The 61,357-nt window shown below is 39.0% G+C and overlaps 6 protein-coding genes and 1 pseudogene across 6 annotated transcripts; 5 read left to right on the top strand and 2 right to left on the bottom strand.

Moving 5' to 3' along the window:
- Positions 1–3,677: 3,677 nt before the first annotated feature.
- LOC139153382 (olfactory receptor 5F1-like) lies at positions 3,678–4,604 on the top strand. The gene has a single exon (XM_070727223.1). The coding sequence runs from the start codon at positions 3,678–3,680 to the stop codon at positions 4,602–4,604; it is 927 nt and encodes a 308-aa protein (XP_070583324.1).
- An 11,772-nt stretch (positions 4,605–16,376) lies between these two features.
- On the top strand, positions 16,377–17,324 carry LOC139175959 (olfactory receptor 5F1-like). The gene has a single exon (XM_070767378.1). The coding sequence runs from the start codon at positions 16,377–16,379 to the stop codon at positions 17,322–17,324; it is 948 nt and encodes a 315-aa protein (XP_070623479.1).
- Positions 17,325–21,892: 4,568 nt separating this feature from the next.
- Positions 21,893–22,823, bottom strand: LOC139175886 (olfactory receptor 14I1-like; annotated as a pseudogene).
- A 5,820-nt stretch (positions 22,824–28,643) lies between these two features.
- LOC139154059 (olfactory receptor 14A16-like) lies at positions 28,644–29,603 on the top strand. Its single transcript, XM_070728490.1, has one exon. The coding sequence runs from the start codon at positions 28,644–28,646 to the stop codon at positions 29,601–29,603; it is 960 nt and encodes a 319-aa protein (XP_070584591.1).
- A 6,127-nt stretch (positions 29,604–35,730) lies between these two features.
- On the bottom strand, positions 35,731–36,642 carry LOC139154060 (olfactory receptor 14J1-like). The gene has a single exon (XM_070728491.1). The coding sequence runs from the start codon at positions 36,640–36,642 to the stop codon at positions 35,731–35,733; it is 912 nt and encodes a 303-aa protein (XP_070584592.1).
- An 8,614-nt stretch (positions 36,643–45,256) lies between these two features.
- On the top strand, positions 45,257–46,204 carry LOC139154061 (olfactory receptor 5G29-like). The gene has a single exon (XM_070728492.1). The coding sequence runs from the start codon at positions 45,257–45,259 to the stop codon at positions 46,202–46,204; it is 948 nt and encodes a 315-aa protein (XP_070584593.1).
- A 13,171-nt stretch (positions 46,205–59,375) lies between these two features.
- Positions 59,376–60,290, top strand: LOC139153637 (olfactory receptor 14A16-like). Its single transcript, XM_070727833.1, has one exon. It carries the CDS (start codon positions 59,376–59,378, stop codon positions 60,288–60,290), a length of 915 nt encoding a protein of 304 aa, XP_070583934.1.
- Positions 60,291–61,357: the final 1,067 nt, after the last annotated feature.

Consider the following 61,357-nt stretch of genomic DNA (forward strand, 5'->3'; position numbering starts at 1 on the left):
TTTTGTATTGATAACTCAAAATAGAAAAGTATAAAGTTAGATGACAGTATCTGCTCATAACATAAACAAAATTTGTCTTTTGTTTGTAACTAATTCTCCCTTGGTGCTGTTTCCACTTGAGACCATGTTAATAAGTAGTGAAGATTCAATGGTCCCCAGAAAATTTAACCAGTGCTAGAAATATCCCAAGATTTTGCTCATATTACTCATTAGGCAGAAAAATTAAGAGGATTGCAAATCAAAAGCCACCAAAAATGAAAGATTGATAAGTTCATGACTTCAAAGTTGTCACCGGGAACTATTGACAATGGAATGATGGTTTGTTTTTAACTTATTATTCCTGAAATTGAACTTCTGCCCTTTCAGATATTAATTATATCAAATTTATTGAGAAAGAATCAAATCTGCTGTAATTATATTAAGTTTGATTCTGAGATTTCTGATGTACAGAAAGCAAGGGTACAATTGGGGCTATTCCAGTTTTTTCCTCTTTATTTTATCTTTCATCTTTATTAGGCTCCCTAACACATGTTTTCTGTTCTAGAATTTATTTAACAAAGAATATCAAATCAAAGATTTTTAAACATAGATAGAAAATTATTTAGAAATATTATGAGTAGGTTAAATGAGAAATGTTTATATGAACAAAAGAAGGAAATCTCAGTAACTGTTGCAACAATTTGAAATAATTGATAAAGTGATTGGTTTCGTTCAAGACAAAAATGAAACCACACGCAGATGGGAGTTTAAACAACTAGCCTCGTGGTGAGACCAGAACTTCTTGCCTCACTCATCTGGTCATCCAAGCTCAAGTAAGCTATTACTCTTTTCCTTCCCTCTTCATGCACACATTAATATAAAGGTTTCTGTACCATAATCTGGAATCTCAATAAGAGTTATTGTTTGTGTTTTGTGTGTTTGAATAAAGTTTACTTTTATTATTAAATAATAATAATAATAAATAAGAGTTATTGCCACAACATCATGATTGAAAAAGGGATCATTGTGGTATACTTGAAAAAAATAGAAGGAATTTCCAGCTTTGTTGGGAAGTGTTTCTCCCCCATAGATACAAAACTTCCCATATTATTTGCTTAAATGTACATAACATAAAATTATTAGAGTGGGACTGTTGGTCCTTGGCTTTCATAGGGGTGGGGGTGGGGATTTACTCTTCATTTTCCCCAGTGAGCTTGTAGTGAGCGGCATCTTTGCCTGTGTCTCTTTCATGGACCAAATGTTCGCCATCCACCTGACCTGTCTTGGAGACAACCTGGGTTGGATGTTGCCCTTCTTTGCTTTGGAGAAGCTCCACGTGTGGTTCACCCCACATTTAGTAGTAGTCACAAGATGCCTCCCCCCCCCCTGAACCTTTTTCTCCATCGCCTTGTCCTGTGTGGCATCTGGAAAGATGGAAGTAGTGGTGGGGCTCTTGTGTTAATTGCTGTTGCTGTTTGTTTCATAGAGGTTTTGACTCTTTTCTGTTTTAAGCACTTTAAAGACAAAATAAAAATGGTTGGTTCAAATGTAGCTGAATAATTCTTCTTCTCCTTCTCCCTCTCTGTCTTCTTCTTCATCTCCTTCTTCCTCCTCCTTCATCATCATCATCAACAGAGTTTTATTACCTTATAAAATTGAAGCTTTTTAGCAAGTAAGACATTCTTTCAATCTTTTTTTTAAAATCCCTATTATTTAACTGGCACTGTCACTCATTGATTCATGGTATTTTTATTAGCTTTTATTGTTTAAAGCTTAAAGGATTATTATAGATCAGTGCTGGAATGTTCAATGAAGGATTGGGGGAGTAGAAAAGAGGGAATGTTAAATGTGTGAAAAAACTCCAGGGTATGTGCAACTATTATCGAAGTGTTATGCATGCTGGTGTTATTCATGTAATCGCTTCATCCCCCCCTCCTTTTACACTTTTTCTGTATAAAATTGTATACTTTTCATGTAAAGAATTCAAGTCTTCTGCCCAACTTCCTTCCTTCCTTCCTTCCTTCCTTTTTTCCTTTCTTTTTTTACTCTTCATTTTCTCTCTCTCTTGACATTTTATTAGAATAGAATGAAATGATCTCTTAAATAGTTTGTCTTCAGATTAATCAAATTTAGAAGTCCTTGAGAACATTTCATTTTCTTCAAATGAACGTATTTCATTTCCCCCTTTCACATAGGTAGAGTTTGATATTCTTATTCTTTTCTAAGAGTAATTAATTTCTAAAGCCCCACCTAAAGTTGTTGGAATGTACTCTGTGTGTGTTCATTCACCCCATGAACTTGTTTGGTTGATGATAAATTTAATGAGAGTCCCCACCCCCCATCTAGCCTAAATCACTTAACCACACTGGATCTCCTAGTATCTTTGAACTGCAGAAAAAACAGTTACTGACAACTAGCCTTCCATTGAGATCCTGTATACTGCACGAGTCAAAAAGAGGGCTGTGAAAATATTTACAGATTCCTACATCCTGGACATAAGTTGTTTCAATTCTTACCCTCAAAATGTTGTTATAGAGTAATGCACACCAAGAAAACTAGACACAACAATTTTTTTTCCTGAATGCCATCACTCTGCTAAACAAATAATTTTCTCACTACTGTCGAACTATTCACTAGGGCTGCATTACTATTAGTTTTCTCATTGTTCCTATCACCCATAACTTTCCATTTATGACTGTATGACTTATGACTGTAACTTGTTGCTTGTATCCTTATTATTTATATTAATACTGATTGTTTCCTGATTGCTTATTTGTACCTATGTCATTCTTTAAGTTTTGTACCTCATGATTCTTGACAAATGTATATTTTCTTTTATGTATACTGAGAGCATATGCACCAAAGACAAATTCTTTGTGTGTCCAATCACACTTGGCCAATAAAGAATTATATTCTATTCTAATTACTCAGAATATTACAATAAATAAAGTAGCAAATAAATTATTATCTTTTTAAATAAACCATTACAACATTGTGAGTATATTTATGACTGCAGCAATAATTAGGAAAGTGATTGATGAAAATGCAAATATTTTATCTGTAATCACCAGCAGGGTTAATCTTAATATCTATGACAAAACAGTAACAAGGCACAATATAGGTTGAAGTCCTTTATGGTTCTTATGTTTTTCAAATGCTGGCATCCTCTTAATACTATCCAGATATAATATTAGTAGCTCAGATGTATGTACTGAAAAGTGGAACATTGGGAACAGAGGACTAAATTGCTATTTCTACATGAAATGATTAATTATAATCATTACATAATTATGTAATCATTTCATAAATCACACCAGGTAATAAAATTTCAGAATAAGCTAAAAGCATAGTAATTTACCCCCTGATTTTCAATTGCTCAATAAATTCAAAGTAATGTACAATACCATGTTGCTAGACAAATCGTAAGAAGTCATAGATAAATTCCTTAGAGGAAAAATTAATCCTACCTGATCAGATGCTCAACATTAAATTTATTGATAAGGTCTCCTACCCTAATGGCAATCCTAGTAAAATGCAAATCTATGTCATTCAATAGTTTCTCAATATATTGTCAGAAATTGAAATCCAACTTGATGGCCATAAATATTTAATTATTTTACTATGTTTTTATTTCTTCCTGATTATAAAATCTTCCCAAGGAATCCTGTCGTGTTCTTCAGAGGGAAATCAGTAGCAAAATGGAAACAAAGAATCATACTAACCTAAAAGAATTCATTCTTTGGGGAATAACAGATGATCCTAAACTTCAGGTCGTGTTTTTTGCTGTTGGACTATTGATCTACATTGTCACTTTAACAGGAAATTTGATCATAATTATTTTGATAAAGATTGACCAGCGCCTCCATATTCCCATGTACTTCTTACTGAGTAATCTGTCTTGTACAGAAATCTGTTACATCACAACTACCATGCCAAAGATGTTGTGGGACCTCCTTTCAGAGACCAAGTCGATTTCCTTTATTGGTTGCTTTCTCCAAATGTACTTTTTTCTGACTACTGCTGCCACAGAAGGTATTCTCCTTTCTGTTATGGCATATGATCGTTATGTAGCCATCTGTCAGCCATTGCGCTACACTTTACTCATGAGTCAGTCTCTCTGCCAGTGTCTGGTGGCAAGCTCATGGGCCATTGGAAATCTTAATGCAATTACCAATACTGTTTTTGTTTTCTCTCTGAACTTTTGTAGTTCCAATAAAATAGTGCATTTCTTTTGTGACATTCCACCTCTTCTGCATTTATCCTGTTCTGATATTTCTCTTGCTGAACTGGTAACATTCATTGTCTCAGGAAGCATTATGGTAACTACTGTCTCCTTCATTGTCCTCTCCTACATTTTTATAGTATCTGCTGTGCTCAAAATCCAGACAACTCAGGGCAAAGTCAAAACATTCTCTACCTGTGCCTCCCACCTTACTGTAGTTAGCATTTTCTACAGCACTGCTATCTTTACTTACATGCGTTCATCCTCTAATCACTCAACGGAACAAGACTGTTTAATCTCACTGATGTATACAGTACTCACTCCTTTGCTGAATCCTCTGATCTACAGCTTCAAAAATAAGGAAATGCAAGCAGCATTTTTGAATATGCTTAGAAAGAAATAACATTTTCAACTCTAAAAGTTCTTGCAGCAATTTAAAAAAAATGGTGTAATCCATTGTAAAATGTCCATGAATAAATTGATAACAGAGCGTTTGATTTCTTGTTCTCCTTTCCCACCTATATCTTCCTAAATCAGTTCTTGAGAGTGAAAAAAATAGAATTTTGGTGTACATTAACAGATACAATAGAAAGGGAGAAGGCGTGTCATCTACCAAGGCAACACTGTCTGGGGGTGCTGATTCTTTTGAATCAGCCCAGAACCGCCCTGAAGGGGAGGGGAAGAAGGGGACCTGGTCTGGTGCCTGTTTTGGAGTTTTTGCACACCCCACAGGCATCGTACAAGAGCCTCCACCAGCAATGGAGTGGAAGCAGTTCGCTGCCTTTAGACTTGGAAGACTGCAAATGGAAAATGGGACTGATTAATTGATGTCATCCGAAAAGAAAAGGAAAGTAAATTTTGTGCTAGAGGAAGCAAAACACAGAATTATTGATTCTGTGCACTTTTATTGCACTTTGGCCGGAGGAGAGATTTTTTAAAAAGAGCTGTGTTATGATAAAGGAACCTTCTGACTAATTGGGGTAAGTGGCTAAACTGAAACCAGAACTTTTTAAATTGCAAATTAAAGAGAATAAGGAAGCAATGTAAGGAAGTTCTGAGGAAGGTATCGGCTGCAGTGTGGTTCAGATGGGGATGGCTAGCTTTCCACCTGGTTCTTTTCTTTTAAAGAGAGAGAGAGAGAGAGAGAGAGAAGGGGGTGGGCGAATAACAAGCTTCTCTAAAGAAAGAAATGTGTATCTCCCATAAATTGAAATGTAAAGACAGAAAGAAAGACAGAATTACACTGCAATTGATGGGAGATACATATTTCTTTCTCTAGAGAAGCTGGTTATTTGCCTGTCCCCTTTTCTCTCTCTCTCTCTTTAAAAGAAAAGAACCTGGTGGAAAGCTGGCCGCCCCCAGCCGAACTCACACTACAGCCGATTCCAGGTGAATAATCTTCATCAGATTTTCCTTAGCTGGTCTTGGCTTCCCACTCGCAGCTGCTATGTCTTCACAGCCTGGAGTTGCAGAGTGATACCAGCTCTAAGTCCAGCTAGAGCAGAAGTGGGTGTGAATCTGAACCTGGGGTTGGGGGGGGGGAGAGAACCAGGAGGAGAACCCAATCTTGCATGACTGATGGAGGAATTCTGGGAGGTGAAGTCCACAAGTCTTAAAGCTGCAAGTTGGAAGACCCCCAAGTTAGAGATTAGATTTTCAAACATGGCAGGCTTAAGGCTTGTGGACTTCAACTCCCATTTCTGAGCTAGCATGACATAGACATTTCTGCCGGCAATTCATTCCAGTTTTTGCTGAAATTGCCTTGCCCCGAACCAAACTATTAAAGACTGTGTCAGTCCCTACTAATCCCAAATCATCTCAGCCAATCAGGTGGATGATGGAATGCCAAAAGGCTTTCGAAAGGCTTAAAAGACTTTTTTCAAAGGAGCCAATCTTGCAACATCCTGACCCCGAGCGGAAGTTTGTGATCCAGTCCGACACCAGCGATGTGGCAATAGCAGCAGTGTTGTCACAAGACAATGGAAAGAGACAGTTGTTGCCTTGTGCATACCTTTCCAAGAAGCTATCCCCCACCAAGAGGAGATGGGCTATTTGGGAGAAAGAAGCATTTGCTGTACGTGTAGCGCTGGGGACATGGAGGCATTTTCTAGAAGGCAGAGCAATTCCTTTCAAAGTGTGGACTGACCATAAAAACCTCGAAGTATTAAGGATTCCTCAGAGGCTTTCTCCTAAGTAAGTGCAATGGGCCCAATACTTCAGACGTTTCAATTTTACACTGAAACATATTCCAGCAAGGAAGAATCTCCTTGCTGATGCTTTGTCACAAAAACCACAGTACAATAGCAAGAGAGAGGAAGAAGTCCATCTGATCATCCCATGTATTTCCCTGTATCCTGAAAGTAAGGAGAAAGCTGCACCTGTCCACACCCAAGACCAGACTAGGAGACAGGTTCTACCAGGAAAGGGAGAATGGGAGAACAAATTGAAGTCAGCTTTGCCAACTTTGCCCGTGGTTCAACAACCATAAAGAAATCACTGAGGGATGGACTGGCTTGGAAGGGAACCAAACTGTATGTGCCTGCCAGCCTGCGATTAGAGATTCTCCAATGGAGTCGTGACTTCAGACTAGGGGGCCATTTTGGATTCCTGAAAACATTGCATCTGATGCGAAGGCAATTCTGGTGGTCCAGGATGAGAGTGGAAGTTGAAGGTTATGTGAGAAGTTGTGCTACCTGTGCAACCAGGAAGCATAGACCTGGGAAACCCCCCCAGATTGCTGCAGCAAGTAGCCAACCCTGCTAGACCCTGGGAAGAAATAGAGATAGTGGAACTCACTTAGAGCAAGAGCAACACTGGTATTTGGACTGTCATTGACTTATTCTCCAAACAAACCCATTTAATTGCTTGTTTGGAACTACTCACAGCCAGATATCTGGCTAAGTTATTCCTAAAACACATTTACAGGTTGCATGGGATCTCCTGAAGAATCATATCAGATCAGGGGCTCCAATTCACTGCCAGATTCTGGAGGGAATTTGTACGCACCATTGGTTCCACCCAAGGACTTAGTTCTGCATTCCACCCTTCCACAAATGGAGCAGCAAAAAAAGCTAATGCCCTAGTAGAACAATATCTCAGATGTTATGTAAGTTACCAGCAGAACAATTAGGCTGAACTGCTGCCTTTAGCAGAAGTAGCATACAACAATTCTGTCCACAGCAGCACGGGACTAACTCCTTTTCAGGTTACCAGTGGTCGAGATTTCATTCCCATGCCAGAACTACCTACAGAACCTCCTTCGCCCATCACGTTGGTGGAGTGGATGGAGAAGCTGAAGAGAGGATGGGAGGACACAAAGAAAGTGCTGACAGAGGCAGTGCAAGCCTACAAGAAACAAGCAGATAAGCACCTATCTCCCCAACTGCCTTTTCAAGTGGGAGATAAAGTTTTTCTGTCTACCAAATACATTCGGTTAAGGCTGCCGAGCAAAAAGCTAGGTACAAAATTCCTGGGCCCTTTCCCAATAGTGAGAGTAATCAACCCAGTCATGGTGAAGCTTGCATTACCTAGAATCCTAGGGAGGATTTACCCTGTATTTCACTGCAGCCTGCTTAAGCCAGTGATCAAATCCAACGTTAGGCCACATGCACAGCTGCCCCCTTCCCCTGTAGTAATTCAAGGGGAACCCTATTATGAAGTGAAAAGAATTTTGGATTCCCGCATTTTCCAGGGAACCTTGCAGTACCTAATTCATTGGAAGGGGTACCCTCTGTCAGAGGCTACCTGGGTAAAGAGTTGGGACATTAGTGCTGATAGGTTAGTCAAGCAGTTCCATGAAAATTATCAGAACAAGCCAAAGGGTCTTGAAGGAGGGAGGTAAGATGGTTTGGAATGGTGCAACCCCTATTCTTAGGGGAGGCTGCCTGTCAGGCCCAAGGTTAAATTGTGAATTCAAAGGCTGGCCTGACCCAGTTTTGGTAGTAAGAAAAAAAAACACAGGAGAGTGACAGATTATGCCACATAGCACACATTCCTTTACACAGAATCCAAAGTAACAGAAAACAGAAAGGAATTAGAAATCCCTGCTTCGGATTTGTCCTCATGATTGCACTTGTGGGTGTGGGGATGGGAGATGACCTTTGACCTGGAAGAATCTTAAGGGACCTTAAGTTGGAATGAAGCATGCTGAATCCAAATTGGCTTTGATAATAAATGTGACTCTACGCTAAAGAAATAAGATGTGGAAGTTGATTTATTCTCTCAGATGCTTTTTTTGGTTCGCTTGACAATAAGAGTCAAAAATATAAAATGGCGGGAGGCCCTGTTCTGCTAGTGCTGGTAGGCCTCTGAAACTGCACTCTCTAACTGCCAAAGAAAATCGGCACCTTACACAATTTATTCACTTACTCAGTCCCATTGACACAAATCCTTCAGAAATCGCAATTTTGGCTTAGCCACTAGTATTCCACTCCAAAAACCTTATTTGCGCACTGAATATACTGATTTTAACCCGGTAACAGAGATGTATTAAGGGAGCCTTTTTGCACACAGGAGTGGGATACCACTCTGCTGCAGTAGATGATCAGCTGTGAGGCGCTGAAAACAATTAAGGGAGACCGGGCAGATTCGCAAGCTGATACTTCAAAGAAGCCAAAATTGCATCTTTAAAATGACTCCCGCCTCAGCGAGGTTGCCAGCTATATGGCCTCCCAGGAAGGGCTTTTTGGCTGAGCAATTCACTTTCTCTCCCCTGCCCAGTTGTTCTCCAGTTAAGCGGCAGAAAAAGAAAAAGGGATCGCTTTGAGTTAGCAATCTGGCTGGTCTGCTGGCACAGCTGGGAAGGACGAGCCTTCTGATCTCACAATGTGCCTTCCTGGGGCAGCAGCTGAAGAGGAGGAGGAAAAATGGGAGAGGGGATTTTTTTAAAAAATTTATCTGATAGAAGAAAGAAGGGGTAGGAAGGTAGCAAGATAAGTGAGAAAACACAGTCAGAAAGTTGACCACACGTCCTGTCCTGCTGAGGACTGAGTAAAAAGTGGGATGATTGACAGAACTTGAGATTTTATAACATGGGCTCAGTCCTGATTGGTTGACGGATGGAGATCAACCCATTCTCCTATAGGATGGAGAATGTAGCTTTTTATATATTCAACATCATTATTGTGCCATTTTTGCATATTAAAATCTGAGTAGTGCAATAGAAACCTTCTCAAATATATAATCAATAGCCTTTCTAATATAAAAGTATCATCTTTAAACTGTATATCAATCATAATCCTCCTTATCATCCATATTAAAAATAAAAGGTTTCAATCAGTTGAAAGTCTTAATTCCCTTATTAAATAATTTAAGTCAGAAAACAGTTCTATGTTCATTCCATTATTACATTCCATTTTCAATACTTATTTCATGCTATTTATAGCTATTAAAAAATCTGTTACTTGTGCTTTAAATTCTGTGAAATTATTTTATTATATTTCTTATATATTCTTATATTTTCTAATATTCTCACAAACTCTTACTTCATTCCTCTCCTCCTTTCAGATCCATATAATTCCATAGTCATATATTTCTAAAGCTCATTATAAAGAAATTTCCCAAACAAGAAAATAGTTATTACAAATCATAATCCATCCCTCTATTCAATTTATAAATAAATCCATATTTCCAAAAATAAATTCATATTTCTAAATTTCCACCTTAATACCTTAAAATTCTTAAGAAACTCATTATATTAACTCATTATATTCACATCATATGCAACATATTTATCTTTGTTCATATTAATCAATTCCCCTTACAAACCATGCAGTATAATACATTAACATTCTACTTTTGGGGGGTTTAAACCCCTCATATTTCATATAATCCCCATCTTAACATAGTTAACATAGTTAAAAAAACATTTTTATTATATAAACCTCTCATATTTATCTTATAAACCTCTCAAAAAGCCCTATTCCTTCGTGGTGTTACTATTATCAAACAAATTTCAAAACCATAATTCTTTCTCCATAAACAAGCTCATATGATTATAATCTCTTGCCAAATTGTCTGTCCATGACTCTAACGAATTCTTTTCTTCTAATACCGCTGTTTTTCTTCTTAGTTAATTAAAATAATACCATTAATGTTAAAGTTAATGTTTTCTTTCAGCTTCTCACTCCAGTTCTTTTCCATATTTCTCTCCAAGAATGTGATACAATTAATCAGTTCTTATCCAATAACTTTATAAAACTCGTTTATTCCATAATGATGTTAATGTCCAAATCTCCTCACTGTGGTGACTCTCGAACCCAAGATGGCAAATTGTCTTCCAAGCCGACACGTCATTTTCTCACATGAAAAGGGGAACAATTTTGGACGAAAAACAATAACATAACTAAAAAAAAAAACAAATCAGCTCCGATCTAAAAAAACATCTCTTTTACAGCCTTTAAAGCTCTTCAAACAGAAGAGAAGATATGAGGCATTTCATTGAATCATGCTGCTGCTGTTTGCCTCAATTCACGAGCAGCCGTTGTGATCTATTTCCGGCTTTTCGGATTCCAATCATAAGAAATCTTCCAACAGCTTCATTTAAATTCTTTTAGCACTCCTGACACACCAGCACACTGCTTAAAATTCTTTACCTTGCCAATGCTTAGCTTTTATTCCCTTTCCAGATGTTACCAGTCTTTTTCAATCTCCTGCATTGTGTTGTCATCCACAGCTAGCATTGACACAGGCATTGCAGCCTGACCGACCTCACGCCACCGCTGGTGCGAGACCAGGCCGGTTTGCCTGGTGGGGGTTTGCCAACCTCCAACTAGGCCCCCAGTAGTGTCCCCTATGTCACCTCCCCTCCAGGAAGGATCCGGCCTGGTTTGTCTGAACCGAAACTCCCAGATGGTGGGGATTCAGGGCTACCCTCAGTGGAGCGAGGGCAGCCCCATGTTGCTGCAGCCATTGACCCCACCCCTCTCTTATTTTAACATCTTTCAGTGCAAATTGGGTGCTCTTTTTTTGCTACTCCACTGCATTCCCCCGCATCCAGGCAGCAACCCACCTCTGCATATAACCATAAATTAGTCTAAATCTTCATTTGAGTTGGATTAATGGACTGATAGTTCACCTTGGCTTGTAATGATGCTATCTGCATGGAGACAACAAACTTCCTTTATGATGTCATGCTGATGTTATCTAACTTAGTATGAGTTATACAGCTAATACTGATAAGTCTAAAAGCTTTGTAAGTGCAAATGCTCTCAAAGTTTTGAGTATACACTAGTGAGTTATTTCTTTCCACTCCTTGTTTTCACTAAGAAGCAAGGATAATGTGGCTTTAAAAAATTATAATTACTTAATGTAGCCCCAGGGAAATTGACACTGAAAAACAACTACAGCATAATTGTAGATATAATAGAAATTCAGTAGAAAGGCAAAACCACAATTCTAAGTGAAGATGAAGGATAGTGTGGGGAAAAAAGGAAAATCAAGTATTTAATACATTTTATAATAGACTTGACATCTCTACTTAGACACAGGTCATGCTGAATTCAATGGGATTTAATGCAAGGTAATGTACTATATAATTTTAACTTTGTTCATACTTAATTCTTATTAATGATATGTTTTAGAAAGTATAAATGCAGTAATAAATAACTATCTCAGAATATAAACCAAAAAGGTTGACTGCTTTCAGTTTGTATCAATCAACTTTCTTTCAGAGGAGACAAAATAGAAGTATGCAGTGTAAAATACAGAAAATAAAGTATTCCCAAATCTATTTTTGCTTTAGAAAAACCTGGTACAGGTACAGTCATTAAGTAAAAATGACACAGCACAGTAGATTTCAATTTTTTTTTAATCTTGAACTAATCTTTAACTCAGGTATGCATCTGAGAACCCACTTTTTAATATTTGATCCATTGATATGAGGGTGAAATGACTTTATTATAATACGTGTTAGATAAGGTTCAGAATGCAATTTAGTAATGTGCTGTCAAACTGTGAGTTGTAAACTAATATATCAATGATAGACAATAACAAGTAGAAAGAATATTGTAATACAATACTGAGTAGAATTCCATTTATGGAAAATGAATCAGAAAGAAAGATCTAAATGAAGTTGGACAGCATTCGAAAAAAGATGATTATCAATTAGCAGTATTATTCTGCTATTCCTTTTTTTAGGGCTACCAGCAGGCAAAACCACAGTAAGTGAAAGAGCATCAAGCAAATCTGAAGACCAAGGCAAAAAGAAATTTAGAAAGAGTTATCTCAAGTATTACTTAATCACAACAAATCAATAATTCTACCCTGAGCTACATACATTCTCTACTATTACATTTAGCAATGTATTAATTAAGATGCTGGATCTGCAAAATTCAGATTTGAGTCTGTAATAAACAGTTTGGTTACTGAGGCCTTTTATTACAGATCACATACTTTGTGCATTTGTGTCCCTTTCTAATGCAAAATATCTGCAATGGAGATACTGCTTTTATTAAGGGAAACATTGGTGTTCTTGTTCTGGATGGTAACTTCTTCCTTTTCTATATCCACCTTTCAATGTGGATTGTGTTGAACAATTGCCACTGTAGCCCTCTAAGGCTCTGAAGCCAATTTACAGGTGCATAATGATTTATTATCTATTATAGTAATATACTATATAGTAATAGAACATATCAATGAAAGAATAGAAGAAGAGATATAGGAATAGAAGAAAGGAATAGGAGATATAGGAGAGCAATAGGACAGGGGACGGAAGGCACTCTAATGCACTTGTACTCGCCCCTTACTGACCTTTTAGGAATCTGGATAGGTCAACCATAGATGATCTAAGGGTAAAGTGTTGGGGGTTTGGGGATGACACTATGGAGTCCGGTAAAGAGTTCCACACTTCGACGACTCAGTTACTGAAGTCATATTTTTTACAGTCAAGTTTGGAGCGGTTAATATTAAGTTTAAATCTGTTGTGTGCTCTTGTGTTGTTGTGGTTGAAGCTGAAGTAGTCGCCGACAGGCAGGACATTGCAGCATATGATCTTGTGGGCAATACTTAGATCATGTTTAAGGCGTCTTAATTCTAGGCTTTCTAGGCCCAGGATTGAAAGTCTAGTCTCACAGGGTATTCTGTTTCGAGTAGAGAAGTGAAGGGTTCTTCTGGTGAAGTATCTTGGGACATTTTCAATGGTGGTAATGTCTGAGATGCGATATGGGTTCCAAACAGATGAGCTGTACTTGAGGATGGGTCTGGCAAAAGTTTTGTAAGCTCTGGTAAGCAGTGTGAGATTGCCAGAGCAGAAGCTATGTAGGATTAGGTTTACAACTCTTGAAGCCTTCTTAGCTATGTTGTTGCAGTGGGCTTTGGCACTTAAATCTTTTGTTATTAGTATACCGAGGTCTTTAACCAAGTGGGAATTATCTGTGATAATTTGATTATTCAGTTCATATTTGAAGTTCAGATTCTTCTTCCTAATGTATAGGATAGAGCATTTGCTACTTGAGATTTAGAGTTGCCATGTGTTAGACCACTCAGAAACAGAGTTCAGGTCTTTTTGGAGAATAGTTATGTTATCGGTGGTGTTGAAGAGTTTTACATTGTCAGCGAACAGGACACAGTTGCTTGACATGTAATCGCAAAGGTCATTGATGTAGAGAATGAAGAGCGTTGGTCCCAGTACACTACCTTGGGGAACACCGCTTTTAACTGGGATGGGGTTGGATAGGGTGCTTCCTAATTTGACCACTGGTTGTCTGTTTGACAGGAATGCTGTAATCCAGCTGTGGAGGAATCCTGAGATGCCATAGGATTTGAGTTTTAGGAGTAGTTGGTTGTCGACCACTGAATCAAAGGCTTTGCAGAAGTTGATATAAATTGCATCTATAGATTTCCCTTGATCTAGATGAGTTGTCCATATATTTTTGCAGTGGAGGAGCTGCAGGTTGCAAGATAGTTTCTTTCTGAAACCAAATTGTTTGTTAGAGAGCAAATTACTAGTTTCTAGATGGAGAGTAATTGATTTGTTTATAATTGATTCCATGACTTTGCATGGGACGCAGCATAGTGAAATTAGTCTGTAGTTATCGACAAGAGAGAGGTCTCCTTTTTTGAAGATGGGGATGACCATTGCTTTCGACCATAGCTTAGGAAGTATGCTGGTTCTGAAAGATTTTTGGTTCAGCTATGGCAGAGGAGAGCTTTTTTAGGAAGTAAACACATAGACCATCTGGTCTGATTGATAGAGAAGGTTTAAGGTCATGTAATGCTTTTTCAACTCGGTCTTCAGTGAAGTCTACTTGGGTTAGGTCGTTGAGGGAGTTTGAGGTGTGATTGATGAAATTGGGGGATGAGCCATTGCCGTTAACAAAGACAGAGCCAAAGAAAGAGTTGAGGAGGTTGGCTTTGGATGAATCATCATGATATTCTTTGTTGTTGGGTCCTTTGAGAGGTGGGATGGGTCTAGAGTCTTTGAGTTTATTGTTGACAAAGTTGTAGAAAGCTCTATTAGATTTGGTCGTAGGAGGTTTTCCTCTTGTTTGCTGTAGTAGTTAAGGCATTCTGCTCTAATTTGATTTCAAATGCTTTTATATCGGCTTTTGAATTTGGAAACTTGTCGTTTTTTGTTTTTCCTAGACATTGGTTTTTTCTACATATTGCCCATACTGGAAATGATTTCTGTCTCTCATATTATGTCTTATTGCATTTGTTTTAAACTGGTTTTGTTGTTTTTCAAAACAATCCTAACATTTTCATACATCTTTTATCTTTGTGATTACACTATAAGGTAGACTACACTTTGATCTTGGTGTCCCTTACTGAAAGCATTGCAACCAGCTTTTCCTAAAGTCTTTTTTTTTCTGCCCCAGAGCTGCTTCTAAAAATTAGCAGTGAATTATATTTAATGAAACAGAAGTAGATCATGATGAAATGCCAGTGGGATTGTTGTATTTTATCTCTCTCTCTGATACAGTGCTTTTCAGAGTAGACTTGGTTTTTCATGTCCTGAGGTCTGGACCATAAGAAAAGATGGACCCCATTTACCTGATCCAAATATTTATCATGGTAACTTTTCATAATCAAATTATAAGATTGTCCAAAGCACCTGAAGACAGGAGAAAAAGCAATGGATGGAAATTAATCAAAAAGGAAAAACAACTTAGAACTGAAAGAGAAATTTCCTGACAGTTAGAACAATTAACCAGTGAAACAATTTGCTTCCAGAAGATGTGGGTGCTCCAATATTGGAGGATTTTAAGAAGAAATTGGACAACCATTTGCTTGAAATGAATATTAGATTTTTTGCTTGATCAGAGATTGGGCTGGAAGATTTTGGAGGTCTCCTGTAACTCTGTTATTCTGCTCTACCAATAAAGCAAAAGAGGGGGAAAGGCTCTAGCTCTTTTTTCTAGAATTACTGAGTTGTTCTAGAATTACTGAATGACACTAAGATGCTGTGTTTATATAATTAAAGATTAAATATTCCATATCCCCCTGCCTGATATTTAGATTCCTGAAGAATCTACCAGAAGTCTCTCACTTTTAAAAGGTAAGTTTATGGGCACTGCTTTTCTGTTTCTGTAGTGTTTTTGGGAATATCCTTCTCCAGACATTCAATTACCTCCCCCTCTATTAGCTTTTTATACATTACTGAAAACAGAGTTATCTAGGAAAGCTTTTTGACTAGTGCATGAATTGCAAATTTACAAATAAACAAAGCAAAAATAAGTACTAAAAGTTTTCAGTTTCAATTTCTACAATCTATTTGTAGAATAAAACTTTCAGATTCATCTAATCAGTTGTGAAATACTCACAAAAATGACAATTGGAAAGAATTTGAAATTAACAGGTTCTCTAGCCTTACTTCATATTATTTAAGGTTTACTGGTTTCTAATAGCAACTGTGACTTGTTCATCAAGAACATGAACAATATTTTGGATCAGTTTAACATCTTTTTGCAAGAGATTCCCAAAGCGGGAGGTTTTAATATTCGACTGTAAATTGGCCAGTGGCTTGCCAGCTCAGTACAGCTGAGTTTTTATCCTGATCTAAATCTGCTGCCTATATGTGAAGCTGCTCTGAGGATAAGAATGCACAAAATTGATTTATAAATTAACTATTAATCAACACAGGTTTTTTTCCACTGTCACTTTTGGGGAGTACCAGCATTGGTTGTTAAAACAGCTGAGAACTCTTCAAGCCCAAGAAGCTGAAATAACCTGACAAAAGATGGACTTCAGACTGACAGAAAATCAGAACCAGACAAGTGTCACAGAATTTCTCTTAATGGGTTTCTCTATTAATCCAAGCAACCAGACTACTCTCTTTGTCATAGGTCTGTTTCTCTATTTGTTTACTTTAACTGGGAATCTAATCATCATTACACTGATTGGGATAGATCAGCAACTCCAAACTCCAATGTACTTCCTTCTTGGCAATCTCTCTTTTGTTGAGATCTGCTACATTTCCACTACTCTTCCCAAAATGCTATGGGATCTCTTGTTAGGGGACAAAACCATTTCCAATGTAGGTTGTGCACTACAACTGTATTTCTTTGGTGCTTTAGGAGCTACAGAATGTGTCCTTCTCTCAGCCATGGCATATGATCGTTATGTAGCTATCTGCCAACCCTTGCACTACACTATTCTAATCAACCGAACAATACGTCTACGTTTGCTGGCAGCCTCCTGGAGTATTGGCCTCTTGAATTCCACTATTACTACAGCCATGGTCTTTTCTCTGAATTTCTGTCACTCCAATAAAATTAAACACTTTTTCTGTGACATTCCTCCCTTGCTACGCTTATCTTGCTCTGACATCTTTGTTAGCCAGATGGTGACTTTCACTTTGTCTGGTGGCATTATGATTCTGTCATTCAGCCTGATCCTTCTTTCCTACATATTCATTGTCTCCTCTGTCCTCAAAATTCACACTGCTCATGGTAGGATCAAATCCTTTTCCACCTGTGGATCACATCTCACCGTGGTAAGCATATTTTATGGCACCATTATCTACACCTATATACGTCCTTCATCTGCTCATTCTATAGAAGAAGATCCCCTAATTTCAGTACTATATGCCATCATTACACCACTGCTTAACCCACTGATTTATAGTTTACGAAACAAGGAAGTGCAGGGGGCACTTTGGAGAGCTCTGGGGAAGAGCAAGTTATAGTTATTATAACTGAATCAAGACTCATATAAAATCATTAAAATAATTGGTGTAAAAAAAATCATGTTTTATCTTTAATTATTTTTAATAATGCAGTTTAAATAATAAACTAATTTACAATAGATACCATATGGTTTTTATTGTTACAGCTAATAGGAGTAACATTTGCCTTTTCCAACTATTTCCATCTCTTTCACAAATTGGCCCATTTTTCTTTGTGTGTCTGTGTATGTGTATACATATGTATGTGTGTGTGTGTGTGTGTGTGTGAGAGTGAGTGTGTGTGTGTGTGTGTATGTATGTATGTATGTATGTATGTATGTATGTGTATATTTTCATGGATATAGGTAGGTGGGTCTTGGCATATTCAGGTCTTTTCCCATATAAGATTGATAGAATCTTGGTGGTATTTCAACGAGGTCCCATACGCCATCTTCAGGATGGTGCTCGTGCTTTGGTGAACAAAGTCTGAACAAGCCTGCTGTTTCTCTCTGAAAAAAGCTTATCCAGTGCGGTCTGTGGCCCATCTAATCTTGGAAAGGAACACCTGCTTCCAGGGTGAAAGCTATTTCCTGTATACAAAGAGAGGGAGGCTTCTGTTCCTGTCTGAAGAAAAGGTCTCCCATGCAGTCTGTGGTCCTTCTGGTCTTGGAAAGCAACACCTGCTTCCAGGGCGAAAGTTATTTCCTGTATCCAGAGGGAGGGGGGTCCTGTACCTGTCTGAAGAAAAGTTCTCCCATGAGGTCTGTGGTCCTTCTAGTCTTGGAAAGCAACACCTCTTCCAAGGTGAAAGCTATGTCCTGTATCCAGAGAGAGGGGGGATCCTCCTGTTCTTGTCTGAAGAAAAGGTCTCATGTGCGGTGTAGGAAACTTCTTGTCCTGGAAAGCAACACCTGGTCCCAGGGCCAAAGCTATGTTTTGTATTCTGAGGGAGGGGGACTCCTGTTCCTGTCTGAAGAAAAGGTCTCCTGTGCAGTCTGTGGTCCTTCTAGTCTTGGAAAGCAACACTTGCTTCCAGGGCGAAAGCTATTTCCTGTATCCAGAGGGAGGGGGGCTCCTGTTCCTGTCTCAAGAAAAGGTCTCCGGTGCGGTCTGGGAAACTTCTTGTCCCAGAAAGCAACACCTGCTTCCAGGGCGAAAAATATTTCCTGTATCCAGAGGGAGGGGGACTCCTGTTCCAGTCTGAGAAAAAGTTCTTCGGTGCAGTCTGGGAAATGTCTGTTTCCGGAGCCAAAGCTATGTTGTGTATCCAGAGGGAGGGGGACTCCTGTTCCTGTCTGAAAAAAAGTTCTCCCGTGCAGTCTGTGGTTCTTCTAGACTTGGAAAACAACACCTGCTTTCCAGAGTGAAAGCTATTTCCTGTATCCAGAGGGAGGGGGGCTCCTGTTCCTGTCTGAACAAAAGTTCTCCCATGCTGTCTGTAGTCCTTCTAGTCTTGGAAAGCAATACCTGCTTCCAGGGCGAAAGCTATTTCCTGTATCCAGAGGGAGGGAGACTTGTCCAACGAGCAGATTGGTTGGGTGGAAAAAGTTCATGTAAAAGTGATAAACCAAGCCATTACAGTAATTAAAAAGTGCAATGTTTGTTTATTTGTTTAATTGGATTTGTATGCCGCCCCTTTCCGAGGACTCATGGCGGCTCACAGCATATACAACCCCCCCCCCATAATATCAATCCAATTAATTAATTTATAATTAATACTACATTAAAACAACCGTTTAAGTTAAATAAAAAAGGGAAACCTATCAAACCAATCATTCAACACTCATACTTAAACATTCATAGGTTAGGCGGAAGATTTAAAAGTCCCAAGCCTGGCAGGAAAGATGAGTTTTTAAGCTCTTTCGGAAGGCAAGGAGGGTGGGGGCAGTGCGAAACTCTGGGGGGAGCTGATTCCAGATGGTCGGGGGTCCCACAGAGAAGGCTCTTCCCCTAGGTCCCGCCAGCCAACATTGTTTTGTCGACGAGACCCTAAGGAGGCCAACTCTGTGGGACCTCACCGGTTGCTGGGATTTGTGCAGCAGATGGTGGTCTCGGAGATAATCTGGTCCTATGCCATGAAGGGCTTTATAGGTCATAACCAACACTTTGGATTGTGCACAGAAATGGATCGGTAGCCAATGCAGTCCACAGAGTAATGGCGAGATGTGGGCATTTCTTGGAAGGTCCAAGACTGCTCGTGTGGCTGCATTCTGGACGAGTTGAAGTTTTCAAACACTCTTCAAAGGTAGCTCCATGTAGGGAGCATTGCAGTAGTCGAACCTCAAGGTGATAAGGGCATGAGTGATCGTGAGCAAAGACTCCCTGTCCAAATAGGGCTGCAACTGGTGCACAAGGTGGACCCGGGCAAACACCCACCTCGCCAAAGCCGAATGATGGTTTTCTAAAGTTAGCTCTGGATTGAGGATGATGCCCAGGTTGCTAACATCACACATGGACCAAAAACCCTCAGTGTTCAGTCTGTTGTTACTACTGCCCACAGTGGCCAGTGACTCAGCGCACCACATAGCACATGCCCTCCAATCACACAGGATTGCTGTACAAAATCTTGTGGGTGGCTGCTGTTGCGTCCTCCTGCTACCCTGCAACCCCCTGTTCACCCTCTTGCAAATTTAATTTGTGGGCAACCATAGGGCCGCCTTCTTTCTCTGCCTTTCCTTTTTCTGTGTAATCTGAAACCTCTAGTGCTCTCTGTAAATTTAATTTGTGAGCAACTGTAGGGCCACCTTCTTTCTCTGCCTTTCCTTTTTCTATGCAAGACAGCCACTTGCACTGTCTCTCAATTTAATTTGTGGGTAATCACAGGGCCGCCTTCTTTCTCTGCCTTTCCTTTTTCTGTGTAATCTGAAGCCTCTAGCGCTCTCTGTAAATTTAATTTGTGGGCAACTGCAGGGCCGCCTTCTTTCTCTGCCTTTCCTTTTTCTATGCAAGACAAAGCCACTAGCGCTGTCTCTCAATTTAATTTGTGGGCAATCACAGGGCTCCCTTCTTTCTCTGCCTTTCCTTTTTCTGTGTAAGCCGAAGCCCCAAGCTGCTACTACTGGTGACAGAGGCCAGAGACCGATAGCACCACAGAGCGCGTGGCCTTCTATCACACGGGATTACTGTGAAAAAGGTGATGCCTGCTGCATATTGGATTGCTGGGTAAAAGCTGGTGGGTGGCTGCTGTTGCCTCCTCCTGCTATTCTGCATCCCCGTTCACTCTCTTGCAAATTTAATTTGTGGGCAACCACAGGGCTGCCTTCTGCGGCTCTATTCTTTAAAAGTTCAGGGTTTGCGTTCAGGTTCAGGGTTCGGTGATGTCACCCAAATTTTTTGCAACGTTCGCCCAAATCTGCCAAAGTCGAACTTTGTTGGTTTCGCCCATCACTAGTTGTTATTAGAAATTTTAAAATACATTCCCTACTCAATTCATTTATTCCACTTCTTTCATTATGAAAGGAAACTAATATTTTTAAAGAGCATAAATCTTCTATAAAAATATTCCTTAGAAAAAATTATAAGAAAGCCCAACTTTGATATCTAGAGCTGGAATAATTTAGGAGACCTGTATATATTGGTATCCATTCATGACTATACACATACTCAAACAAACAAACAAACAAACATGAATTTTTGGTAATCTTTGGTTAACTCATGTCACTAGCTTTATATATCTTTTGCACACAATTATCCAATAAAGTAACTGATTCTTTTTTGATTTCCCCACATAACATTTATTTATAAACTTTATTGGTCACCCATTTTATCATATGGTAACTCTGGATGGATTACAATTACATATACAGTAAAGCATAAAACGTTCAAATCAGACATTAAAACCCAATTAATGTTTGATTTAAAACCCATTTCCCTTATACATTGTTTGGTTACATTAGTTTGTTTCTTATTACAATTTCATATTTCCAAAAGGAAGTTAACTTGAAACTACAACATATGAAAATAATTTATTGAAAGGTATCTTCATAATCCCAATAGAATTGATGCTGTAAGAGATGCAATATGGTAAAAAATTATTTTGTCAGATGCAAGGGATCATAATTTATAATATATAAAAAGAACCTATGTGTGTGTGTATGTTTGTGTGCGTGTGTATGTGTATATATATATATATATATATATATATATATATATATATATATATATATATCACATGTTTTTGCTGAATTTTTAAAATTAAGGGAGACTAGGATAGCACTATTTAGGTCTTGTTATGGCCTCATCAGCTAGCCATACCCTTACTGGGATTATATATATATATATATATTACATATATAAATATATGTATGTATCAAATGTTTTTAGCTGAAATTTTAAAATTCAGGGAGACTAGGATGGTACCGTTTCGGCCTTGTTCTAGCCTCATCAGCTAACCACACCCTTCCTTACTGGGATTCGATCTGGCAGCTTCTGCCTTGTAAGGCAGAGAATTAACAGTTGAGCCACCAGACCTGATCCCTCCAGCTCTGTACCAGGGAGTGTATATATATGCAATTGGAAATGCTTAATCAGTTAATGTAAGCTGAATTTCAAAATTAACATGACAAACAAATTGGTATGTCAAAGGGAAATTAACATTGTTTGCAAAATAATCTCCAACCAAGCAATTTCAAAAAGGCAGCTTTCACATCTTTGTTCCTCATGCTGTAGATTATTGGATTCATTAGTGAAGGCACCATAGTATATAGTGTGGTAAATACTTGGTCCAATCTGGATGGAAATTTAGCAGGTAATATCAGATGAGCTAAGAGACTACTCCCAATGAATAGGGAAACAACAATTAGGTGGGGGATGCAAGTGGAGAAGGCCTTTTCTTTTTTCTCAACTGAGGGCATACTCATCACTGTAGTAAAGATTGATACATAGGTCAACAAAATAAATAAGAGACATCCAACTCCTAAGCATGAACTAAAGACAAGAATCCAGGTTTCACTGAGGTAAGAATCAGAAGAGCTTCATCAACTGTGGAACTTCACAGAAGAACTGGTTAATAATATTGGAGCAGAAAGGCATTGAAAAAATATTCCCTGTGTGTAAAGCTGAATGCAGAAATCCAACCACCCAGGCCCCTCCTGCCATTTGGAAGCAAGTGGGCCACTTCATTATGGATGCAAAGTATAATGGGAAACAGATAGCAATGTATCTGTCATAAGCCATGATCGTGAGAAAGAATAAATTTGATGACAGGAAAGAAACATAGAAAAACACTTGTGTCATACATTCAAAATACAAAATCAGTTTTGAATTCATGAAGGCATTAACTATAGCTTTGGGCATAATGGTAGAGGTGACACCAAGATCACCAATAGCTAAATTGATTAAAAAGAAATACATTGGAGTATGCAGATAGTGGTTGAATAGTATTAAAAAAATAATCAGAAGGTTTCCCACCAGGACAAAGAGATACATGATGATGAAGATGATGCTGTATAAAATTTGAGTTTCTTGATTTCCAGAAAATCCAGCAAGTACAAAATGTGATATGTTTGTAATGTTAGACATGACATTATGCCACCCCTGTAGAAAGATGAAAACTAAATTATATATGGATTTCTTTCACATTGTATAGACTACTTCCACTTAAAAGGAACAATAAGAGTTTTTAATTCTCTACTAGTATGTACTTTTTTCTAATATGCTTAAAGTACAGTATATGCTTTGGGAAGATATAACTATAAAAGTGGCTTACACCATATTGAAATTAATATATTATTTTTTTTAAAAAACAGTATAACTACATAAACCCGCACTTGCCTTACCTTTTTTTTTACTCCATTATATGGGAGAATTCTTTTTTCACTTGAATAGATATATTGTTATTCTTCCCTAAATTGAATTAAATTAATGCATATAAAATGGTAGATTTATTTCTAGATTTCTTGCATGCTCCATATTTCCTTACATGCTCACCTTCAGCCTTCACTCAACAAACTATAACCAGCACATTTCTTGTTGCAGATTCAATGTGACTCCATTGAGGTAGTCTTAGGACAGCTGGTTTTGAGGAGCAATGAATGATAGACATATACTGTCTATCTGGATGACCTTGTATTTTCTAACTGTAACACGCCACCTTCTGAATTTGTACTCTAAGGTTACCTTTAATGTCTATATTAGAATTGGTTTGATGGAACAATCTATGAGCCCAAATAAATAAATACAGAACTGTTCTCTATGATATCATGTCAGAAATTTCATGAGACCATGTAGAGTAACCTCAACATTTCAAAATAACTCCCACATGAAATAATAAGGCAATGCTAATTGCATCTGTGCAGAAGGGAATGATCACACAAAACAGTTTGGGTGAGGGTAATGTAGTTATTCAACTTAATTGCCAAGGGCATTGTATTTGCCTATATTGTAAGAAAATATACTGCTCAAAAAAATAAAGGGAATACTCAAATAAGACATCCTAGATCTGAATGAATGAAATATTCTCATTGAATATTTTGTTCTGTACAAAGCTGAATGTGCACAACAGCTTGTGGAATTGATTGTCAATCAGTGTTGCTTTCTAAGTGGACAGTTTGATTTCACAGAAATTTGATTTACTTGGGGTTATATTGGGTTGTTAAGTATTCCCTTTATTTTTTTGAGCAATGTATATAGATTCACAGAAGTTTACTGACCATTATTATCATCTGTGATTGATTAAATGTCTGTATTTTCAATGTCCACGACAGTTTAATCAGATGCCAACATTAGAATGAGCATCTACTGTATGTAGCTTCTGTTTTTCAAAAGGATGCCCATTTTTTTCCTCACTGTTTTCATTAGGAAATTTATTTTCTCCTGGATTATATAAATTTTTGAGGAACAGACTGTTAATAAATTATTTGTACTTATTAAAAATAGAACCAAAAACAGGAAACTTGTTATTAATCCCTAATCAGAAAATAAACAAAAACAATGTATCTATGATTGTGACATTTATCTGAAAATTTACCAAAAATTTACTGAAGAAACTGCACTGGGAAAGAGCTAAAATATTGTTCTGTCTCAAATAGCTCCTCACAGCTCCCATCTTTAAAACTCCAAATGGAAGATATAATGACATAATGTACAACTTGAAAGATGTACTAGACATACATTACTGTAAGCAGTGATGGGCAGCCAAAATTTTTACTGCCACACTGTTGGTGTGGCTTATCTTGTGGGTGTGGCTTAATGGTCATGTGACTGGATAGGAGTGGCTTGCCAGCCATGTGACCAGGTGGGAGTGGCTTGAATGATCATCATTGTTCAAGTGAACTGTTAAGTCCTTGACTTACAATCTTACCAGTGTCACTCACTGGGGTGAAAATTTGCTTCGCGTTTCCCACCCTCTCCTTCCTGGGTCACCCCCTTACCTCAGGTTGGGTAACTAGGTGAATGGGTGGTGGCAGAAGAATAAATGCTGCCAGTGCTGCTTCCACCCATGCCTTCTGCTTGCACCTCAGGAGGGAGGTGGTTGCGTGAGGCTGGAGGGGAGCTGAGCAGAAGAGAGAGAAAGTCGTCCGAGGCCAAGAAGGAGGAAAGAGGAAAAAAGCAGGAGTGCAGATGCAGCAGAAGCAGGGAAAAAAAGGAGAGTTGAGCCTAGACCAGTAATCCAGGAAGTGACAGCCACTGATCAGCTGGAGCTGCACATGTATCTTCATTTCCGCCGGTGGAACTGTGTTCCACTCTGTCCTGCCTGCTGCCCACCCCTAACTGTAAGGTATCCCTAGGTGAAACACATTTTTATTTATAACATTAGTATTGGGTGAAATCCTACCAGTTAGGGTCAGTTTGCCCGATATGTTACTGATTCACCTGAACTGGTAATTTAAAAAAAAGCTTTAATTTTTTTTTAAAGTTCTGACGATCACGTGGCACAGTTGATTGTCACACAGCTGACTGTTAGAACTTTAAAAAACTTTTTAAAGCATTTTTTATTACCGGTTTGGGAGAATTGAAGGTAGTAGGCTTACCTGTGACCTAATCTGCCAACGGAGCCAACAGCATGGGCTCCGCCAAGGGTCATGAGTACTGTTGGGCGAACCCAACGGGTTGGGGGTTCGGGGGGTGCTGGGAAGCCCCCCAGGCCGTCTGCGACCTTTTAAAACAGCCGCGCCGCTTCCCAGTTGACTCCTGAAGCCAAACGCGGACGTTCACCTTTGGCGTTTGGCTTCAGGACTCAGCTGGGAAGTGGCGCGGCTGTTTTAAAAGGTCACAGCCGGCCTGGGGGGCTTCCCAGCACCCCCCCGAACCTGGGTGGCCGGGCGAGCAGCGAGCGAACGGCGGGTGGCCGGGCAAAGGGCGGGCGAGCGGCGAACGGGTGGTGGGGCGCCGTTGTTGTCCTCACAGCGCAAAGCCACACAGTCCCGGATCGCTTGCTTCCCCGGCCAGCAAGCCGGCTGCCTGGGAAAGCAGCGCATTTGAAAAACGCTTTCCCAGGCAGCCGGCTTGCTGGCCGGGGAAGCAAGCGATCCGGGACTGTGTGGCTTTGCGCCGTGAGGACAACAATGGCGCCCCACCACCCGTTCCTGCAGACGCGCTGCCTTGCGCCTCGTTTCCTCTTCCCGCCACCGCATTCGGAGCCCGAGAGGGGGAAAGAGAAGAATGGAGAGAGAGCCGCGCGCCGGAGGCTGCCGCCGCTGCTGCCTCAACAGCAGCCACGGGAGGGGAGTCGCTGGAGCTGCCCCCGGACTTTCCACCAAGCCCAATGACGCCAGCCCACATGCCCGCCTCTCCCCGCGGCGGCGGCGGTAGTGCTGCCCAGTGCTCCGGCGTTGTCCGGGCGTCTCCCGCCACGTGCAGCCCAGCAAGCTCGCTCCGGCTGGCGGCGGCGGAGGAAGGCGAATGCGGCTTGGAAGCCGGGAGGGGGGCGGAACGTCTTTGGCCACTTAGCTCTTCCGCCGAAAGGAAAGCGTGGAGGCTGCCTCTCTCCTCCCATATTCCGCCCCCCTCCCAGCTTCCAAGCCGCATTCGCCTTCCTCCGCCGCCGCCAGCATCCAGCTCTTCCTCCGCTTCTTGCTTCTCTACAAAATGACAGCCGGGCGGAGCCTGGCGGCGGCGGAAGGAACACTCGTACCCTGAATTTGGGCAGGTTCTACTTTTTAATTTATTATTTTTGAAAAATCGCGATATAGCGTTTCGCAAAGATCGAGATGGTATTAATTGCTGAAAAATCGCGATATAGCGTTTCGCGAAGATCGAGATCGCGAAACTCGAGGGATCACTGTATTCCAAAATGCTATAAGGAGCAAATGCAATAATAAAACTTATTCTGACATATGCTACACACATTTCAAATTTATGCATATATTTTGATTAAACTGGGAGACCACCTACTTCAAAATGGAAAATAATTATTCACATTGGGAGCCAATTTCTGAAATTATAGATGAAGTAATTCATATAATCTCTTAATCAGACTCCGAAAGATCTTGATTATGATGATTTTTATATTAGGTGCAAGAAGTAGGTAGGGATGTTCTTTTCAGTTTATAAAGTATATTGTAAATCTGATCTTCTTGTAAAGGAGGTTTCCTCATGTAGTTTACCTCACAAGGCTGACAAAGATGGAATCTCTTAAAAGAAAAAATTAAAATAGAGCCCTGGACAATGAGACATACTGTAGGAGATATCTCACACATAACTTCTCACAATTCATATTGGAACATGGATAACAGAAACTGCTAATTGCTAATCATATTAACAAGATGTTTATGTTAACATTTTGCATAACTTTGATTGTGTGCTCTTATTCTATGTAATGAAGTCTTGAGGGAAAAATAAAATGATCAATATGTTTGCTAAATATACATCTTTTCTACCGATGATATATCAGTACACCTGTGCTCAACAAAAGTTGGACAGTACTTATCCAATACTGAAGCCTTATTTCAAAGTCTAAAAGGTGTTCATCCAAGCCACAAATTCTATGAAGAAAGGTAGTAAGTTGTTTTTATAGTGAACATTTAATAGAAAAGTCATATCCTGCTTATAAGAGCAAATTGTCATTTAATTAAACATTGCTGATGACTATTTGTTATCTCAATTTTGTAATGTTAACATTGAGAAGAGAATTTAACAATACCATAAACTTCTGATTTAATATATTATGTGAGTTAGGGGATGAAACAAAGGGGGACAATTTTGAGAAGCTTAGATGCAAAAAATATGCTTAATTAAAATGATGAGTATTTGTGTGTAGAATGGGATTTTATATGCTTGTTAAGCAATGAAACTAATGTGTATTTTAAATGATAATATCTCTCCTTTATGCTGATATCTGAAAAACAATTACATTTATGCGGTGTAGAAATATAGAAAGTATTGGAAAATCTGATCTCTAATAGCTGAGTTAATATCTCTGACCTCATTTTTAGATCTATTTACATTTAAGGGACAATGTATGGTGGCATTTCTGTAACTCTTTCATCATTCATATGGTACTAAAATTCTTATTGCTATAATTTTTATTTGGACAAAATGGTGCACTGTAAGCAAAACATTTTCAACCAAGGTACCTCAAATGGGCTAACTTACAGAAAGTATCCAAAAATCATTCAGTTCCTGGTGTGTATGTGTGTTTGTGTGTGTGTGTGTTTGTGTGTGTGTTGGGCAGAATGAGAGAGAGGGAAATAAATGACAGACAAGGGGAAATAAAGAAGAAAAAAGAAAAAAGAAAGAAAAGAGAAATGAGAGGGGGGAGAGAGAGACCCATTTCCCACAAAAAAATCTAGGAGCCACAAAAGCTGGAGGTCATGTGACTGGGTGGAAGTGACATTGATTTGACCATGCCCACCCAGGTTTTGCGACTCCCATTATTTTCTTTTTTGTGGGAAACAGATCGAAAAAACTCTTTGAGCATTTAAGGTTGCAGACCTCTGATATAGCCTAAAAGTAAATTGCTTGCAAGAGAGGATTTTTTAAAATATTTAATATTTATTCCTGATATCATTTTCTACATAATACTTTAAAGACAAACTGTCAGCCATATAAAAAACATGAGTAAATGAAGTAAAGTGGGAGGAAGAAGCTCAAATCAGGTATCAGAATACTTTAAATAATGAGTCTTTTATCTTTCCCAAAAACTATTCTGCTACTGTCTGTCTGCCTCTGTCACTATATCTCTTTGTGAGTATGTGAGGGAGTGCAGGTGCATCTTACACACACTTATGCAATTAGAGGGTGTCCACTATTCATCATTGTAACATTTTTAATATGTGCATATTTCTAACTTTGAAATATGTTGTCTTTCTTCAATCAAGGGACATTCAAAACACACATACATAGTTTTTCTCTAATAACATCTTCTTTCTGTGCTTTTTGCAGTTATGTCATAAGTTAAATATGGAGAATCAAACTACTGTTCCTTACTTTCTGCTTCTGGAATTCTCACAAAATCGCCATCTGCAGCTTCTATATTTCTTCTTATTCTTCATATTATACCTGGCAACAGCAACGACAAATCTTCTCATCATTTTTGCAGTAGTTTTTCACCATTGTCTACACAATCCCATGTATTTCTTTCTAATGAATTTGGCTGTGCAAGACCTGGGCATTGTTTCAGTCATTATCCCCAAATCCATGACAAATTCTCTCATGGACACCAGACACATTTCTTACTTTGGTTGTGTTACTCAAGTGTTTCTCTTTGTCTCCTTTGAAACTTCTGATTTCTTTTTTCTGACAGTCATGGCATATGATAGGTATGTTGCCATTTGCCACCCACTGCATTATGAGATGGTGATGAATTGGAAAGCCTGCACCAAAATAGTGATTTTGGTGGGGCTTACTAGTGTACTCTATGGAATGTTGCACACTACTGGCACTTTTTCCATGCCTTTCTGTTCTAATGTTGTCAGCCAGTTTTTCTGTGAAATTCCACACTTGCTAAAGCTATCTTGCTCTGGATTCAATCTAGTTGAAAATGGGGTTCTTGTGGCCGGTTTCACAGGAGCATTAGGTTGTTTTATTTTGATCACTGTTTCTTATGTCATGATCTTCAAGGCAGTGTTGAGAATCCCTTCTGTGAAAGGAAGGCAGAAGGCCTTTTCCACTTGTCTTCCCCACCTTATAATATTTTCTATGCTTTTGGTAACTTCATGCATGGCCTACCTGAAATCCCCTTCTAAAAGCCCCTCTTACTTAGATTTAACATTTACTGTCCTATATTCCTTACTTCCACCTCTGCTCAATCCAATCATCTATAGCATGAAAAATAAGAATATTAAACTTGTCCTGTTTAAACTATGGAAATCCTTTACATTTTTCTTTACCTTTTTTAAAAAATTGATTGCTTTGCATTGAATGTTCTTTTTCTTTGCCTTCAGTTTTCACTAGAAGAAAATGTAATTGAAATGGGAAATATCTGGGGATATAGATAGAGCTTCATCATGTCCTTCCGGATCAATGGTAGCACTTGAGAAATTAGTAAACTACAATTCCATATCCTGAGTCCTTATCAATCCAATCAGGCAGAGATCAATAGGGAAAGATAGTAGATAGATAGATAGATAGATAGATAGATAGATAGATAGATAGATAGATAGATAGATAGATAGATAGATAAATAGACAGACAGACAGACAGACAGACAGACAGACAGACAGACAGACAGACAGACAGACAGACAGACAGACAGATAGAAAGAATTCTTTATTGGCCAAGTGTGATTGGACACACAAAGAATTTGTCTTGGTGCGTATGCTCTTAGGGGTCAAATAAGCAATAAGGAAACAATCAATATTAATAAAAAATCTTAAGGATTCAAACAATAAGTTAGTCATACAGTCATAAGTGGGAGGAAATGGTGATAGGAATGATGAGAAAAAACTAGTAGAACTAGCAGTGCAGACTTAGTAAATAGTTTGACAGTGTTGAGGGAAATATTTATTTAGCAAAGTGATGGCGTTCGGGGGGAAACTGTTCCTGTGTCTAGTTGTCTTGGTGTCTGTAGTTGTCTGTAGTGACATTTTGAGGGTAGGAGTTGAAACAGTTTATGTCCAGGATGTGAGGAGTCAGTAAATATTTTCAGCGCCCTCTTTTTGATGTGCAGTATACAGGTCCTCAATGGAAGGCAGGTTGACAGCAATTGTTTTTTCTGCAGTTCTGATTATCCTCTGAAGTCTGTGTTGGTCTTATTGAGTTGCAGAACCAAACCAAACAGTTATAGAGGTGCAGATGACAGACACAATGATTCCTCTGTAGAACTGTATCAGCAGCTCCTTGGGCAGTTTGAGCTTCCTGATGATTAAGAAGAGCTAGAAGGACATGTAAAATTGATTATTTTTGAGATGAGATATATATTTACATAACAGAGAGCATTTAAAAAGGCAAGTAGGTGCATAAATTTGTCTAAATTTCATTTAATAACATTATTACACTCATCCAGTTTAGTTCTGATATAGTTTTTTAAAAATTCTACAGAACCTAAATAATATGTTATCCAGATTTGTGTTTGTGTGCAGTTCATTCCATTTAGGATTTAGTATTTTTTCTCTCTAGTACTGATTATTATTGCTGTTTCTCACATTCTCCAACACTAGGTAGGATCTAAGCCAGGGATGTCAAACTCAAGGAACAGGGGCTGAAATTGGCCCTCCAGGTGCTTAAATCTGGCCCACATGGTTACCCTGGAAACAGCAAAGGACCAACCCACAGTTTCTCTGTCAGTGAAAACAGAAAACATGAGGGTTGTGGGCAGCCATCCTAAACTTTACTAGCAGAGGGTTGCAGGAGCTTGCCCCAGCCAAAAATGGAGCTCAGGAGCCAGTTTTTACTGGCAGAGTGCTCGGACTTCCATAGGCACCCCCAACCTAAATGACCTTGAGCTGGTCATGGCTACCCCATCCCCCAAGGTCAAACACAAACCTGATGCAGTCCTCAATAAAATCGAGTTTGACCAGTGAAGGGTTACCAAAATTTTTACTACCACACTGTGGGTATGGCTTATGCAGGATGCCCTGCATTTTTTTTAAACATCATTTAGTGAAAATTGGGTGCTCTGGGGTGGAGCTCTATTTTTGCTACCCCACTGCATTCCACCACCACCACCACCACCACCCCTGTCCAGGCAGTAGTCCACCCCTGAGTTTGACACACCTGATCTAAACTAGTAATGTACTTTTATGAACAGAACTGAATAAAATTTACATGAACTGTTTTGGAATAATTAGGTGCAATGTACTGTTCCTATAAGATAGTGGAAGATTGTCTTAAAACTATGGAATCATGAATTATTTTGGTCTTCAAACTTATTTTACAGAAAACAATTAATTAAGACCTTCCCGGGGAGGCCATACAGTGAATCAAGCAGTGAATACAGTGAATCATAACCATACAGTGAATCAAGCAGTCTTCTTGTGGGAGGGTTGTTATGATGGCTAGTTATGAGGGGGGGCATGTTTAAGAACTAGCCAGGTTTCTGATTGGTTATCCTGCATATATATTTTACTGCATCTTTTTATGATTGTTGTTGTAGCTAAGCTTTTTTGAAGACTATTAAAGGTTTGTGCCTCTGAGCTGTTTCTTGAGCCCTTTATAATACTGGCAACAAGGGGAGAGGAGACCTGAAGCTCAACCTATGGAATTTCAAGTTGTGGTGGAAGAGACAATGGTATATGGATAATATCAAAGCATCTTAAATTTCCTCCCTTTGACCCACAGAGAGAGATCTGAGACTCTTGGAGTGTTTTTTGATTGCAAATGATTACACAGATCTTTCTGGGGATCACTACTTTCTGGGATTTGTGGCCCAGAAATGTTTGAGGCCACTATGGCACTTTTTGCCCCTACATCTATTCATAGCATTCCCTGGAACATTTTTATGGACAAACTTAAAAGATATTACGCACCCTTGCCTTCCTGCTGTGCTCAGTGTTATTCTTTTTATCATAGGAATCAGACCAAGAGTGAGTCCATTAACCAATATGTAGCATCCCTACATCGAGCAGCAAAGTCCTGTGAATTTACAAACTTAGACTACTTACTGGATTGTTTGAAACATAGAAACAAAGAAACATAGAAGACTGACGGTAGAAAAAGACCTCATGATCCATCTAGTCTGCCCTTATACTATTTTCTGTATTTTATCTTAGGATGGATATATGTTTATCCCAGGCATGTTTAAATTCAGTTACTGTGGATTTACCAACCACGTCTGCTGGAAGTTTGTTCCAAGGATTTACTACTCTTTCAGTAAAATAATATTTTCTCATGTTGCTTTTGATCTTTCCCCCAACTAACTTCAGATTGTGTCCCCTTGTTCTTGTGTTCACTTTCCTATTAAAAACACTTCCCTCCTGAACCTTATTTAACCCTTTAACATATTTAAATGTTTCGATCAGGTCCCCCCTTTTCCTTCTATCCTCCAGACTATACAGATTGAGTTCATTAAGTCTTTCCTGATACGTTTTATGCTTAAGGCCTTCCACCATTCTTGTAGCCAGTCTTTGAACCCGTTCAATTTTGTCAATATCTTTTTGTAGGTGAGGTCTCCAGAACTGAACACAGTATTCCAAATGTGGTCTCACCAGCGCTCTACATAGCAGTTTGGTGTTTGTGACTGTTGTCTTATTTGGTGTTTGTGACTGCCTCAAGCTGTGCACATAGCTTCATTTTCCTACTGGAATGGTATTTCCCAGGGTTCTGGCTCAGGTCCACTCCTGCCCTTTTCATAGATAAAAATCTCAAATTCAGAGATCTGATTCTTAGCAGCTCAACCACAAACTCCTGAGTATGGCGGCAGAAAGGTGTGATTCATATCTATGAATTTTAATCTTAGATCAACTAGTTCTTTATAAAAGGCAAAATATATAACTTCCACCTGTTGTTGTTGTGGAAATAGTTAGTGGGGGAAGCCGCAATATCCCCATGCTAAGTTATAAAGGGAGGCAGATTGTGATCAGAAAAGTCCAAATTGTGATCAAGGGATCATGAAGGAGAACTGCAGCAGCCATAACTTTGTAAAGGAATAAATCCTTTCATTTATTCTATCATAATTTTGAATTGACATTAGATGCATGTACCATGCTGCCTTGATTGCATCAGCGGAATCCCACCCGGCCGCTCTGTTTAGGGTGACCCGCTCCCTTCTAAATCAGTGGGGAGTTGGGGAGCCCTTGCAGGGTAGTGCTGAGGAATTTATCCCATTTTTCGCTGATAAAGTCGCTCGGATCCGGGCTGATCTTGACTCCAATTGCATAGCACTATCGACTGACAATAAGTCAGTCAAGGTGACTGGGGCTAAATGTTTTTGTCCATCCATCTGGGAGGAGTTTGATTTGGTGACACCTGATGAAGTGGACAAGGCCATTGGAGCTGTGAGTTCCGCCACCTGTCTACTGGATCCGTGTCCCTCTTGGTTGGTTTCAGCCAGCCAAGAGGTGACACGGAGCTGGGCCCAGGAGATTGCCTCCTTGGGGAGGGGGTCCTTTCCGGCCCTTTATAAGGAGGCACTTGTGCGCCCCCTCCTCAAGAAGCCTTCCCTGGACCCAGCTGTGTTTAATAACTACCGTCCAGTCTCCAACCTTCCCTTTATGGGGAAGGTTGTTGAGAAGGTGGTGGCGTTCCAACTCCAGTGGTCCTTGGAAGAAGCCGATTATCTAGGTCTTCAGCAGTCTGGATTCAGGCCCGGCTACAACATGGAAACTGCTTTGGTTGCGTTGATGGATGATCTCTGGCAGGCATGGGACAGGGACTTGTCCTCTGTCCTGGTGCTTCTTGACCTCTCAGCAGCTTTCAATACCATCAACCATGGTATCCTTCTGTGCCGGCTGGAGGTGTTGGGAGTGGGAGACACTGTTCTCCAGTGGTTCTCCTCCTACCTCTCTGGTCAGTCGCAGTCGGTGTTAGTGGGGGGTCAGAGGTCAACCTCTAGGTCTCTCCCTTGTGGGGTGCCTCAGGGGTTGGTCCTCTCCCCCCTGCTATTTAATATCTACATGAAACCGCTGGGTGAGATCATCCAAGGGCATGGGGTGAGGTATCATCAATACGCTGATGATACCCCGTTATACATCTCCACCCCATGTCCAGTTAACGAAGCAGTGGAAGTGATGTGCTGGTGCCTGGAGGCTGTTGGGGCCTGGATGGGTGTCAACAAACTCAAGCTCAACCCAGACAAGACAGAGTGGCTGTGGGTCTTGCCTCCCAAGGACAATTCCATCTGTTTGTCCATTACCCTGGGGGGGAACTACTGACCCCCTCAGAGAGTGTTTGCAACTTCGGCCTCCTCCTTGATCCACAGCTGACATTGGAACATCATCTTTCGGCTGTGGCGAGGAGAGCGTTTGCCTTGGTTCGCCTGGTGCACCAGTTGCGGCCCTATTTGGACAGGGAGTCATTGCTCACAGTCGCTCATGCCCTCATCACCTCGAAGCTCGACTACTGTAATGCTCTCTACATGGGGCTACTTTGAAATGTGTTCGGAAACTTCAGATCGTGCAGAATGCAGCTGAGAGAGAGATCATGGGCTTCCCTAAATATGCCCATGTTACACCAACACTCCGGAGCCTGCATTGGCTGACGGTCAGTTTCCAGTCACAATTTAAAGTATTGGTTATGACCTATAAAGCCCTTCATAGCATCAGACCAGAATATCTCCGGGACCGCTTTCTGCCACACGAATCCCAGCGACCAGTTAGGTCCCACAGAGTTGGCCTTCTCCGGGTCCCATCAAAAAAAATGATGAAATGCTCCTGCTCCGAGACAATACATCAAGATTTGTCTGGATATTTGAATAAATTTATTATTGCAAGCAAACAGATCTTTGATACTGTTTGCAAAAACAATTCTTTTTAATAATAATAATTATTATTATAATTTATTAGATTTGTATGTCGCCCCTCTCCGAAGACTCGGGAATGCAAAGATATAACTCAGTGTTAGAAGTGTTGCACCAAATATGCCAGTGTGATAAAGGACTTAGATGCAGTAGAAATCATACACAGGCAGGAATACTATCAGAGTCCGTCATGGATCATAGTCCTTCATTGATCTTTTTTTTTTTTAAATCAAAGAAAAAGGTGAATGGCTTTTTATGACTAATCTGATCTTTTCACTTCTATTTGGTTATCCCATATTTGCCATTTTCAAAAAGTATCCACCAGATATTCTTTATTTTCTAATTATAGTTCCATATCAACACATTGTTTCAGGATGCCAATAGTAAACTATCACCAATCAAAACAATTTATTAATCACATTTCAAAATTCTAACATTGGTACTAGAAGAGGCCCTATATTTTAAAATATTTTATTTTGATCTGATACAACAAATCAAAATTTATAATACATCAGATAAACAATTTATATTCAATGGGATATGCTTAGGTAGTCATCCTTATCTACAACTTCTTAGTCTGTTTAATTTCAGATTTAAGGTGATGACCATATTGTTGCATTAAAGGGAAATTGTGATTCTTCACTAAAATAATTGTCAACCAAACAATTTCCTAAAGGCAATTTTGACATCTTTGTTCCTCATGCTGTAGATTATTGGATTCATTAAAGAAGGCAGAACTGCATATAGTGTGGTAAACACTTTGTCTACTCTGGATGGAGAGTTAGCAGGTAGTATCAGATGAGCCAAGAGGCTACTGCCAACTAATAGGGAAACCACGATGAGGTGGGGGATGCAAGTAGAAAAGGCCTTTTCTCTTTTCTCAGTTGAGGGCATTCTCAGCACCGTGATAAAAATCCGAACATAGGACAAAATAATGAATGAAAGGCAGCCAATTTCTAAGCCTGTACTAAAGATAAGTATCCAGGTTTCACTGAGGTAAGAACCAGGACAAAAGAGCTTGATTAACTGTGGAACTTCACAGAAGAACTGATCGATTATGTTGGAGCAGAAAGGCATAGAAAATATATATCCTGTGTGAAGAGCTGCATGCAAAAATCCAACTACCCAAGCCCCTCCAGCCATCTGAATGCAACTGGACCAATTCATTATGGATGCAAAGTACAGTGGGTGACAGATAGCAATGTATCTATCATAGGCCATGACAGTGAGAAGGAAGAAATTTGACGATAAGAAAGAAAGATAGAAAAACAATTGTGTCACACATTCAGAATATGAAATCCATTTGGAGCTCATGAGGGTATTTACTATAGATTTGGGTATAATAGCGGATGTCCCACCAAGATCACCAATAGATAAATTGATTAAAAAGAAATACATTGGGGTGTGCAAACAACGATTGAACAGTATCAAAAAAATAATGAGAAGATTTCCTCCCAGGACAAAAAAATACATTATCAAAAAAATACTGCTGTATAAAATTTGAACCTCTTGATTTTCAGAAAATCCAACAAGTATAAAAACCAATATATTAGTTGTGTTCAACATGTCATTATGCTGTAGGAAGATAAAATATAAATTATATGCATACAGTATCTATTACTTTGAAAAGTTTATTTTCTCCTAAGAGCAATAATGTTTTGTAACTCTATGACAACTTTTCATTCTCTTTGTATTTTTTTATTATATGCTTAATATATATTATTTAAGAATATGTAGCTGTAAGAAATGGCTTATATCCTACTGAAATTAATGTAATTTTTGTAATGTTCAGTATAACTTTAAGATCCAATACTAACCTTACCTTTCCCCCCTTCAGTATGTATAAGTTTATTTCCCAAATTCTGAACACATCTCCTATCTCATGTTCAATGTTTATCTGCACATCACTGGTGAAGAAGTGCCATCTTAACAAGAATTTTTACAATGCAAACTAATCGCTCCTCTGATCTCTGTTAAACTGATTTTCTCAGGCCTTAGTAATCACTGCCACCGTGTGCCTAGCAAAAGAAATACAGTAACAATGTCAGCAAACATTTAAAAAATACTTGAGAGAATCAGATATACACTTTTAAAGACTTATTTTTTAACAATTTATAAGTATCAAAAGAGATGCTGCTGGAAAAAAACATGGCTTTCAGAAAAATGTTCAAATCAATAAAATGAAAAAGTAATAAAAAGTTTTTAAAAGAAAAAAGGCTTCAGGCAGCAGATTGTTTACAGTTTTATTTTTCCATAATCTGACTCAAATTGAGGCATACAAAAATGGCAGATTCATTTTCAGTTTCCTTACATGCTCTCCTTCACCTTTTACACAAGAAATAGGCAACACATTTCTTATTATAGATTTAAACTTTGTAGTTGTGATTTAGTGTACACTTGGATAGTGCACACTTACGAAACCTGGTTTTGAGCAGCAATGAATTAAACTATAATAGCTACCAGGCTGACCTTGACTCCAGATTTCCCCCCCATTTCTCATTCTTCAGCATTAAAAGACACAGTTAAAACCAAAAGAGAGGGAAAGGATTGAATTTTCTAACTGCAACATACCATATTAAAATATGTATTATATGGGTTACCTTTCATATCTATCAGAGATAGTTTAAATGGTGCAATATATGAGTCCAAGTAAATAAATACATGATTGTAATCTATATTGCCATGCTGCAAATTTCATGAGACCCACATAGAGTGATCTCAACATTTCAAACTCATTCTCATGTGGGAAGCAATACTAAGGGCATTTGTAAATAATAATCACACCAAGTAGCTGATGTAATTCTTCAACTTGATTACCAGGGGCATTGTACTTACCTACTTTGTTAGTAAAATGTACAGATGCACAGGAAAACAGTGGCTATGTGCATCATCCAGGATTGAGCAAACTTCTATATTTTAATGTCCATTACTGTTTATGAAGCATAAACACTAGATTATCTTCTATATAACCTCTGCTGTTTTTCAAAAGAATGCCCAAATTTGTCTCCATTGTTTTCATCAGGAAATGTAAACATTTATTTTTCCAGGATTATGTGGAATTTTTATGGGGAAATGCTACTAATAAATATTTTGTGTTTATTATAAACAGAAGAACCACTAATTAGCAACTAAAACAAAAAAAAGAAGAACTAGGTATCATGGAAAATCTTGGAGGACTTCTGGTTGTCTAATCTCTTCTTTGAGTAATGGAGTACTGACAAGCAGTGACATAGGTTGGATTTCTCCTTAATGTTTCTGGAGGAAAGTTGTTCCATTGATTAATTGTTCTAAGTGTCAGAAAATTCAACTTAAGTTCTAGATTGGTTCTCTCCTTGATTAGCTTCCATCCACTGCTTCTTGTCCTTTCAGGTACTTTAGAGAATAAATTTACCACCAGCTCAATGCCAGGGTGGCTGAAATAAAGCTCTCCTCATCCAGGATTGAATTATGGGGAAAGTTGTTGAGAAGATGGTGTCGCTCCAGCTCCTGCAATCCTTGGATGAAGCCAATTATCTGGGCCTTCAACAGTCAGGATTAAGGCCTGGCTACAGCACAGAAACAGCTTTGGTCATGTTGATGGATGATCTGTGGAGGGCCCGGGATAGGGGTTTATCCTCTATCCTGGTAATCCTTGACCTCTCAGCGGCTTTTGATACCATCGACCATGGTATCTTTCTGCGCTGGCTAGAGGGATTGGGAGTAGGAGGCACTGTTTTACGGTGGTTCTCCTCCTACCTTTCTGGTCAGTCACAGTTGATGTTAGCAGAGTGTCAGAGGTCAACTCCTAGTTCCCTCCCTTGTGGGGTCCCTCAGGAGTCAGTCCTCTCCCCCCTGCTGTTTAATATCTACATGAAACCTCGGGGTGAGGTCATCCAAGGGCATTGAGTGAGTTACCATCAGTATGCTTATGACACTCAGCTATACATCTCCACCCTGCATCCACTCAGTAGAGCAATGGAAGTAATGTGCCAGTGTCTGGAGGCTGTTAGAGTCTGGATGGGTGCTAACAATCTCAAGCTCAACCCTGACAAGACAGAGCAGTTGTGGGTTCTGCCTCCCAAGGATACTTCTATCTGTCCATCCATTACCCTGTGGAGGGAACTTTTGACCCCTTCAGAGAATGTACCCAACTTGGGCACCTCCTCGATCCACAGCTGACCTTAGAACATCATCTGTTGGCTGTGCCCAGGTTCACTAGGTACACCTGTTGCAGCCCTATCTGGATAGGGAATCTTTACTAACAGTCACTTATGACTTTATCATCTCAAGATTCTATTACTGCAATGCTCTCTACATGGGGCTAGTTTTGAAGAGTGTTCGGAAACTACAAATTGTGCAGAATGCAGCCACATGAATGGTCATGGGCCTGCCCACACAGACCCATATGTCTTCAACACTCTGCGGTCTGCACTAGCTGCCAATTGTTTTCTGGGCTCAATTCAAAGTGTTGGTTATGACCTATAAGGCCCTACATGGCATGGGACCAGATTACTTGCGGGACCGCCTCCTGCTGCATGAATCCTAGTGACCGATTAGGTCCCACAGAGTTGGCCTTCTACTGGTCCCATCAACTAGACAAAGCAATCAAGAAGAATGAGAATTCTATGATGTATGGCAAAAGGTATACATTTGGTGGGAAATAAAGAAAAAGGGATAACCTTGTTGTTATACTACTTTAAATATATCTGAAACTAGTAGTCTTATTGTATTAGATGGTGATTATTTACAATATAAATGTAAATTCCTTTTTTCTTCTTTTCTTATGTTCTTTATTCTAGTTTGATCTAAGTCATCATTTAAGAATTTCTAGATATGTTTTTTATAAATTTTTAGATGTGCTTTTTCTTTACTTACTGTGTTATAATTGATACTTTAACACACTGTATAGATGTTGTTAAACAACAATAAGATTTTTCCTTTTTTTTTCTTTTTTAATACAAAGATGATTTCTATCTTGAGCGGAGCGACTGTAGCTCCACTATGTGTTATATGTTATTTGTGTCATGTTTGTCTACGCAAATCAATAAAAAATATTTTTTTAAAAACCTAGATAATGTCATTTGATGGGACCTAGGGGAAGAGCCTTCTCTGTGGGGGGCCAGCCCTCTGGAATCAGCTCCCTCCCCAAGATTCATACTGCTCCCACCCTCCTCGCCTTTCATAAGAGTCTGAAGATTTATTTATGCCGCCAGACATGGGGTCTTCCCCCTGGCCGACGAATATATTGTGAGCTTGCTGGGTATGAGAGTATTTTAATTGGGTTTTCAGGTTTTTTAGAATATTAACTTTAATTAATTGCATTTGGATGTATGTAAGCCGCCCCACCCTGAATCCGCATAGAGAGGTGGCATATAAATCTAATTAATAAAATAAATAAATGTCAAATAAAAATACAGGAATATAAATATATTTCACAAACTAAAAAATCACTATCACTTTAAAAAAAAAATTTTTTTAAAGTACAGAAATTGGTAAAATCTAAAACTTAAGGAAAAAACCCCCTAAATAATTAGCATAATCTAAGGCCCTATGAAAGCAGTAAAAACATTGAATTGCTAGATTTGGGATGAAACTATCTATTTGGAGATCACAGGTTGCCATTTATGATGTTCTACTGATGGTATCTGTCTGAACTCTTATGCCAGTTGCCTGTAGATAAAAGGCAGCCATGGTAACTTCAGGTTTCTATTACATAACTGAAGAAGGAAAGCTTTGCAGAATAAGTTCATAAACCTCACCCTTTAAAATTTAAATATTCTTAATTTTTTCATTCTTTTAATAAGCTTATGAGAGTTTGATAATGTATATTTATTATTTTATGTCTATATAAATTCTAATTTATGATTCTTGTATAATATCTTGTTATGTTTAAAAATATTATTGGTTAACTGAGCTGAGGTGGCACAGTGGGTAGAGTGCAGTACTGCAGGCCACTAAAGCTGACTGCTAGATCTGCAGGTCAGCAGTTCAAATCTCATCACCAGCTCAAAGTTGACTCAGCCTTCCATCCTTCCAAGGTAGGTAAAATGAGGATCCAGATTGTGGAGGCAATATTCTGGCTCTGTTAAAAAGTGCTATTGCTAACATGTTGTAAGACACCATAAGTCTAAGGAGAAGGGCGGCATTAAAAAATTAAAATGAATGAATGAATGAATGAATGAGTGAGTGAGTGAGTGAGTGAGTGAGTGAGTGAATGAATAATAGATAGATAGATAGATAGATAGATAGATAGATAGATAGATAGATGATAGATAGATAGATAGATGATAGATAGATAGATAGATAGATAGATAGATAGATAGATAGATAGATAGATAGATAGATAGATAGATAGATAGATAGATATAACCTTTCCACCTTGTCAAAATAGTTGCTTTCAAAGCCATGAATTTAGACTATTACTTTGTTTCCATTCACTGTTTTCATCGGGGAACAATTATCCCAACCCAAGGATTTTTTCTCTGTTGGGAATTATTTCATGGGACCCCAGGGAATATTAACTTTGAATAACAACCATGCATAAATGTTCATATAATAGAAATTCAGTAGGAGTGCAAATAAAACTTCTCAATGATATAAGAAAGAAAGCATACACATGAATCGGCAGAATCTACTTAGGAGTTAAATTTAAAGAAACTGATATCATGAAGCAATATCTGCACTATTATAAATTATAGGGTAATTCTGATATTTCTGCATCGAAATAGCTGTCTGAATTTTATAAAATTGACCATCAGGTAAGTGAGGATTATAAATTCAGCGTTATTTAATTATTTTTAAAGATCTATTTTCTAAAATATTACACAATCCAACATTATCAGCTTGGGAGTTTCATGGTGGAAGAGAGAAAAAAAAATAGGATCTTTATTTTTCAGATTTGATCATATTAATAATTTATTTTTCTTTCAAAATATTTTAATGTAACCAGAGTGGAGATTAAAGCAAGAAGAACATCATTATTTCAGAAGTCTATTTAGAGAAAAATCCTTTCTCAGATCACCAAAGAAAGGATTCTGAAATATAATTTCAGAAAATTAAAAATATACATATTGTACATATAAAAATACACATCATTGGCTACAATGGACTGTTTTCCAGTGAATGTATTGAACCAGTTTTATTTTAGAGGTAACAAATAGTAGAAGGTGTGCACAACACCAGAAATAAAATGTTCTCCAAAACATTCATGATTTGGCAACACTTGTGCAGCTTGATTTTCAGTCACAATACAGATTGCCCAGCATCACAAATTTCAGCTTTTTCAATTCTTCAGCTAACCTTTAACAGGAGAATTCATCTAAGAACAAACTTTCACACCAGTTGGAATCAATGTGGCTAATGTGATCTGTTCTAGGTAAGGTGTAGATCAGAGATTCTTAACCTTTTCTAATAAATTATTATTATTATTATTATTATTATTATTATTATTATTATTATTATTATTATTATTATTATGTCAATACAACACAGCAAACAAGATCACTATGCTGGATTTTGTATTTCATCACCAATTGGGCACTTCCCAAGCACCTAGGACTGCGTGATGTAGTGGCGAATTATGTTTGCCGATCCCAATAAAGTGGCCTTTTGCAATTGACAGATGGAGATTTTGTCAATTCCAATGGTTTTCAAATGTCTGCTGAGATCCTTTGGCACTGCGCCCAATGTGCCAAGTACCACTGGGATCACTTTCACTGGCTTATGCCAGAGTCGTTGCAGCTCGATTTTTAGATCTTCATATTTCACTAATTTCACTAATTTCTCTAGCTGCTTCTCCTCAATTCTGCTGTCTCCTGGGATTGCGATGTCAATGATCCATGCTTTCTTTTTCTCCACAATGTCTGGTGTGTTATGCTTCAGAATTCGGTCAGTCTGAAGTCGGAAGTCCCACAGTAGTTTTGCTTGCTCATTTTCAACCACTTTTTCAGGCTTATGATCCCACCAGTTCTTTGCCACTGGTACATGGTAGTTCCGGCACAAGTTCCAGTGGATCATCTGTGCCATAGCATCATGTTTATGCTTGTAGTCAGTCTGTATGATCTTTTTGCAGCAGCTGAGTATGTATGTGATCGATGGTTTCACCTGTTTCTTTGCAGAGTCTGCACTTTGGATCGTCTGTTGATTTTTCAATTCTGGCCTTGACAGCATTTGTTCTAATGGCCTATTCTTGTGCCGCCAGTATTAGTCCTTCTGTTTCCTTTTTGAGTGTTCCATTTGTAAGACATGACCAGGTCTTGTCTTTATCCACTTTACCTTCAATCTTCTCCAAGTTGTTCCACCAACTGTCCATATGACATTGAGTTACAGTTTTTCTATACTGGTCCTTGGTTTGCTTCACCTTGAGAAGCTTCCTATTGTTGACCTCCATCAACGCTGACTCTTTGCTCTCCTTCACATAGTCAGCTAATGCATGCTTCTCTTCTTCCATTGTCTGCTTCACTTGCAACAGTCCTCTGCCGCCTATTTTCCTTGGTAAATACAGCCTGTCAACTTCACTGCAAGGGTGTAGTGCATGATGGATCGTCATTAATTTTCTGGCTTTCCTGTCCAGGTTGTCCAGCTCTGCTTGAGTCCAGCTCCCTATACCAGCTGTGTATCTAATGACAGGTATGCCCCAAGTATTTATAGCCTTGATAGTGTTGCCACCATTCAGTTTGCTCTTCAAAAATTTTCTGGTCCTCTGGATGTACTTTTTGCTGATCACAGTTTTCACATGACCATGCTTGATATTATCCAGTTGCAAGATGCCCAAGTATCTGTAGGCTTCTGGCTCGTGGCACTTGATGGTTTGACCATTTGGTATTTCAATGTCCTCACTTTCAGTGATTTTCCCCTTTTTTCAGTGCCACTGTGTCACATTTATCCAAGCCAAACTCCATGCTGATGTCATTGCTAAAGATTCGCACAGTGTTGGTTAGTGACTGTATCTCAGTTTCTGATTTTCCATACAACTTCAGGTCATCCATGTGCAGCAGGTGTGAAATTTTTGATGAATTCCTATCAGTTTGGTAGCCTAGGTTTGTTTTCTGTAGGATGAGTGACAGCGGGATTATAGCGATGATGAATAGCAATGGGGACAAAGATTCCCCCTGGAAGATGCCCCTTCTGATGTTGATCAATCCATAGCTTTCATTCCAAACAAAAAGCTCAGTCTTCCAATATTCCATCACCTTTTCTATGAATTTCCTGATGTTTTCATTGACTCCAATGACTTCCAGGCATTTGTTTTCCCATCATCATCATCATCATCATCATCATCATCAATTAGACTTGAATGCCACCCCTCTCCAATGACCCTGGGTATAATTAGTTATGAATAGAGATACAAGAACAATAACATTATCATAATATATATATATATATATATATATATATATATATATATATATATATATGTAGATTGTTCTGAGTTCGGGTTTTGCCCTGTGTAATGTTTTGCATGTCTATGCGACGTTTCGGCGAAATCACATTCACCATCATCAGGCTGGAGTTCCAATCTTTGTGTTTTTGCAAATGAATATTAGCAACTGACATTTCTTCTTAGCATGTAGTGTGGGGGTGGAGATTTGCTTTGAATGTATATATATATTTGAATGTAATATATATATATATTAATCACATAGTAATAGTATGATTAGCTTATCCATCTTTAAAAGTTTTCAATGTATAATTAATTAGCTTATTAATCTTTTTAGTTTCTAACCTCTGTTTCTGTTAGTTAGCCATTTGTAAATAAGTCCTATGTTAAAAAGTTATATTATCTTCAGGATCACTATAAGATATCTTAAACTGGGAATAAGTTTGATTGTAGCCTCCTTTAGTAAAAGGAGTCCTATGCTCACAGTTAGTAACTGGGCATTGTTGATCAAGAATATAAGAAACCATCCCCCTAAATAGTTTAAAGTCTATCATTCTTGGCAAAAATCCTCAATAGTTGCAATGTTCTAGTGGAAATTAGCCAGTGGCCACCCACTCACTACAGCTGACTTTTTATCCTGATCTAGGTTTGCTACTTCTGAAATTGCTGTAAAAGGAAGAAATCACACAAAGTGGATTTATAAAATCACTATGGATTGTGATACTTTAACTGATGGCACTTTTTGGAATTACCAGCATTGACTGATTAAACACATAAGAAATCTTCAATCCCCTCCCCCAAGTTTCAGTAAGATGGTTAAAGATGGACACCAGACCAACAGAAAACCAGAGCCAGACAAGTGCTACAGGATTTCTCTTGATGGGTTTCTCCATTGACCCAAACAACCAGAATCTTCTTTTTGTCATAGGGTTGTTTATTTATTTGTTAACATTAGGAGGGAATCTAGCAATCATTACATTGATCATTATAGATCAGCATCTTCAAACTCCTATGTACTTTCTCCTTGGCAATCTCTCTTTTGTGGAGATCTGCTGCACTTCCACTACTGCCCCTAAAGTGCTATGGAACCTCTTGTCAGGCGATAAGACCATCTCCTACATAGGTTGTGCACTACAATTGTATTTCTTTGGTACTTTTGGAAGCACAGAATGTCTTCTTCTCTCAGCTATGGCATATGATCGTTATGTAGCTGTTTGTCACCCTTTGCACTACACTCTGATCATTAATCAAACAGTACGTCGATATTTGTTGGCCACCTCCTGGATTATTGGCCACTTCAATTCCACTGTTAATACAGCTATGGTCTTTTCCCTACATTTCTGCCATTCTAATAAAATCAATCACTTTTTCTGTGACATTCCTCCTTTACTACACTTATCTTGTTCTGATATCTTTGTCAGCCAGATGGTGACCTTCACCATCTCTGGTGGTATTATGATTGTGTCATTTGGTCTAACCCTTCTTTCCTATGTTTTCATTGTTTCCTCTGTCATCAAAATCCAAACTGCTCATGGGAGGATGAAGGCATTTTCCACCTGTGGATCACATCTGACTGTGGTGAGCATCTTTTTTGGCACTCTGATGTACACCTACATAAGGCCTTCTTCTGCTCACTCCACAAAAGAAGACCCTCTAATTTCAGTTCTATACACTACCATTATACCATTGCTCAATCCCTTGATCTACAGCTTCCGAAACAAGGAAGTACAAGGGGCTCTTTATAAAATTCTTGGAAAGAGGAGATCATAAATGTAGGTTTAAAATTTTGCAAATTTTATATGATTTCCTTACAAAATCATAAAAATAATTGAAGGAAAATCACTGAATATTTTTCTCTCTGATTATTTTGTAATAGTGTAATATAACTAATAATGGAATTAGCTTCTGCATTTTGTGACAATGTTTAAAAATTGTGATAGATAATACAAACATTCAACTGTTTTCTTCAGACATTTACAATTGTTTCTTAGGAATTCATAGCAAAATAACCTGGATTAACAATCTGTCATTCATTGTTCAACCTGAAAGGCAGTGCTTTTTTAAATTTATTTACTAACTTTTGGATTATAAATAGAGGCAAAGGCTATTGTTTTATTTTCCATAATTTGTAGTATAAGATCTATCCTGCTTTATATGAGTGGCTCTTCTTAACATATAGAAAATTATGAATATGTAATCCAAAAGATTGGTTTGCAAGTATTGCAACTGTTCCCAAAATATCATTTATTTATATGGTGACTATGAATGGATTTGACTGTTTCTCTTTCGAAAAGGAGATTTCTAAAGTTTGCCTTTTGGAAAGAGACACAGTAGATGAACTGTGCACCTTTCTACGCAATAGCTGTTCCATGCAATTCTGAAATGGGTACTAACTCATTGCCAGGATTTAGCCACATCCAAAATGGCACCTGTTTGGTGTGGCACAAAACAGCTTCTGTACAGGAAGGTTTCTTGCAGCATAGACTGCTTCTCTTTATGAAAGACCATCTTCAAAAGAGGTAAACAGTGCAAGACGTGATGGCATGGGAGAGGGCCAAGTGTTTGCGTGTGTGTGCATGGCAGGAAATAGGTCCAAGAGCTGTGGAAACCCAGCCTGGTCAAAAAGACCAAGGGATCCAGCAGGGCAGGATGAAGACATTATACTGATCCCCATAACAAGATACAACAAACGTGAAGTAAAGTAAAACTTTGTCAAAAATTTTAACAATGGAGATGTAACCAATCCTATTTTAAAAAAATAAATTTTATTAATTTTCTATTATTTGCATTTCTTGGTCCTTAATAAGAATTGTGTTGTCTGAGTATTAAATTTCCTTAACAATACAAATGGCATTCTTACGCCCCACCCCTTTTTTCCAACCTCTGGTAAAATACATTCCAAGTGTGATAATAATCTGTCTTCTTTATGCTTGATTTTCAATGTAAGTTCTGCAATCTAACATTTTCTTAATTATCTGTTCATCTTTAGATGTTGAATATTGTGCAAAGATAATCCTCGCTGCTGTTAAGTAATACTAAATACATACTTCTCTTATCATTTTTTTCTGATATCATTCCTAATAAAAACAGTTCAGTTTTAAAAATCTACATGTTTCCTATTATCTTGTCTAGCAACCTATGCATTTTTGTCCCCCTTTTTTTAGCACAAGTCCACCGTATATGATAAAAAGTGTTTGCTTTATTTATTTTGATTATATTTCCAACATTTGCTAGACATATTTATTTTATTCATTTATTTATTCAATTTTTATGCCACCCTTCTCCTTAGACTCAGGGTGGCTTACAACATGTTATCAATAGCACTTTTTATTTAATTTTATTTTTTTAAAAAAATAGTCTTTATTAATTATTTACACTGAAAAGAAGGCAAGACAAATACAATACAGGGGAAGAAAAAAAAGAACAAAAAACAGCAATACACACACAATAGGAAGAAAAAAAAGGCAAAACAAAGATAAAACAAACATACATTTGCCAACCTGCAAGTTGGCCTTGTGGTTACAGCTTTCACTATTGTTTGGAGCATTAAAATATAGAATATCTTTCTCTCTCTTTTTAAATTTATTCCTCCATCTAATTATAATATTAAGGATAATGTCACCATAAATGCTGTTTCCTAATTAGGGATTTATCTAAGGGGAGAGGAAGGGAGAAAGTTTAACTAGTATTGTGAAAATAAAGCATGAGTTTGCTTGATGTATTCTGAAACTATACTCCATACCAATAGTTTATAGAATATTATTACAAAATAAAGTTTAATTACTCATATTCATTATTGAATACATATATGTCAGAATATATTATTATACTATCCCCATGCTTCCTGTGGATAAACTAAAAGAAAGATAACATTCACTATAAAAATGCTCAGTTTATCACTTTAGAATAATTCTACTTAAATTATATTGATCTATCCAGAAATTTAACTTGGAAGAAAATAAGGCATTTCTGATCTATATCTCTCTCAGTTTTATTGTATTTTGTTAAATTATGTCTTGACTGGTAAATGAAAATAAATAAACTTTACTAACTGATTAATCAATGGAAATAAACTTTATCAACTGTTTCTCTTTATCAACCACATGTTTCTCTAACTGAAGCATCAAAGTGTCTTGCTGTTTTTAAAGTAGACGTTTTTGCAATATTGTCTTTATTGCAACCCTAGCAAAATATGGAAAGATTTCAGTTATATTTAGCTCTCCAGTTTTAAAGTAATGTTTCCATTTCTTTCTGATACATTTTGCCATGGATACAATGTATCACAATTTCCTTTCATATGACATTTTAATTACATATTTTGTAATTCAACTATTCAAACTAAGTATACTACAAAGAGCCTTCCAAATAAACATGGATGAGAATGAGGTAGGTCTTTATTTCAAATTTTAGTCCTATTTAAACCACTGGCTTTACTCTAGGGACATATTTGCAATGTCAGATTGCACTATTGGGAGTATAGGCCACCAACAGTTTTTGGACATTGGGAAGAAGCAATATTTTCTATTCACCTTCAGCCTTCTATTAATGTCCTCCTCATCCATGTATAGAAAGGAATTAATCCATTCAGAATAATTATTTATGAATCTCAGCAGATGGTTGTTGCTATCAGAGATGTTCGAATTTCCTACTCTACTTAAGCAAGGAGAGTACCATTATTCAAAAGAAAGAGTACGGCTCTTTGCAGTGTTTTTGCACTGTTCTATCCTCTGCAAGTTAAGCCTTTGCACTGAGGTGAAAAGGTAACCAAGCCTGCTGATATTCAGAGAAAAACAGAAGTGATTCTTGTATATTGCTTGATGTGTCCTGTGTCAGGCCAAGCACGCCGATGCATTCAAGAGGCAGTTGCAAAACTTTTATGTATAACACACAACAAAAAGCCATGTGTCAATGTACACAAAGTAACCTACTCACCCTCTAAGGATACCTTAAGAATTAGCTCCCAGTGTCATCTGGCTCAACACCCAAAGCCTCCATGAAAGAATGATATTATTTCAATTGCCTGGAGTTTGACAAGCAACACTTCATTTGGCCACCCTGGATTGTTGCCAGTCTCCTTGTCTGAGCTCACTAAGGCAGGCAACCTTTTCAGCAATCTTCCAAAAAAGGAAAGGTTGGACTCAGGATGGTAATTGTTCAAAAACATTAGGTCCAAATTCTTCTTTAAAGAATGGACATACCATTGACTCCTTCAAAGCTGAGAACCTCATCTTTTTTCTGAATGAAATTGAGACCACTGCATGAACCAAGCTATCATTAATCAGTAAATCAGTCCATGTAAACCAGTAAATTAGATTCATTTGGACTTCAGTAAGGCATTTGACAAAGTAGACCATAATCTACTACTAGATAAAGTAGAAAAATGAGGAATGGACAGCAACACCAATAGATGGATTCAAAACTGGCTAACCAACCACACTCAACATGTAATGCTCAATGGAACTGCATCTACATAGAGGGATGTAATGCAGCGGAGTACACCAAGGCTCTGTTTTATGTCTAGTACTCTTTAACATCTTCATCAATGACATGGATGAGGGATAGATGGGAAACGCTTCAAATTTTTAGATGATACCAAATTGGCATGAATAGCCAACACTCCAGAAGATAAACTCAAAATGCAGAATGATCTTGACATAATGAAATTCAATGGTGAATAAGGTTCTACATTTAGGAAAGAAAAACAAATTGCACAGCATTATATATGTGGTACATTGCTCCACAGTAGTAACTGTGAGAGGGATCTAGAAATCCTAGTGGACAACCATTTAAATATGAGTCAGAAGTGTGCAGCAGCTGCCAAAAAAGCCAACACAGTTCTAGGCTGCATTAACAGAGGTATTGAATCAAGATTGCACAAAGTGTTAATACCACTTTATAATGCCTTCATAAGGCCATACTTGGAATACTGCATTCAGTTTTGGTCACCACAATGCAAAAAGGATGTTGAGACTCGAGAAAGAGTACAATGAAGAGCAACAAAGATGATTAGAAGAGTGGAGGCTAAAATGTATGAAGAATGGTTGCAGGAACTGCATATGTCTAGTTTAAGGAAATGAAGGACTAGATGAGATATGATAGCAGTATTCCAATATCTTAGAGGCTGCCATAAACAAGAGGGAGTGAAGCTATTCTTCAAAGCACGTAGTTGTAGGACAAGAAACAATGGGCAGACTAATCAAGGAGAGAGAAGCCATTTAGAACTAAGAGAAATTTCCTGACAGAACAATTAATCAGTGGAACAACTTTAACTCCAGAAGTTATGAATGCTCCAACATCTGAAGTTTTTAAGAAGATGTTGGATAACCATTTGTCTGAAGTAATGTAGGGTTTCCTGTCTAAGCAGGGGGTTGAAGTAGAAGATCTCCAAGGACCCTTCCAACTCTGTTGTTGTTGTGGTTATATTATTATTATTATTATTATTATTATTATTATTATTATTATTATTATTATTATTATTATCTGGGAGCCTTAATAGTGAAATTTTAGAAAAACTTAAGAGTATTGGGATAAATCCTCAAACATGCTTTAAAAAGTGGTGCCTCATAATGGCTTAACTATTGAGGCTCAGTTTTAAACCTCATACGGGGGAGAAAGATCAGTCTTATACAGTATTTATTTGTTTGCTTGTTTATTTCATTTGTTTGCCACCCATCTCACCAGGACATGATTCTAAGCAGCTTACAATATGATATAACACAATCATCAAAATGATTCACTGGAATATTTATAAAATATGTTGATCAGAGCGATCAACCAGTGGAACAGCCTGCCAGCAGAGGTTGTGAACTCCCTGACTTTGGACATTTTCAAGAGGACTGTCATTTCCTCTTGGACTTGATGACCTGCAAGGTCCCTTTGAACATGAATGAATGAATGAATGAATGAATGAATGAATGGATGGATGGATGGATGGATGAATGAATGGACGAATGAATGAATGAATAAATAAATAAATAGGTCACATAATTTGGAGCCACTTACACACTACTATACTAGTATATGATGACATTCTAGGTTCTGAGAAAAATTCAATACATATACATTAATAAATTAAATACAGTTGAACTAAAAAACCTGACTGGTATGATTTTGCAATGTTGTATATAGAATAATACCAAATATTTGGAGATAAGAAAGAAAGCAGTATGCTAGAAATCAAAACATCAACTTTTAAAACCATCAGTATTCAAAAGATCTATTCACATTATGTGTGTCTATGTCAGCGTTTCCCAACCGGTGTGCCGCGGCACACTAGTGTGCCGCGAGACACAGCCAGGTGTGCCGCGACAGCGACAGCTGGGCGGGGAGCTGCCGGTGCCTCCGACCTCCCGGCTCCTGCCCGATGCCGCGGTTTCTGGCGCTCTCCTGCTGCGCCCAAAGAAGAAAGGCAGGAAGAAAGAGAGCTTCATTCTTCCTGCCTTTTTCCCGCCTTCAATGGCGTCGGCGGCAAGTGTCCTTTGGGGCCCGGTGGGAGGGCACTGGCAGCGGAAACAGGCTGCCGGCTGCAGCGGCCCCGGGCACCGTTCCCTGTAGGCTGCGCACGCCAACGCACCCCAAAATGCCCCCCCCCCCGCACCCTTTTCCAGGGGCGCACAGGGAGCCGCGGCCACCCGCCCGCCTGCCCGATTTCCCTCCGCGCGGCTGGGGACGTGGATCCACCGCCCTCGCCAGCCCGATCTCCCTCCACCCGAGTGGGGAGGTGGATTCGCTGCCCCTGCCAGCCCAATTTCCCTCCAGTGGCTGGGGACGCGGATCCACCGCCCTCGCCAGCCCGATCTCCCTCCACCCGAGTGGGGAGGTGGATTCGCCGCCCCCGCCAGCCCGATTTCCCTCCAGTGGCTGATCTCCCTCCGTGTGTGGGGGGGGGGGACGAACCAACGACCGGGGGCTGTCCGTCCGTGTTGGGTGGTGCAGGGCAGGCACAGGCAGCCCCAGGGGAGAACAAGGGAGGGAGAGAAAGGAAAGAGAGAGAAAGAAAGGGAGGGAGAGAAAATTGAATGAAGGAGGGAGAGAAAGAAAGAGTAAGAAGTAGAAAGGATAGAGAAAAAGGAAGAGAAAGGGAGGGGGAGAAAGGAAAGAGGGAGGAAGGGGGGAGAGAAAGAAGATATGAAGGAGGGAGAAAAAGAAAGAGAGATAGAAAGGAAAGAGGGAGAGAAAGGAATGAGAGAGAAAGGGAGGGAGAGAAAGGGAATGAAAGAGGCAGAAGGGGTGAGAGATAGAAAGGATAGACAGAAAGGGAGAGAAAGGAAAGAGAGAAAGGGAGGGAGAGGAAGGAAAGAGAGATGAGAGAGGAAGGAGGAGACAGAAAGAGAAGAAGGAAGGAAGAGAGAAAGAAAGAGGGATGGAGAGAGAAAGGAAGGAAGAGAGAGAAAGAGGGAGAGAGAAATAGAGCGAAAGGGAGGAAGAGAGATTTTTTTTATCCAAACTTTTTTTAGCACCCCCCCCCCCCAATGTTCCCCAGGATTTTGAAAATATGAAAAATGTGCCGCGGCTCCAAAAAGGTTGGGAAACACTGGTCTATGTGATGGGACTCACTGATACCTAACTCACTAGGTAGACAGCAGTTCAGATGGCTTTGATATAGTATTGTAAAAAGTCAAGGGAGGGAAAAAATCATTCCTTAAAATCTGGCAAGGGTGATAGCATTAAGAAGAGACTCAGAATCACTGGTGGATTTCTACTGGTTAAGACTGGTTGATGTGAATTGGTGGTGAAAACTTGGCCACGGTCACTGAACCTGTAGTGAAGGCTGACTTGCCATACCTCTGGACTGGTTCCCCAATCACCACTGCTTGAAAGCAGCTGGTAAATTACCCACTGTGCATGTCCAAAGACCTCTGCACATGCGCAGAGGGTCAGTGCCATATCTGAACATGGGTAGCTAACTGATTGCTAATTATATTAACAAGATGGTTATTTTTATTTATTTTATTTGTTTTGTCCAATAACAATAACAATAACAATAACAATAACAATAACAATAACAATAACAATAACAATAACAATAACAATAACAATGACAATGACAATGACAATGACAATGACAATGACAATGACAATGACAATGACAATGACAATAACAATAACAATAACAATAACAATAACAATAACAATAACAATAACAATAACAATAACAATAACTTATTGGATTTGTATGCCGCCCCTCTCCGCAGACTCGGGGCGGCTAACAAGAATAATAAACACAACATGTATAATCCAATAATAAAAACAACTAAAACCCCCTATTATAAAACCAAACATACACACAAACATACCATGCATAACTTGTAATGGCCTAGGGGGAAGAGCTATCTCAACTCCCCCATGCCTGGCGGTATAAATGAGTCTTGAGTAGTTTACGAAAGACAGGGAGGGTGGGAGTTGGTTCCAGAGGGCCGGGGCCGCCACAGAGAAAGCTCTTCCCCTGGGGCCCACCAAACGACATTGTTTAGTCGACGGGACCCGGAGAAGGCCAACTCTGTGGGATCTTATCAGTCGCTGGGATTCGTGTGGTAGCAGGCGGTTCCGGAGTTAATCTGGTCCATTGCCATGTAGGGCTTTAAAGGTCATAACCAACACTTTGAATTGTGACCGGAAACTGATCGGCAGCCAATGCAAGCCACGGAGTGTTGAAGAAAAGTGGGTGAATCTTGGAAGCCTCACGATGGCTCTCGTGGCTGCATTCTGCACGATCTGAAGTTGGGTATAGAGGATATATATGAGTAGAATGTATTAAAGAGAGTATAGAAGAGAAAATATAAGAGTAAAATATAACTAGAGAGAAGAGCAGAAAAGATAGAAGAGATAGAAGGGATATAATGGATAGAGTCGGCGAAGCAGTGGAAGTGATGTGCCGGTGCCTGGAGGCTGTTGGGATCTGGATGGGTGTCAACAGACTCAAACTCAACCCGGATAAGACGGAGTGGCTGTGGGTTTTGCCTCCCAAGGACAATTCCATCTGTCCGTCCATCACCCTGGGGGGGGAGTCACTAACCCCCTCAGAGAGGGTTCGCAACTTGGGCGTCCTCCTCGATCCACAGCTCACATTAGAGAAACATCTTTCAGCTGTGGCGAGGGGGGCGTTTGCCCAGGTTCGCCTGGTGCACCAGTTGCGGCCATATTTGGACCGGGAGTCACTGCTCACAGTCACTCATGCCCTCATCACCTCGAGGCTCGACTACTGTAACGCTCTCTACATGGGGCTACCTTTGAAAAGTGTTCGGAAACTTCAGATCGTGCAGAATGCAGCTGTGAGAGCAATCATGGGCTTTCCTAAATATGCCCATGTCACACCAACACTCCGCAGTCTGCATTGGTTGCCGATCAGTTTCCGGTCACAATTCAAAGTGTTGGTTATGACCTATAAAGCCCTTCATGGCACCGGACCAGAATATCTCCGGGACCGCCTTCTGCCGCACGAATCCCAGCGACCAGTTAGGTCCCACAGAGTTGGCCTTCTCCGGGTCCCGTCAACTAAACAATGTCGTTTGGCGGGACCCAGGGGAAGAGCCTTCTCTGTGGCGGCCCCGACCCTTTGGAATCAACTCCCCCCAGATATCAGAGTTGCCCCCACCCTCCTAGCCTTTCGTAAGCTCCTTAAAACCCACCTCTGTCGTCAGGCATGGGGGAATTGACATGTTCCTTCCCCCCTAGGCTTATAAAATTTATGTATGGTATGCTAGTCTGTATGATTGGTTTTAACTTGTGGTGTTTTAAAATTAATTTAAATATTGGATTTGTTTACATTGTATGGCGATTGCTGTGAGCCGCCCCGAGTCTGCGGAGAGGGGCGGCATACAAATCTGATTAATAAATAAATAAATAATAAATAAGAAGAGATAGAAGAGAAGATATATGAGATATAGGAGAGACTATAGGACAGGGGACAGTAGGCACTCTGTTGCACTTATGTACGCCACTTACTGACTCTTAGGAACCTGGTGAGGTCAACCGTAGCTAGTCTAAGGGTAAAATATTGGGGGTTAGGGGATGATACTACAGAGTCCGGAAGTGAGTTTCACGCTTCGACAACTTGATCGCTAAAGTCATATTTTTTACAGTCAAGTTTAGCGTGGTTAATATTAAGCTTGAATCTGTTGTGTGCTCTTGTGTTGTTGCGGTTGAAGCTGAAGTAATCTTTCACAGACAGAGCATTGCAGCATATAATCTTGTGGGCAATACTTAGATCATGTTTGAGGCATCATAGTTCTGAGGTTTCAAGATCCAGGATTGTAAATCTTGATTCGTAGGGTATTCTGTTTCGAGTGGAGAAGTGAAGGGCTCTTCTGGTGAAGTATTTTTGGACATTTTTGATGGTGTTAATGGCCAAGATGCAGTATGGGTTCCACACAGATGAGCTATATTCGAGGATGGGGCTAGCGAAAGTTTTGTTGGCTCTGGTAATTAGTGTGAGATTGTCAGAGCAAAAGATGTATAGGATTAATTTAAGCCTTTTTTGGCAATGTTGTTGCAGTGGGCTTTGGCACTTAGGTCATTTGATATTAGTATTCTGAGGTCTTTTACTGAGTGGGGGTTATCTGCAAGATTTTGTTTGTTCAGTTTATATTAAAGTTCTGATTCTTTTTACCAATGTGGAGGACAGAGCATTTGCTGGTTGAGATTTGGAGCTGCCAGGTGTTTGACCAATCAGAGACAGAGTCTAGGTCTTTCAGTAGAATAGCTGTGTTATCGGTGGTGTTGAAGACTTTTATATCGTCAGTGAAGAGAACGCGGTTGCTAGAGATGTGATCGCAAAGGTCATTGATGTAGAGCAGCGGTCCTCAAACTATGGCCTGCGGGCCGCATGCAGCTCGCTGAGGCCATTTATCCAGCCCACAAGTGAGTGACAGGAGCACAAGATGCGTCCGTATCCTGTCCTCCTGGGCACTGTTCCCTCTAGCCTGTGTGGTCGTGCGGCCATGCGAGCAAAAAACAAACTCCACACAGGTTTTTCAAACCCCACGCGGTAGAGCCAGCACCATTTGTCCCACCCAACGTCTGATCTGCTGTCGGCCAGGAGAAACCCCCATGGGCTCTGAGCGCCACCTGTTTTCTCCGGCTGTGTCCGGGTACCATGCCCTGCCCACTCCTGCAGATATTTTTCCCCCAGCCGAGAAGAAACAGGAAGCAAAAAAAAAATCCCCAGGAAACAAGAGGTAGCAGTTGAATGGTCTCACCACCACCCTAGGGAAAAAGCGACAGGCATAGACTTGTGCCTACACTGGAGTTGTTGGCTCACCCTCTCTCCACCTTTCCCATAAGTTGACTTGCAGGGAGTCTCATTTTTTCAGCAGAGAGAGAGACAGAGATGCACCCCCTCAAGTTCATTCATCCTTTCTGCTTAGACTTTTTAATATTAGAATTGTTCATTGAAACAATGTGATCACTTTACATGGGTCTCAGCTATGTGTTAAATTGAAAAAGCTTTCTCGCAGGATATTTTGTGGGGGTAAAAAAACCTACCTCATAAAAAACCACTTTCTTATTTGGAGTCCTCTCATTTTTCAAGAATTCTCTCATATTTTTTAGACATTGGTTTTGTTAAACATTAAGCGTACTTTAAATACAGATTGATAATTCGGCATTTGCGGTGGAGCGTCTCCAACCCCCACCCCCCAAGGCGCATGGTGGGGCACAGAAGTTTTTGTGAGAGAGAGGGAAAAGTGAGAGAGGGAAAGAGAAGTGGAGAGGAATGAAGGAGGGAAGGAAGGGAGGGAGGGAGGAAGGAGAAATGGAGGGAACAAGGAAGGAAGGAAAGAAGGAAGGAAGGAAGGAAGGAAGGAAGAAAGAATGAAATGAATGGAGGGACAGAGGAAGGAAGAAAGGACTGTTTGGGGGGGGGGGTTTCCTCTTAACATACATTCAAACAACACAGTGTAGCATCTAATTTTCCATGAATAAAATGCGGTATTTTGTTAGTAACTAATAACAATCATTTAAAAAGTTGCAAAACTTTGTGATCCAGTTACATTCATTTTCTTTTAATTAAATTCCCTCCTTAATGTTCCATCAAAAAATACAACACCAATTATGTTTCTAACTTATTAACCATTATGCCGAAGTGCTTCCTTCTTTCTTTATACTTTTTTCTATAAGCCAAGAAAACCTTGTATAGGTGTCAGATGTTAACAAAAGAAAATTAAAAACAAAACATAAACATATATGAATTTCAGACTTCTTAACCCCCCCTTCTAAATAGTACATTCCCATTTTGTTTTTTACTTTAAAATAAGGTATGTGCAGTGTGCATAGGGATTTGTTCATAGGTTTTTTTTAATAGTCCAGCCCTCCAATGGTCCGAGGCACAGTGAACTGGCCCCCTGTGTAAAAAGTTTGGGGACTCCTGATGTAGAGGATGAAGAGTGTTGGTCCCAGTACACTACCTTGGGGGACACCACTTTTCACAGGGACAGCGGTAGATATGGTACTTCCTATTTTAACCACTTGTTGTCTGTTTGACAGGAATGCTGTAATCCATCTGTGTAGGGATCCTGTGATGCCATAGGCTTTGAGTTTTAGAAGTAGTTTGTCATGGACCACTGAATCAAAGGCTTTGCAGAAGTCAATATAAATTGCACCTATAGATTTCCCTTGATCAAGTTGAGTTGTCCATATGCAGTGGAGAAGCTGCAGGTTTTTTTCTGAATCCAAATTGTTTGTTAGAGAGTAGATTATTAGTTTCTAGGTGGAGAGTAATTGATTGATTTATAATTGATTCCATGACTTTACATGGGACACAGCGTAGTGATATTGGTCTGTAGTTATTGACAAGAGAGGAGGTCACCTTTTTTGAAGATGGGGACGACCATAGGTTTTGACCATAGTTTAGGAAGTGTGCTGGTTCTGAAGCATTTTTTGAAGATTATGCTCAGTGGTTCTGCTATAGCAGAAGAGAGCTTTCTTAGGAAATATGCACATAGATTATTGGGTCCGAGTGATAGAGAGGATTTAAGGTTAACATTGTGTCTTATTTTGATTGTGTGGTATTATGTTCCATAATTAGATCTTGAGGGAAATAATGAACTGATTAATTAGTTTTCTAAATATACAGTAAATATTTCTCACTGATCCCGGATACGTTTGTAATCTGTATCCAACAAAGGTTGGATTGTATTTATCCAATACTGCACTATTCTTCATGGTCTACAGAATATGCAGCAGAAGATCCAAATTCCAAGAATACAAATAGTAAGATATTAGTTGACTAAACTTTTAACAGCAAAGCCATACTCTGTTTTCTGGGTCAAATTGTCATGTAGTTAAATATATCTGACTCAACTATTTGTTAGACTTAATTCTATAATAAGAGAATTTAAAGAAATTATTATATAATATATGCTTTCCTAACAACATAAAATGTTATATGTTGCAGACAAAAGGGCATTTTTTTTGCCCCAGAAATTTGGACTCAAATTAAAAATATTATGAATCAAAACAATGAGAATCTATTTATGTGGGGGACAGAATTTTATATGAATCTGAAGCAACAAAACTAAGGGATATTTAAAGAGACTCTCAAAGTTGGGGTGGGGGGTTTCCCAAAAAGGCAATTGGGGATTGTTTTTTTCCTTGAGAAAAAAAAAAGAAAATGTATTGCTTCTCATCCAAGAAACTTCATAAGTTTTGATGGTGGAAAAAATGGAAGGATAGGTACTGACAGTAGAGATTGGATAATATGGGATTGAAGGATAGGTTCTGATAGGATAGTGGGGAAGTGTGAGTGAGTCAGGTGTATATTATACAGTACTTCCTTATGCAAGGTTAAGGAGTTTCTGTCTTCAAGCTTCAGTGTAGTAATTGCAGATTTTCTAGCGTTTGTATCAAGTCCTTTAGGAGATCAAAACACCATGCATGGAATAGGTCCATGCCTTTCCTTTAATATGCTTCGCTGTGCTTTCTTGCAGGGTATCATATGTTAATCATGGAGAATCAAACTACTGTGCCTTATTTTCTGCTCCTGGAATTTTCAAAAAATCGGCCACTGCAGCTTCTACATTTCTTCTTATTTTTCATATTATACCTGGCAACAGCAACAGCAAATCTTCTTATCATCTCTGCAATAGCTTTTGACCATCAACTGCACAGCCCCATGTATTTTTTTCTAATGAATTTGGCTTTGGAAAACTTGGGCATTGTATCAGTCATTGTCCCCAAATCCATGATAAATTCTCTCATGGATACCAGGCAAATTTCTTACTTTGGTTGTGTTGCTCAAATCTTTCTCTTTGTCTCCTTTGAAGCTTTTGAATTGTGCCTCCTGACAGTCATGGCATATGATCGGTATGTTGCCATTTGCCGCCCACTGCACTATGAGATGGTGATGAATTGGAAAGCCTGCACCAAAATAGTGATTCTGGTGGGAGTTACAGGTATACTCTATGGAGTGTTGCACACCACTGGCACTTTTTACATCCCTTTATGTTCTAATGTTATCAACCAGTTTTACTGTGAAATTCCACAACTACTAAATCTATCCTGTTTTGGTTTCAATCTACTTGAAATTGGATTGCTTGGAGTTAGTATAAGTGCAGGATTTGGTTGTTCTATTTTTATTATCTGCTCCTATGCCATGATCTTTAAGGCAGTGCTGAGAATCCCTTCTACGAAAGGAAGGCAGAAGACCTTTTCCACTTGTCTTCCACACCTGATAATCTTTTGTATTCTTTTGGTAACTTCATGCCTGGCCTACCTGAAACCGCCCTCTAACACCCCATCTTACTTAGATTTAGTATTCACTGTCCTATATTCCTTACTTCCACCCCTGTTTAATCCAATTATCTATAGCCTGAGAAATAAGAATATCATACTTATCCTAGCTAAACTGTGGAGATTCTGACATTTTGTTCACTCATGATTTTTATTTGATTCTCTTGCATTAAACTTTTTATGTTTTTTGCCTTCAGTTTTCTCAGGAAAGAAAAGCAATTACAAAGGGAAATACAGTTAAGGTAGAGATAGATATCCTCTCAGACCAATGCTATCACTTGAAAAGGTGCCAAAATATAATTCAATATCCTGAATCACAGCCTTGACCTCTTGGCAGCCCCTCAAATATTAGCTCATATTTAATTGCTTGTCCACTAAGACTTCCAAGATCCCTCTCTTAGTTACTGCTATTAAACCTGGTTTCACCTAGTCTATATGTGTACTTTTGGTTTTTCTTGCCTAAATGTATGGCTTTACTTTTCTCTACATTGAATTTCAATAATCTGTCAAGATGACTGAAAACAGCTGGGAGATGGGTAATTTCATTTACTGATTAAATATATAAACTTCGGATAGGCTCAGTTTATAATGTGAGGTGGGTGTGTAGATTTACCTAAGCTTCCTTTTGTAAACTTATTATTGTGACTCATTTTAGTTCCTGTGTACCTGTTATTAAAATTTCTGTAGAACTTTAAGTTCTACTTTTATTTGTGGAGAATCTATTCCATTTAAGCACTTGTTATTTGGGATCTCGGGTCCTGAAGTAATTGCTATCTCTCAAATTTCCCAATACAAAATGGGATCTAAGATGTGAATGCACTTTTATTAAAACAAGAAAGAAATGTATAAAATTGACTTGATCTTTTTGGAATAATCAGTTGGAGTGCACTATTCCTTTGAATTGGTGAAGGACTGTCTTAAAGACTGGTATTAATTCCTTTTGACCATAAATGTTGAGATATTCATGAGCTGGAAGAGTCAGTGGTAACATGGTCAGCCAATAAATTAGCATAGTAACTCAGTCAGCCAATGTGAGTTAACTGCTGATGAATCTGTGTAGAAGAAACTGTAAGCTTAAGGTTGGGTGTGGTTCCAGTCTTCATTATGTCCCTGTTCGTTATGTCTTGATGAGGTCTTTCCTCTGAACTTGCTGTAATGAAGTTAATTCTCTGTAATTGAATGAAGAGAAAAACTCAA

This window comes from Erythrolamprus reginae, chromosome Z (genome assembly GCF_031021105.1).
Source record: "Erythrolamprus reginae isolate rEryReg1 chromosome Z, rEryReg1.hap1, whole genome shotgun sequence".
In the NCBI taxonomy this organism is placed as follows: domain Eukaryota; kingdom Metazoa; phylum Chordata; class Lepidosauria; order Squamata; family Dipsadidae; genus Erythrolamprus; species Erythrolamprus reginae.

Coding starts and splice junctions, on each gene's coding strand:
- LOC139153382 (XM_070727223.1), top strand. CDS start 3,678: ATGGAAACAAAGAATCATACTAACCTAAAAGAATTCATTCTTTGGGGA.
- LOC139175959 (XM_070767378.1), top strand. CDS start 16,377: ATGGACTTCAGACTGACAGAAAATCAGAACCAGACAAGTGTCACAGAA.
- LOC139154059 (XM_070728490.1), top strand. CDS start 28,644: ATGGAGAATCAAACTACTGTTCCTTACTTTCTGCTTCTGGAATTCTCA.
- LOC139154060 (XM_070728491.1), bottom strand. CDS start 36,642: ATGTTGAACACAACTAATATATTGGTTTTTATACTTGTTGGATTTTCT.
- LOC139154061 (XM_070728492.1), top strand. CDS start 45,257: ATGGACACCAGACCAACAGAAAACCAGAGCCAGACAAGTGCTACAGGA.
- LOC139153637 (XM_070727833.1), top strand. CDS start 59,376: ATGGAGAATCAAACTACTGTGCCTTATTTTCTGCTCCTGGAATTTTCA.